At 52.4% G+C, this 70,381-nt stretch overlaps 1 protein-coding gene across 1 annotated transcript; it reads left to right on the forward strand.

Moving 5' to 3' along the window:
- The first annotated feature begins 7,842 nt into the window (after positions 1-7,842).
- On the forward strand, positions 7,843-59,439 carry DISP3 (dispatched RND transporter family member 3). Its single transcript, XM_068537721.1, has 21 exons — positions 7,843-7,920; positions 27,175-28,273; positions 29,208-29,427; positions 39,436-39,572; positions 40,503-40,637; positions 41,067-41,227; positions 42,681-42,820; positions 44,489-44,637; positions 44,868-45,029; positions 45,930-46,091; positions 48,144-48,257; positions 49,186-49,322; positions 50,496-50,680; positions 52,530-52,660; positions 52,738-52,910; positions 53,927-54,053; positions 54,575-54,720; positions 56,746-56,905; positions 57,479-57,592; positions 58,026-58,192; positions 59,077-59,439. Exons 2-21 carry the CDS (start codon positions 27,178-27,180, stop codon positions 59,437-59,439), a joined length of 4,179 nt encoding a protein of 1,392 aa, XP_068393822.1. The 5' UTR covers positions 7,843-7,920; positions 27,175-27,177.
- The last annotated feature ends 10,942 nt before the right edge of the window (positions 59,440-70,381 follow it).

Below are 70,381 nucleotides of genomic sequence, written 5' to 3' on the forward strand. Positions count from 1 at the left end.
TTCCCCAGCCCTCCCATACCAGGCCCAGGAGAGGGCAAGGCCTAGATTCAGGACCTTCATAGGCTGACCCTGGGCTGCCCAAATATACATTGGGAATAGAAGGATGGGAAGGTACAGAGAATGTAACAATTCAGGGATGGAGATGAAATCAGCTTAGAGTTTTAAAGGAAAATCAAAAGGGAGAAAGCATTTGCCAATCAATCCAGTCAATGCCAATCAATCAACGGATTGCCCCGCATCTGGCCCTCTTGCCCTACGTGTGGCGAGGCGCTACTGTCCCCAGCAGAGCAGAAGAACAGGAGAATGTGGGCTCAGAAGTCAGCTGGGCCCTGCAAACTCCGACCTCTCTGAGTCATATTTTCCTCAAAAGGGAAATAATTGCTCTCCAAGGGCTATCATGAAGATGAAAGAATATGGTGCATGTAAAACACTTGGTATGGGCTTGTCACACAGTAAGTGCTCAATATATGTTTACTGTGGCCATTATCAAGGGAAGGAAGACATGTAAAGGAGGAAAGGCGGGGAGTTTGGGGGTGCTGGGGGAGAGATAGGAAGGAAAACAAGGAGGAAGAGGAGGAGGGAGAGGAGGGGCAGGAGGGGGGAAGGAGGAGGAGAGTAAGGGAACATGCCATCAGTCTGCATCACCAGACACACCCGGCCATGCCAGCCTGGCCCGGGCTACTCCCCCAAGTGGCCATTAAGACTACTCACGCATTCCCCCTGCATCCTTCTGCCACATCTGTCAGATGTGGCCCTGGATGCCAGCAAGAACAGCTGTCCCCAGACGTGCCCAGCTGCAAAATGAGGACCCAGCGGTGTCGTGAAGGACACAGAGGCCTTGGAGGGGCGGCCAGGACGCAGCCACAGCACTGCGATCACTGCGCTGGGCCTCAGTCTCGCCAGTGGTAAATGAGAAGCTAGGAGATGACGTGGCATTTTGTATCAAGGGATGTCAATCCCATGACGTGTCCACAGCCAGAGATCTTGGCCCCCTACATCTTGTCCTGGAAGGTAAAGGTATGACCCTGCCCTCCTGGGTCCTGGGAACTGTCCCGCCATTTTGCCGGATAGCCCTTCTAGTTTGTGTGGGAGAATCTCATCAGACAAAACAATTCTCAGATTGGAATGTAAGCTCTGTCTTAGGATTTTTTTTTTTTTTTTTTTTTTTTTTTGGTAGATTGGGGCTCACAGAGGGAGGCAGTGGCTTCCCTAAGGGTGAATAGGGAGGTGAGTTTTGTTGTGTTTTAGACCTAGGATAAGACCTAAGTGCCACGGTAGGGGTCTCTGAGAATGGTATCTTAACAGGGACCAAGTTCATCAGGGAGCAGTAGAGTAGAGCAGATAAACGTAGTATCTTTGACATCAGGCAAACCTTGGTTTGAATCCTCTTCACGGCTGACTCTTTCTGTGACCTTAACCAAGTCCCTTATCCTCTCCAACTCTCAAGTTTTCCATTTGTAAGATGACAATAAGAATGTGGTAAAGAACTTGAGCTATGGAACCTAACTTGAGCTATGGAACCTAACAGGGTTGAGTCTTCAGTACTTACCTGCTGTGTGATCTAAAGGAGCTTATTCTCTGGGCCTCAATTTCCTCACCTGGAGATGACGATGATAAGAGGACTCGCCTCATGGGGTGAGTTTAGATGAAGTGATGCAGGTACAAGTCCTGGTACTCAGTAAATGGCAGCCATTCATTATTATTGGTGCTGATGTTGTTTGCAGAATCCCTTGGTGCCCAAAATGTATTTTAACTGCCTGGGCACTGATGATCTGTCTACCAGCCCTTCATTCCAGCTCAAGGACCCTGGCCACAGAGTTCTCTGGCATGGAATGTTCCTTGCCCTGCCCACACTGGATGTGCTAGAATAGGAGCTGGCACTGGGGCAGCCCATCAGAGCTGCACAGATTCCTGACTGGGAAAATGCCAGAAAGGCTCTTTCTTGCTGTCACTGCAGAGGCCCAGATAGAGCCTGATGGTCAGTGTTAAAGCTGGCATCAATGGGACAGCCAGGCTGGTAGGGGCAGGGGGAGCTGCTGACCAGCTTGTGCCAGGAAGCCAAAGCCAGAGGGATAAAAGGGCAGGAAAGGGTGGGAAGATGGGGCTGGCATTCCATGCTGAGTCATGAAAGAGCTCACACACAGGCAGGTGCATCAGGAGCCTTAGGTGTTCCTGGCGCACCTGCCTATACATGACCCCACCCTCTAATGCTTGGGCAGCCCCACCGGGTACTCAGAAACCTCCCTCAGGTGTAACTGAGTTATTCCTGAGCCTCAGCACTGCTCACACTGACCTTCACACCACCTCCGAGGGGCCAAAATGTCCTCAGCCCTTCGCCCTTGCCTCAACTACGGCTCAGGTGTTTGGAAGATGTCATCAGCCACTGTCTATGGTTCTAAAACATCCCCAAAGACAAGAACTGCGCTGGGGACTTCTACCCAGCCTCTCCCAGGAGCTCTGAACCAGGCAATGATCTTTTTTTTCCTGTCTTGATCAAAGGTATGTGGTTACTTTCACCGAGGCAGAACCAACAGACTCTAGGCTTAACTGTGTAACTGGTTTCGTGTCCTTTTGGCAGTTCCATCACATTTACCATTGCTGCCATTCACCCTCTTGAAAAATTGGGGATTCCATACTCCCCACAGCTTCCTACTCACCTTACACTCATTCCCTCTACCCACACTCTCTTGGAAGATCGTAGTTAGAGGGTCTCTAGAGCTCATCTAGTCTCATGCCCTCATTTGTCAGGTTGGAACAAGAGGCCAGAGTGGAAAGGGCACCAAGACCACGTTGTAAGTTGTAGCAAACCTGGGGTCAGCATCCAGGCCTCCTAACTCCCCATCTACCTCATTCCCCATCGCCCCACACTTCCACTCCCCTGCCAAGGGAAAGGGAACTCACAGGAAGCATAGAATCTCTTTCCAGGGCTCCTTCCATACAGAACACAATAGCTACCATTTATTTCCAGCTCACTCTGTGCCACTAGCTGTGCTACTATGTGCTTCTGTGCGGTATCTCCCTCCTTGGGGAGGTGTGGCCACTGTGGCCAGTTTATAGGTAAGGAAATGAGCTCAGAGACATGAAAGGATTTTCCCAAAGCCACAGTGCTAGTATGTGACTGAGCTGGGATTTAAACGAGAACTTTTGGGGTATTTCTGAGAGAGAGGTCCTTTTCAAGCCAGTTTGAACAATAAACCTGCACGGAATCTACTTAAAACCCACAACCTGGAGGTTATACTTTCTCCCTCAAAATGAGACAGTCTCTCGCTAATGCCACACTGTCCAGATCTTTGGCAGCGTCCTGCTCTTCCCTGCTAATGCTTTAGCCTCGCTATGTACGATGCCCCTTGGGGTCTAACCCCTCATTGACGTTCACTCTTGAAGGCCTCTACTTGGTCTTCTCCAGATGTTGAAGTCAGAGCAAAGGCCTCTAGAAACATGGATGGGGAATGAGGGGACGGCGTGTTGGGAGAGGATTATGCGGCAGCATGAACACTGCTGATGCTGTAATTGGCTCCCTCTTTCCAAGCCCAGGTGTCAGCAGGCCCAGGCGCTGGGGCTAATTGTCGCAGGCAGTTAATAACTTGGATTGTATCCACTCTGGCATAAGTTGCCTGCTTCCTTGGAGGAGGCAGGCGAGGCTGGGAAAGGAGTGCTAAGCCTGCTGCTTGCGAAGTTCTGGAGAGGCAGGAGTGAAGGGCTGCCGCCTGCCCAGCCTCCCCCAGGCCCTGTCTGCAGCATCCCCACCCCAGCTTGGCCCCATCACCTTTCCCCAGACCTCTTTTTCTTCTCTTGGATTATTGGCCCCTCTATCCTCTTCCCCCCATAAACTCACACTCACCTCCTGAACAGAACTTCAGGGAGAAGGGGGCTGGGGAGAGGAAAGACGCTGTCTTGGCAGAAGCTCGAGACTGAAGGAGGCCTGGGTCCAACCCAAACTATTCCACTGACTTGCTACACGACCTGGAGTCAGAAATTCATTCACCATGAACTTGGGCAAGTTTCCTGAGCTCTTTTGCATCCATTATATCCCATGATGAGCAATCGACCTTGAAAGTCATGGAAACAGGGATTGTTCATTCTATCTAGCATATGGCTCTCCAACTATATATAACTACATATATGACTAATTACCTAACTGTTACTTATAAATCGGTGCTCCACCTCAGCTGAAAAGATAATTGCAGGCGTATTATAGGCAGAGTTCATTATTACTCCCATTTTGCAGTTGAGGAAACTGAGTCTCAGAGAAATGAAGTGACTTGCCCAAGGTCATACAGTTAATAAACGACACATAGAAAAATCAAACTCAGTTTCGTAAATCTAGAACTCTTTACAGCACGCCCCAGTTCACTGGCCTCTGGGCATCCTGGAGAAGGTGAGATTAGAGGGAAACCTCTAATCTCTTTGGGTTGGGGCCAAACTCAGTGTGTTAGCAGACTGAAGAGGGAAGCACCTATAAATATAGTTACTCTATTCCTTGATGTGGGAACAATGGAGAAATTGCTTTAATCTACTGCACTGTTAAAAATAAACACCCCATCCATCACCATATACTCTTTCCCTTAGCTGCTCAAACATTTAGTGGGAGGACTTGATCTGTACACAGTACCCCCACCAGGGCTGGGGCAAAGAAGTGAGAGGTATTATGGTCACCTGTAGGTCACTCTTGCCCAACAGGCAAGAAGAAGAAGGAGGCGGAGGAGGGGGAGGGGCGGGGGAGGGGGAGAAGGAGATGAAGAAGCAGCAGCTAATATTTATTTAGAGCTTGGTTTGTGCCAGGCACTGTGCTAAATACTATTTTTTCACTGAGATTATCTCATTTAGTACACTCTTTATAGCCACTACTGTGAGATAGGTACTTTTACCATCCCCATTTTATAGATGAGATGATTAAGGCTCAGCAAGGTGAAGTGACTTTCCCATGGTCACATAGCTGGTAAGGAATGGAACAGAAATATGGCTTTACTGGGAGTAGTGGAATCAGAGGCTGGGCGCAGAGGCTCTGCTTCAGACATGGTTGAAGAGAAACTAGAAATAAAGGGATAAGAGCTAAGGACAAAGCAGCCCTTTATAGCTCCAACTTCTTTCAAAAGAAGGCCTTACAATTAGTCATGAAGACAGAGAACAGGGGAAGCAGCTTATCGGCACCAAGAGGCATTTAAATCAGACCCTGGAAGAACTTCCAACAGACATCACTAGAGTGGGGGGGGCCAGGGGAACGTAGAATCTCATTCTCTGCAGCCCTGCGGTTGGATGGATCATTTGACTATCGGAGTCATCTTTAATTAACACCTGGAGGGAAAGACGGCTTCAGGGAGGTGCCCCGAGGTTGGGCAGGGATCTCTGAGTCCAGCATTCCCAGGCCCCTGTAAACAGGCATTCTCTCCTGTGGGCAAAACGTGGAGTAGAGGGCAGAGAGTCTGAGGATGAGGCTTCAGGAGGGGGATTCTTGTGACTTTCCACACCGGCGCCAGCTTCCGCGGCCACCACCAGTTCCACTTTATGGCAGGCATATGTCAAAGGCCCAGTTCCATTTGCATTTTTAAAACCCCGCTGATGGCCTGAGAAAATTGCATGCTTCCAGTGTCCCTGGGTACCACACTCCCACCTCCTCCTTTACTCCATTGGGCCTCTGCCTCTGTACCTTCTGTTCCCAGAAGATCCCACATCAAGGGCTGACCAAACCCAGCCCCCACTGGAGATCATCTGGAGGCCCCAGGAGGCCAGGGAGGACCCCAAGGAGGGTGTGGGTGAGGTGGCCACAGCTATGACCAGCTAGACAGCATGAAGCTAGGACCCAAATGCACTAAAACTAGTTCCCAGGGAAGTGAGGGCTGTGTCCCCAGGCATGGGCTGAGGGTGGCACATGGAGCACATCAATATCGCTCCCTGTGGATCTGTCCGACGGGGAGGAACAGTGAATGAGCCTTGGAGAACTTTGAGGAGGCTCCTGGAAGCAGCCTTCAAACCAATGGAAAAGAGTAAGCCATTCGCCCGCAAAAGAAAACCCTTTGCTCTCAGCTGGGCTTGGGAACACACTTTGTGTCTCTCTTATAAACAAATCTTCTCCTGGTTCTCCTTCCTCCCACCCTCTCCCATGGTGCCACGTTCTCTGCCCTCCCTCTGGGATGTGGCAAGAGAGACTAGACATTTGCAGGGCCAATCTGAGTCTGTCCCTCCGTGCGCATGTGTCAGATTCGGCCTCTGATCTGGGGGCAGTCACACACCGCTCTCCACTTCTCGGGAAAGGTCTCCTGTCTCTCTCTCCGCTCACAGCTCAGGGAGACACCCTTCACACAGGAGCTGTCCTAAACCCTAACGTCTTCGAGGCCAGATGGGACCACTGGGAGTTCCCTGATAGATTTGGCCAGCCTGGCAATGGTTCCCACGACGATCTTGAGTACATAGGGAGTGAGTGCCAGGGTAGGGACATCGGCTCGGGCCATTTGCTTCTGCATAGATGAGCTCTCAGGGCATCCAGAATCATAAACGTCCATGTGTCCGGTTGGCAGCCAGCCACTGGGAACAGCTCCCAGGGGCTGCACACCAGAGAGACAGAGCAGGGATGCAAGGTGAGGAACAAACAGAAGCTCCACTCAGCCCTTCGATGTTAGAGGTGCTCCCAACTCAGTTTTCCTCTTTTAAAAAGAAGGGCTGCGGTACGGATTGAGCATCTGTGTGTGGGTATGGGGCCTGGTGCTTCATTTTAGAATTCAACCATGTTTCTATCTGCCCTATAAGCTGGGAACTTCCTAGAGACAGGGGTTGCATTTCGACCCCCTCTCTATTTCCTCTGTTCTGCTCTCAGCACACACTGAGGATGTGTCATAAACTCCTGGCTCACCCCTCACACAACAGTAGCAATGGCCTCCCTTCGTTCTGGCTTCTATAAGTAAAACCCCTCCATCCGGCTGCTAGGGGCTGGCAACCGGTCCTCTTTCAAGGCATCCCCCTTGGCTCTCCCTGGGTGACACCAATGCCAATGTCCTCTGAGTCTTTCTCTCCTGATGGAGAGAAATGAGCCAGGCAATAGCCTTGGCTCCCCGGCCCCTTCTCCTTGTGGCCCGCGAACCAGGGATATAGGCAGACCGTGTACTAAGGCTGGAGGGATGCCCGGTCCCAGGAGCTGGCATGGCTCTGGGCCTGGTGCCAGAGAGATGAATGGAGATGGGAGGAAGGGACGGCGCCAGGAGCCTGGGCTTGGCAGCTCCCTCCGGAGGAGACCTGAGGATGCCCTCCAGTGTCCAGGAGGCTGGTGACCTGCCAAGGCTGGGCGGACGGGGAGAGGAGCGCGGGCTAGGAGAGAGGTTGGAATCTAGGAAAGGGGGGGGCGGGGCAGGGGACCCTGTCAGGGCCGTTTGCAGAAGCGGGGACTGACCCACAGGGGTCGCTGCGCCCCTCGCAGTCCCCGCCCGCAGGCTTTGAGAGCCCGGCTATACCACAGCGCAGCTCTCGCAGGGGGTGCGGCGGCCACCGTGGCGCCTGGCGGCGGGCTTTGGAGACAGCAGGGAGCGGCTGAGCGCCAGCCTTCGCCGGCTACTGACTCAAAGCCCGGCGGCGCGGAGGCCGGCGGCGCCAGGGTCTGGGGGGCGGTGTGGCCCCAGAGCCTGCCCTGCACACCCCCACGCCCCGTGGTAGGAGCCCGGACCCAAACAAAGGCGGGCGGCGAATAAAAGGCAGCGGCGGCGCAGCGAGCTCTCGGTGCGCGCTGGGGAGCGAGACACACAGCTGGCCGAGCACGGTCTGTGCGCTCTGGAGCGGAGCGGGAACCCCGGCCTCCTGCAGCTCCGAACAGCTTCTCCCTGCGACTCCCGCGAGGGGATAAGTCCGCACGGCAGGGTGGCCGCAGCCCTCGGCCCCTACGGCGCGCCTCCGTCCCGCGCCCGCGGCTCAGCCAGCTCAGCTTGGCCAGCCGAGGTAAGTGCGACGGCCGCTGGGCGCCGTCCGGGTCGGGGCAGGGGGATGCATTGCTCGGAGGAGAGGGGCAAGTCCTCCGCGCCGCCCCCACCCCGGCCTGCGCGGCTCTGTATGTGAAGTTCTCCCGCTGTCCAGCCAGCCCGGGATGCGGGCCTCGGACCCTCCGGGAAAACCGGCTGGTGGGGAGCAGAGCCCAGAGCTAGCCCCCCGCGGCCGAGCTCCAGCTCTGCACCAACTCCCCGCGGGGCCCGAGCAGCCTGGGTCTGCACCAGCCTGTTTGATGCCCACAAACGGCGAGGCTTCCGACCTCTAGTCCCCTGCTGGTCCCTGCGGATGGATGACTGATTCCGTAAAAGTTGAGCATCAGTGTGAAGCCGCCCGGGATCAGTCTCTCACCCCAGCTGGAGCTCAGGGAGGGGACTGGAAAAGATTAATGACCTCCTCTCCATCCACTTTCTACCTTAGCGCACTCATGCTCTCGGCGGGACCTTCCCGGAGTGCTGGGGCCCAATTAACCTGGCAACCGGTCCAACCGGGCGCGCGGGAGCTCTGGGGCAGACCGGGTAGGCTTTGGAAGCTGAGCACGCACGAGAGGGTCTCCGGGCCCTGCTGAGAACGCTAGTGAGGGTGGAGATGGGGTGGGCAGCCAGCAGTGGTGGCGCTGTGGGTGTGGGGAAGATTCTCGGCGCGAGTGGCGCCGACTCCTGGGAGCCACCCCGCCACTGGGAGAACTTTTCCAAACTCCCTGGGGGGCCCGCAGCTGGGCTAGGAAGGCGCCTCCTAGGAGGCGTCCTTTCCTCGGCCCCTCTTTGCTCCACAGTTGGCCCCAGGTTCCTCTTGAGACTGGGCGCAGGTGCCCGCCCGTCCACGCCCGGGGTCAGTTCCGCGGACAGCACCTGGAGGCGGCCTTGGAGACTCACAAGCCCCGCGCACGTGCCCACGGACCCAAGAACACACAGACCCCACATTCCATACACACGCTCACACAGGTCTACCCGCAAACCACAGACCCTCAAACAATCCCCACACAGATTCATAGTGCACTCACGCGATATACATCCACCCACACTCCACACAATCGGCACACGGAGGGAAGATCCACACGCACGTGAACAAACACAGATCCTCCCACAAGCACCAGCAAGCCGAGCAATAGCTTCACTCAGGTCCTGCTGTCTCTGGACGTCTGACTGAGCCTCAGACTTCAGAGCTCACCTCCGGGTGCTCGCAGGGATGCCCGGTGACTCACAGAACTGCTCAGGCTCCCTCCCTCAGCCTCAGCCCTCCCTCCCCCCCCCCCCCATGCACACACACCCTTTGAGGGAAGCAGCGGGTCACAAAGAAAACCCTCCCCCCACCCCAGTGCAGACTTGGTCAGGAACCAGGGTATCTGCCAGATGGAAGGAGTAGCCTGGCCCAGTGGAAGCGGCAAACAGAAGCCCAGCCTTACAGAATCTTGGTATTGGGCTCAAGAGTCCATTTTTCTCAGCTCACCACCCTCATGCCTGCTCCCCTTTCTTACTTCAGACAAAGCTCCTACGACCAAGGTCCACATCCGTCTCTCTGCATCATTCTTTGCTTGCACTTTCTGTCTCTTTGTTTCCCTGCTCGGTTCCCCTCCCCCATGTTTATCTTTCACACACACACACACACACCCCTTTTGTCTTTCCCAATTCCTCTTTCCCAGCTGCCTTCACTCTCTCCCCAACTTTCCTGCAGCCTGGGTCTGATCCAGTCGGTGTTTGCTCCAATGCAGCCACAGCTGACCCTTAGGGGGAGCTGACTTCATTCTGCCAGCAGAATCTACGCCCCCATACCTCTCTCTTTGGAAGGCTGACCTCCCTCCCCATGGGGAACTTCTGCCCCCTCCCCGGGAAAACCTTCAGGGCCAGATGACACAGGTCCCTCACAGTCTCTCCAAGGGGCCAGGATTCCTCAGTTCTGGAATCGCAGCAAGCCCCTTAAAATCCAGAAACTGAGCTGAGGAAGAGTCACAGAGTGATGTAGTGGGAGGAACACTGGAGTGGAAGTGGGGAGCGGGGAGGCAGGTCCTAGATTCAGCGTGGCCACAGGCTCCCAGTGTGTGCATGGGCAAATTCCCTTCTCTGAGCCTTAGGCTTCCCCATCAGTACAAGGACAGGGCTGGTTGAGGTGACCTTCAAGGGTCCCAGTTTGGCCCTAATAATGTGGGACACTGGCTTTCTCCTGAGTCTCTTGAGTGTGGGTGGGATTGAAAATTGTGATTCTAACCCCAGAGTTTATGGTACCTTTCCTCTTCCTCAGAGCACCCACCACTGGTGAAGGCATCCTGTCCCCTGAGCAACGGATGTTCAGATGATTTCCTTTGTAGGACCCGAGATGTCAAGTAATTTCCTTGAGGTCACACCACTGAAGTGCCATCTCCACTGGGGCAGGCATTGATTCTATTGTCAGTATATCCTCTGCATGAACCACTGGTTGTGCTGGTGGAAGCTTGGTGAATGAATGAATGAGTGAATGAATGAATGAGAGGAAGGGTCAGGACTAAAACCTGGATCCCCTGACCCTCGGAATCTTGGAATTATGGTTTAAGGCCTTTTCTCTGATGGTTTAGGCATGTTTCCCTTGTCTCCTCATTTCCCATTCCACTCACCTGGTCATTCAAAGGCAGATGGAATTGTCTGAGTCCCTTCCTCCCTTAAGGCAGACTCTGGGCTGGTTGCAAATGACCACAGAGAAGGGACTAGCTGAGAGCAGCTTTAGAGGCCGTGCCTGGTGGGTAGAGGCTTGGCAGTCAACTCCAAGTCCCGAAGACTCTACCAAGTAGGCTGTCCACGGGCAGCTGGCCAGGATCTGCAGCCGGGTGGGAAGACAGTCATCGCTACCATTTGGCTAAGCAACCACTTCTCACAGCCCCATGAGCTGGGTACTGCGAAAATCACCTCTACAGATGAGCGAAGCGAGATGCTGAAAGATGAGGTGGCTTCCTTAAGGGCAGTCAGCCAGCCCACTCTCAGTCATAAAAATAGGTGCCCCCAAACGGTGGTGGTGGTGGTGGCAGCAGTGGTTGATAAAGGTGTTATTGGTATTGATAATGATGTGAGCATCATGGTGCTTGGAAACTCAATGATTTGCCTCTTTGGTTCCCTTCCCCCTCTTTGAAATTGCTCCCCACCCAAACCTCTTATATTCTTCCGCCACCTATACCTGGAGAAACTGAGAGCTTGGATAGTGAGGCAGGGGTGTCTGATCATCTGTCACTCTTAGCCAAGGAAGAGGGCTTGTCATCTGAAAGCTTCCTTCTCTTGCCCACCCTTCCCACACCTGAGCATGTCTCCTGCCAGAGAAGCCTGGGGCAGTGTCAAAGTCTGTCAAAACACCCTTGCAAGCTGGGTTCCAAATGCAAAGCCCAGGGAAAATAAGTGAAGAGGGCAGTGCTGGCCCGAAATAGAAACATGCACCAACTCACAAATATGCATGTTTTCCAAAAGTCGCATTTCACGGCCAAGGCAGCGTGGCTCACGTTCCAGCTGCTCGACTAAGGCCGGAAGCAGGTATGCTGCCAGGACTGGTCCAGGGAAGGTGGCAGAGCCTCCCCCCGCCAGCTCACTCCCTGCCTGGCCCTGGGAGACCAGGTGGCGCTCCGCTCCTCACCAGCTGGAAGGTACACGGTTGGGAGGACTGAGGTAACGTGTCTCTGGTAGTCAGAGCTCTTTGGAAATGGGCACCAAACAAGGCTGATGGCCTTGGTTCCTCTGCCTTACAATGGGAGCAGCAAGCTTGTAATAACAATCCTGATAATAATAGCTGCCATTTGTTGAGTACCTACTATGTGCCAGGTACCAAGCATCTACACGTGTAAATGGAAGGGGTCACTTAACCTCGCAACCATCTCATGGCACATGGATTGTTATCCCCATTTAATATGAGGGGAAACCAAGGTTCGGAGAAGTCAAGAGGTCTGCCCAAGGCCACACAGCTAGAAGGGGCCAAGTTGGGGTCAGATTTCCACCTGAATGAAGCAAGAGCCCCTATTTTGCCCAGTACTCTGCATTGTTTCTGCCATTCATTCATTCAATACACTTTTTTGGTCAAGAAACTCACTTATGTGATGGTTTTCAAAAGAATGTAAATTCATCTGCCAGCTGGGCCAGGGGTAAAGGGCAGACTTTAGCTCTGGCCATCCCAGGATCGGTAATCGAGGCTTCCAGGCTGGGGCTGGAACTGGGTGTCTTACCTCTGCATCTTGGGCTCTGTCCCCAACCATGAGAGCCCAGACCTGTCTGCCTGGCGGGATGGGCTCAGGCAGGAGTCCCGCTGTGAAGCCTGGACTATGAAAAACAATTTAACTCCATGAGAGGTTAGGGCTGCGAGAGGCCTCTGCAGATGGGGAAGTTACTTCAGAGAGGGCAAGTGAGCTGCCCAGCATCACCCAGCATGTTGGTGGCAGAGCCTGAATCTCAGAATCCCAGGCTGGCGTGCCATGTGGCCAGGCTGGCCTCCTTGAGTATGTGGGAAGCGTCCACATGGCCCCAGTGAAGGGGACTGAATGGGTGCAGGCAGTAAACCTAACACTTCCCTTCCAAGCACAGAGGTGAGATGCAGCTGGTTTTCACTGCCAAGTCCTCTCTTCCGCATCCCCCCTTATATCAAGACTGACCCTGCTGACCTGCCCAGGTCCCCCCGTTCATCACTGTGAACAACAGCATTAACAGATACAGAACATTTGCCATGTGCCAGGCACAGTGCTAAAAGCTTGACGTGGGGTAATTGATGTAATCCCCACAACGACCCTGGAAGGTAAGTGTACTTATTCCACTTTGCAATTGAAGGACCCGGGCTTGAGAGGTTGACTCGCTTGCCCAAGGCCACACAGCTAGGAAAGAGGCATGTGGAGCCCTGCAGAGCCCCTGCTAGCAGGTTTACTCTGGGGGTGAGGAGGGAGAAGGTTTGGAACCAAAGCCAAGGGGAAGGAGGAGTCGATGGGCAGCAGCAGGCTATTTATATCACACCTCCAGGCCTCGTCACGCTTGCTGGCATTGGTGCCAGCAGCGGCTGACCCTCTGCCAAAACCTGGAAGGAAGAAGCCCAGCGCAGGGTCCTGGGACCAGCCCCTGGGGGACGCTAGCGAAGCGTAGGGTCTGGGTATGTTTCTCCCTGAACTCAAGGGAAAGAACCCGCTAGGCATGTGGGACTCCCAGAGATGCCCTTAGTCCTGGCATCCTGCTTTCTCTCTTTGCTCCTCCCTCTGAGGGAACTAGACTGGGAATCTGGGCAATTTGGAAAGGGCCGTTGGGTGGAAGATTAGGGTCTTGCTGTATCAGTGAACCTGACCACTGGGAATGAGGAAGTAGTGGTGACAATGGGAAGGACTGTCTTGGATTTAGGTACCAGCAGGTGCCATCCAGGTCTCTTATAGGGGGCACTCCCTGGAACTAGGGAATGGTGTCCTGGGATACAGCATCCAGAGGCTTAAATCTCCTCTACCAGAAAAAGCCTTCTCCTTAATCCCGCATCCCACGAGTGTCTGCCTGAGCAGCCCCACTGTGTGCCAGGCATGCAGAAGTGGAAAAGCCTCAGTCTCTGTCCTTGTAGAGCTCACCAGAGTCTCCCATCCCTGCCCCAGCACCCCCTACCTGGACCAGAGGTGATGGATGATAAGTAATAGCTCACCCAGGTCCCCCACCAGAAGTAGAAGAGGGACCCAGGTGCCCTCTGGGGCTCAGAGAACATGATCCATGCCAGTGGTCATTTCACAGTGGGAAGGAAATTTCCTGTGGGTGGTGCCTGCAGTACACTTGGGTGCCCTCTGCAGCTTGATGTCTTGGTGGGAGAGGGGGTACGGTAGGGAAGGCTCATCCCCGCTCAGCCATCTGCTTGAGGCATCCAACACACATACTGGCACCTGGACGATGCGTCCTTTGCCAAACCTTGTTAATAGAGGAGACATGACTGCCAGCTGGAAGCCACTCCTGTCATGAAGGAGAATGTGGCGATCGTGTCTCGGGGGAAGGCAGCTTAAATGGGGTCGGAGTTGGAACAGTTGTGGCAAGCTGGAGTTCCTGGGATGTTTGGGGAGGAGCATATGTTTCCCCCCCACCCCCTTCCCACTGTATTGGCCTTTGCGCGGTCCTGGAGGATTTCTCTTGTTCTTAGTCAGGAGGGTTCTGCAGGGTGATCACCCCGATGATAACGATGATTATCATAACGGCCAACATATTTTGACTGTTTACTACCTGCTAGGCACTGGGCTTAGGGCTTTATAGGTATTATCTTATTGCATCCTCATACCTGCTCTATGAGAGAGTTACCATTATTTTGCCATTTTAGGGGTGAGAAATGTGAAACACAGACTAAACAGCTTGCCAGTAAGCCACGGAAACAGAACTCAAACCCAGGCAAGCTGGCCTCAGTGCACGATCGTGACCACCATATGATGACTGCAGCTCGTGCTTTGGCCTTTATATCAACTTGATTTGGGTCCTTACAGATGAGTATGATTGAAATCAAACGACCTTTTGGATCCTTCAGTCATCTGGGTGATTTGTACATATGGGCTCGGTCTGCGTCCTGGTTGACAGGGTGACCTGGATTGACCATTTGCTCCTTGACTACCAAGCCACCGAACAGATCACTTTTTGGATATCCAGATGTGGGCAACATCTGGCAGACTGGCAGGGCTATTCTGGCTTTCATCCAGAAGTTTCCCCTTTTCATCCCATGTAGATACAGCTGAGACTTGCATCCCTCTAGACATAATCATATGTGAGAACTTTCTGTTTGAAATATTATTTGCTGGTTTTATAATATCATCTTGTGACTTCACAAAGGCAGGATGCTGGTTTTGGTTCCTCTCTGCAGTCCAGGCCTGGGAGACATTCAGCTGAGCTAGAGAGAAATCAGGCTTTGATCTCTCAGCAGCCAGAAGAAAACATAACCCCCTTCCCTTCTCCAACCAGGGAAGCTGGGAAGAGGCTGGCTGGTGAAGAGCATTGTAGGTTAGTAGCTGCTGCATGTTCCCTGCAAGGGTTCCTGACTTGGTGACCTGGTCTTCCAGAGGCTTTGAGTGGAAGATCCCAGAGTAACAGAGCCAGGAATTTGTGGTGAACAGGGACGAGTCAGCCAAGAGGCACTCTTGGGCATTAATGCTCATGAGAATAGACCTGGGATGCGAAGGTTCATGGAGCCTTACAGAGGAAAGGAGTTCAAGACACCACAAAGTTACGATAATGATGATTTAACAGAAAGTCCTTATTTTATATAGCAAGCACCAACAAGTGAATGAATGAAGACGAATGAATGAATGAGTGAATGAGTGAATGAATGCATGAACATAGAATTGGTGAATGGGGCCTAGAGACTTTGACAGCCAGGGCCTGGATTTGGCCGCACCTGACCCCAAGTACTGACAAGGCAAAGGATTCTTTTCTTGTCCACTGGAACACCCTTCAGCTCAGAGGCAGGGAGACGGAGTCTGAATCCTTGAACCTTGGCCGTGGCAGGGATTGGAACCCAGGAGACTGCCAAGCTGATGGAGACTGCAGCCCCAGTACCCTGAAAAATCTGCAACCCTCTTCACCTTCCCAGCTGCTTCCCTAGCCCTAAGCCACCCCGTCTTCTCTGTTATCACACTTCTGTGTCCTGGCTTTTTGAGGACTCCAAATGACAGAACTAGGAAATACCTGAAATCTCATTGAGTCCAGCCCTCCCATTTTACAGAAGGGCAAACTGAGGCCCAGGAAGGAAGAAAGACTAGCCCAAGGTCATGAGCAAATAGGAGACTGAGCCCTATCATTGTGGGAGGATTTGAGGGAAGTTCCTATGATGCCTCGGATAACACTGCATCACAGAGCAGGGTGGGGGTGGGACGGAAGGGACCCGACATTCTGGAGCCCAGGTGGCTTCATTGGGTCTTTCCTGCCTCTGAAGCAGGGCCAGGAGCAACAGTTCTGAGTTCCTGGGGCCTTGACTCTCCCAAGCATTTCATGGGAAAGGCAGCAGAGTTGGGGAGGGGTGCTACTTGGGGTCTGTTCTTCATCTTGGACCCTCTGCTCCAGCAGCTGAGCTCCAACCCTCTGTTCCTGTCTCTAGGCAGCTACGCCGTCATGGAGGGTGGGCTGAGGGCCAGGGTCAGACTCCCCACCCTGCCAGGGGCCTCTCTGCTGGCCCCGGCTGTGGAAGGGCTCTGAGTGCACCTCCTGGACTGACCCGTCCCTCCCCACTGTACGCACCTGCACTGCCAATCAGCAGGGTAGCCAGGAAGCACTTCCCCGTGCAGGCACGGAAGGTGCATTTCCACCCGGCCAACCAAGATGATGAAGTTGGATGTCACCCCCTGGTGCTTTTTCTCTCCTCCTTTCCCAGGAGCCAGGGTTGTGCCTGTGGCCAGAATGACTCCTGGGGGCAGTGGCTGGGCGGGGGGATGGGGGGCAACATGTGCGAACACCAGTGGGGATTGGGAAGGCAGACTCTAGCACTGTGAGAGTTTTCCAACACGTGAGACTCAAAACCTAATGTAATGAGACGAGTACTGAGCTTATCAGAAGTCAGGTTCAAATAAATCCCTTTACTTCTTTTAGCCTCAGTTTTCTTGCTTGCAAATTGGAAATAATTCCTAAGACTAGGAAACCTGTATGAAAATCACCTACAGGCTGTAAGTTGCTGCAGAGATGAAGCATCATTCAATCCCTCAGGGTGAGACGATCAAGGACAGGATCAAGGCTATGGCTTAGGGACACGAGAGCCCCAGCAGTCACCAACATCTCCTTGCTGTGCTGCTTTCATCTGGGGCTGGCCTCCTTGGCCTTCCACGAGCCCAGGCAGCAGGGGCTGGGGGAGTCCCAGGTTCTCAGAAGGGGAGATTTGTCCTAAGGCTTCTCACTCTCTTTCTGGGCAGTGAGGCTGGGGATACAGCCCCTTCCTACAGCTCCATCCCAAACCAGCCGTGGTGGCCGGTCGGTGGGTTTGAGCACTTTGCGTGTCTGCTTTCTATCTTTCGGCTTCCAATTAGCCCTCAAGCTTCGCTTTTGTGGTATGGGGCCAAGAAGAGTCTTGGAACGTCCCCAGACCCACAGATGTGGTCTGGGTATGTGGGGGGAGAGGAGGGGTAGTGGTCTCCAAAGCGTTCCTCAGAGCTAAGGACTGGCAGATTACCACCTGCTATGTCCCAGCGAAGCCGATGGCATCCAGCCAGCACACTTTAGTTGGCTGTTCCTGCTTCTTGGCTTGATGATACATCAGGACCCAGCCTGGGTGTCCCCACCCCCACCCAGTTATATGTTAGCTTCTGAATAGGGATGAAGGGGAACACCTCCCCTTCTTCTGCCTCCCCCTCTTGGGCAGCAGCTAAGAATCAGAGGTGGAGAGTTTAGAGAGCATCTCTCCCAACCCACCATCTGACAGATGGGGAACCACCCAACCAGAGATGTTAAGTGACTTGTTCTAAGTAACACAGCAGGCTGGTGGCAGGACAGGTCCCTACTCCCAGCCTCCAGGGCCACTGCTGCTGCCCCAGGACCCCTCCCCCACTGACGCCTCCTCTCTTGTCCCTGAGCTTGAGCTCGCAGGAAGAGCCGGCTGGAGCCGGAGAGGAGATGCAAGGGGAATTGTTTTACATATTTGTTAATTGGGTCTCAGAGAGAGAGAAGGGCTCTGAGCTCATCAGCCAGGAAGGAATCCAATTTGGCTTTTATGGCCATTGTTATTGGTTGTATTTTGTGGGGATCTTTTTATTTTTTATTAATCCAGCGGTCTGGGGGCTGGGGAGCCGACCAGCTGCTGGGTCCCGTGGGCCCTCCTGCTCCCACGAATTCCAGGCAGCTCAGGACTTGGGACTGGGGGTGGGGGAGAGGTGGTGGGAAGGGGCGGCCTGGACAGGTTGACCAAGGTATGCAGTGAGGGTTTTCAGGAACCTTCTGATCCTTCGGGCGAGGGGTGTCAGGGGCCCTGGCTGTATTTCACAGGCTCTGCAAGTATCGCTGGTTTTATTAAGCTTTTTTTTTTTTTTTAATTTATTTATTTACTTTTGGCTGCGTTGGGTCTTCATTGCTGAGTGCGGGCTTTCTCTAGTTGCGGCGAGCGGGGGCTACTCTTCGTTGCAGTGCGCAGGCTTCTCATTGCGGTGGCTTCTCTTGTTGCGGAGCACGGGCTCTAGGCGTGTGGGCTTCAGTAGTTGTGGCTCATGGGCTCTAGAGTGCAGGCTCAGTAGTTGTGGTGCACGGGCTTAGGTTGCTCCGTGGCATGTGGGGTCTTCCCGGACCAGGCCTTGAACCCATGTTCCCTGCATTGGCAGGCAGATTCTTAACCACTGCGCCACCAGGGAAGCCCTTAATTTATTTTTATTTATTTATTTTTGGCTGTGTTGGGTCTTCGTTTCTGTGCGAGGGCTTTCTCTAGTTGTGGCAAGCGGGGGCCACTCTTCATCGCGGTGCGCGGGCCTCTCACTATCGTGGCCTCTCTCGTTGTGGAGCACAGGCTCCAGACGCGCAGGCTCAGTAGTTGTGGCTTACGGGCCCAGTTGCTCCGCAGCATGTGGGATCTTCCCAGACCAGGGCTCGAACCTGTGTCCCCTGCATTAGCAGGCAGATTCTCAACTACTGCGCCACCGGGGAAGCCCCCCTATTAAGCTGTTATTGCCTTTTTCTCAGAAATGCAAGACTGCTTGGCGGGCAGGCCTGATGGGTCTGGGCCGTGAGGCCTGAGTTGTGCATGCGGAACAGGGTGGGGAGGGAGGGACAAGAGTGGGTCAGTGAGTGGAATTCCCTTGGACAGTGGAGCACAGTGGCTAAAAGGATGGGCTCTGATTCAGGCCTGCAGAGGCTCAGATCCCAGCCCCACTCCTGCTGCCTTGTAGAGCTGAGGCTGGAGCAGACAAGGCGTAAACAAGTAAAGCACCAGTGACGGCACGCAGCAGTGCTCGGTGGATGGGAAGCCCCTTGCGTAGGGCCTTCTATTTTCTTTCGCTGCCTGCCCCACGAGAAAGAGCTGGATGGCAGATCTGGACGGCCTGTGTGTGTCCTTTCTCTGGACATAAAGTACTATTCCTGGCCCAAATGGCATCATTTCTCCCCTCCCCATGGCTGAAGGAAGGGGTGCTTGGAGGAGTGGGCCCTGGCCAGAGATCCAGGAGCCTCAGTCCATCCCTAGAGCCGGGGTGGGGTAGGACAAGCCTGAGGAGAGGCTAGTGTGAGCCCCAGCAAGGGGAAGGCCAAAGGCAAGGTCACCTGCTGGAGGAAGCCACTGGGAATAGGGGAGGGTGGCCAGGGCAGCAGGGTCTTTCACAGAATAGTCCTGGAGTACCTGCAAAAGAGTCACCTGGGGAGGTGGTGTAAATACAGATTCCTGGGCCCCATCCCTTTAGCATCTGATTGACGGGATCTAGTGTCTGGCCCAGGAGTTTGCCTTTTAACAAGTGCACCTGGTGACTGATCCATATTAAAGTCTGAGGGCTGAAGTAGCAGAGAATAGAAAAGTCAGCTCCAGCCGACTTGTAGACCCGGCCACGAGCAGGGGCCAGGTTTGGGGCTCTTCCCATCTTTGAAGCTCATCATGATGGTACTAGCTGCTGTGACTTAGCCAGCAGGGTGTCACCACCCCATTTTTCAGATCAGGAAACTGAGACTTGCCCAAGGCACCCCGTTAGTGGCAGAGCCAGGGTTTGAACCCAGGGCTGTCTCTCCCCCTTCCCCCCAAAATCAGGCCCTGGTGCTCTTAATACCTGACATCCCTCTTAGTGTTGGGGGACCAGTTCTGTTCCACTGAGCCCACCAGAGAGAGAACACACAGAATGGGGGAAGCTTAGGCCGTTGTGACCATTAATGTTGGGTTCCTCTGGTGCTGGCTGGGATGTTTCCCCGGGTGATATATTGATGAGATCAAAGCTTGTTTGCCTGATACATATCGAGCTGTTGGGCTTCTGAGTCAGTGCCCACAGTTTCCTCACCAGCTGTCAACCTGGGGAGGCCAGCCGTCCTTCATGTGCTCCATCGCCGCAGCCTGCCCTTCTCTGAGAAATGGGGCACCTGGACGGGCTCACCACAGAGCCCCTCTCCCAGATCCCTTCCCTCTCCCACCCCACCTGGGCTCCCAATAAATAAGCCCAGACTTTCTTTGGGGGGAGAAGTGGTCATGTACATCCCTCTTCCTGCCCTCTGTTGGCAAATTTAGCCGATAGAATGGTATTTCTTAGGGGGCAGGAGGTCTAATGGGGGGTAGGTGCAGGTGTTTGCTTCAGCTGCAGCTGTGAAGCCAGATTTCTGCAGGGCTGGGGCAGGGAGGATGGGGGTGATAGATTTAGGGTCTTCTTGTTGGGGAGAAGGCTCAGAAAGCCACCCAGCCACACTCCTTCCTCTGTGGATTTGAAGGGCATTCCCTGTCTCTGTTGCCATTTTCATCTGAGATTCTGGATAGGACTTGGGGCTTCCTGAGAAAAGAGTCCAGGAGGATCCTAGGATCCAGCTGCTGGGATGGGGCTCCCTGCTTCACCCCCACTTTCCCTCTGGGGAAATTATATTAGTGGGGGTCCTCCAGAGAAACAGAACCAATAGGATGTTTATTAGGTAGAGAGAGAGAGAGAGAGAGATTGAGAGAGAGATTGAGAAGAGTTGAGGCATCCCGATATCTCCCAGGAGAGCTAATGGTGTAGCTCCAGTCTGTGTCCAAAGGCCTGAGATTCAGGAGAGCTGATTATGTAAGTTCCCTTCTGAAAGCCAGCAGACTCGAGACCCAGGAAGAGCCAATGTTTCAGTCTGAGTCTGAAGACTGGAAAAGACCAATGTCCCAGCTCAGGCAGTCAGCAGAAAGCGTTCCCTCTTACTCAGCCTTTTTATTCCATTCAGGTCTTCAACTGATTGGATGAGGCCCACCCACACTAGGGGAGGCCATCTGCTTTACTCAGTCTGCACATCCAGAATCATGTTTGGTCAAATGTCTGGCATCCCATGGGCCAGTCAAGCTGACACATACTATTAACCGTCACATCCATGCTTTCCTTGAAGGGAAGGCCAAGCATCCAAGGCTGGTGGAGACTTCCTTTGCATCATGCCCTGAGCTGCCTGTCACCTACTAAAAGCAGAATTGCTGAGACTTGCGTGCTTTCAGATCTTACGGGAATGCTACAGGCCTGCTAAAGGGCAGTGAGTTTTCTCAGTGAGTATTTACATCTCAGCTCTCAAGGAACTCAAAGGCTGCTTGGAATGGTGAAAAGAACATAGGCTTCAGGATTAGTAGACCTGAGGTTCAAATGCTAGTTCCATGCCTCATTAGCTGTGTGACCACAAGAGAGTCCCTTAACCTCTCTGATTGTTTATTACTCTGTAAGATGGGGATGCTTATAAAGCTCCCTTGCAGAGCTGATATATGAGAGAGGGTGCTTGCACATGGTGGGTGCACAGCTAATTATTATGTTATGATTCTCTTCCTGGGTGTCAGTTTCTGCATTGAGCTAGCTGGGTTTCCGGCTTCATCCCATCTGCGTGATTTTGACCCAGTTTTATCACCATGTCTCCAATGTATCTGCAGCTTCCTGGCCTGAGATGGAGTACTCAGGTATCCAAGAAGAATTTGGAATTCTGGATAGCAGGCACATAGTTGGGGCCTATGGAGGCTGGCAGACTCTTAGAAGATGGGGTATTAGGATTTAGGACAGTGACGCCTGGTAGGGACCAAGCCCTCGTCTTTCCTTTCCTCTCTTCTCCACCTCTGATGAGCTAAATTCACCAAAGGGGTAGATCCATAACCAGAGAGTGGAGAAGGGCACAATGTCCCCACTGCAGCACATCAGGAGGAAATGGAGCTGTTTGACTCAAAATATCTCATTTTGAATTTCTGCCCAAATCTCTCAGCCCAAGGGTAGGAAAATCAAAGACCCCAAGATGTTTCCAAGAACCAGAGCTGAACCAGGGAGGCAAAACACCCCTAGACAGGAAGAAAAAGCTGATTAGCTCCTAATTACCATTAAATTATATATACATATACGTGCTTTAAGCCGAATCTGCAAGGCTAATGTGATTTTTTTATTACATTTTAATAGTCTGGCTGGGATGGGGAAATGAAGAAGGAAGGGTTCTGTTACGCTTCGTCAGAAGGAGGGAAGTTGTAAACAGGGATACAGGCAGCTCAGACATGGGGCCACATCCCTTGGAGCCTTTCTGGAGAAGAGCAGGGCCCAGTGTGGGGCTGAGGGTGTCTGAGACAATACCGCCTCCCACCAAAGCCCCGTTCTGTCTGGATGAGGAAGTCCATCTGGCTTGTGACTTGAAGAATACCTCTTTCCTCGACCTTAAAAATAGCTTCCCTATGTTGGCTCTTTGGGTCCCCATGTCATCTTCCCCAGGCCTGGTTGTTCCCTAGGGCTGCCAAAAACTGCCTCCAGAATCTGGTGATGGAGCAGGTGGAGCACTCCTTTGAGCCAAGTGTCCTGGCTCTGCCACTGAAATATGACCTTGGGTAAGACCCTTCGCTGGGCTTAGTTTCTAAGCTGTGAAATGAAGGAGTGGGATCCGGTATGCTCTGATGTCCCTTCTGAGTCTGATAAGACAGGATCTACTTCCTGGTCATTTTAAAGACTCCTCTGTCCATCTCAGGGGAATAGAAGATTCCACACTCACTCACTCATTGGGCATTTGCCACCTCCCACTCTCCCCAGGTCCTTCTGCTTTCTAACCAGGATCTCTCTTGCTGCAACTCTCCACGTTGCCTCTCCTTGGAGGACAGAACCCTCCCCCCTCCCATGCCTATTATTGTAACTCCTCAAAGAGTCGAAGGCTGTTAACAAAATCCTTTCTACACACATACACACATGTTCTATTTTTAAATAATGTTTATTTCTGATTCTAAAAGTCCAGCTGTACCTGATCATTGTAGAAAAATTGGAAATAGACAAGTATAAAGAAGAAAATAAAAATCACCCATAATCCTCCCAGACAGAGATAACCACTAGTAATGGGGTTTTTTAACGCATATATATGTAGATTTTTTTTTCTGTTATAAAATTGGGATAATGCTGCAAATGTGGCCTTGGGTTGCCCCGAGCCTGGCCCTTGAAATTGGGCCAGGTTCTTTCTTCTGAGGCTCCTCAGGGTCTGCTGTTCCCTTTCAGGCTGCTGTCTCATTTGCTTTTCCCAAGAGGAGGGGAACCATGTTCCATGGCTGTGTGTCCACCTTGGTTCATGGGCCCCCGGGAGGCCCAGAGTTTTGACTGTCTCTGAGTGTGTGTGTGTGTGTATGTGTATGTGTCAGAGACAGATGGAGAGGGAGGGAGAGAGCAAACATGTCCGTCACTGAGCAGGAACAGCACCCTAATGGGAGATCGTGAAGGCAGGATGACGGGCCCCCGTGATCACAGCCCTAATGGGAGATCATGAAGGCCGGATGACGGGCCCCCGTGATCACAGCCCTAATGGGAGATCATGAAGGCCGGATGACGGTCCCCCGTGATCACAGCCCTAATGGGAGATCATGAAGGCAGGATGACGGGCCCCCGTGATCACAGCCCTAATGGGAGATCATGAAGGCAGGATGACGGGCCCCTGTGATCACAGCCCTACTTTGGGCTCTCTGTCTGAGTCCATGAGAGGTATTGAAGGAACCATCCTTATCTCCTTTCCATGGTGCAGCTGGAGCTCTTCACTAAGCGAATCAATTCCCATAATTTGAGAAAGGAAAACAAATTTGCAATTTGCTGCCCATCCTGGGAGGGGCCGCTGAGGACAAGGTTGCCAGCTGAGGCATTGGTGTCAGACCCCAGCTGCCAGCCGGGCCTCCTTTGGTTTGGTGGAATCTCTCAGATTGCACCCACCACCCCCACCCTTGGCCTGCAGAGTAGGGCTTCTCAGAGAGTCTGGAGGTGTCACAGCTGGAGGGACCTGGGCTTTTACCATCCCACTGCCAGATGGGAGAGACAGGGTACCAAGAAGGGATGGGACATGCCCAGGGCCACACAGAAAGTTGGAGGCTGAGCCGGGTCTGGAGCCATGTGTAATTTCCCACCTGGCAACTTTCCTTTTCAGGGGTAGACTGAGAAGGCGGGCATGGTGGTGGAGGCGGGGAGGGGAGTGCTAGACAAGTCATCAGGTCCACTTCCTCCTCATCCATCTCATCCTCTCCAAGATCCTTCCCACCCCAGGCAGAAGAAACCATACTCTCTGCCCTACGCTTATACTGTTTGGTGTCTGACTGTCCTCTGTCCAGGGGAAAGTTCTACCTAATATCAAACCCAGCTTCTTCAGAGATTCCCTTTCCTTCCTTCATTTAACAAATATCTGCTAGGCACTAACCTCCCTCCCCAGAGTATTTTAGGCCACAGGAACACAGCAGGGAACACGACAGCCAAGTCCCTGATCCCTTGGAGTTCATGTCCACCAAGCTGTGGGGCTCTCACTGGGAGGCAGAATGGGTCACTTAAATCTAGCAAGTACAGTCTGCAGGGCACAGAGTCACACATGTGCGACAGGGCTCCACTGCAATTGTTCAGTTCCTGTTGCTGTAGAACAAACTATCCCAACACTTAGTGATGTATGACAGCTGATATATTATGTTCATGGATTCTGTGGGTCAGGATAGGGCACAGGAGAGGGTGGCTTAGCTCGACTCCACAGTACCTGGTCCTCAGCTGGGAAGACTAGAAGGCAGGGGGTAACTAGATGGCAGGGGGCCCAGAATCACTGGAGGCATTTTCATTCATATGTCTGGTGGTTGATGCTGGCTGTCAGCCAGGTTGTCAGCAGGAGCTCCTACATGTGGTCTCTCTGCATGGGCTAATTTGGGCTTCCTCACAGCATGGTGGCGGGGTTCAAGGATGAGTGTCCCAAGACAGCCAGGTGGAAGCTGCATCTCCCTTTTTACCGAGCCTCAGAAGTCACAGGGCACTGCTCTGCTGTGGCCACAGCCCACCCAGACTCAAGGGAAGGAATGCAGACATTACTTCTTGATGGGAGAAGTCTTAAAGTCATATCATGAGAAGAACATGTGAGGTGGGAGATACTGTTGTGGCCATCTTTGGCAAATACAATGGGCCCCATGGGTGTTTTAGGAGTTCACAGCCTTTGGGGAGAAGCAGAGTGTAAAAGAATAGTAGCTGTCATTTCCCAAGCACTTACACCTACCAGGCACTGTGGTCAGCCTGCTCTGTAGATCATCTAGCAACCTCGATGGTGAGTACTGTGAGCCCCGTTTTGCAGATGGAAAAACTGAGGCTCAGAAATGCTACACTGTCTGCCCTAAGTCATGCAGCTGGGATTTGCACCCAAATCTGTCTGCCTCCAAAACCATGGCTCTTAACAATCTGCTACACTGCCTCTCCCTCCTTGTCCCTAAGTAGTTTTTACCCCCAAAGTGTGGTGAGAAGCTTAGACAAGTAGCTTGGGGGTGGGGGGTGGGGGGGGGTGTTCAGATCTGGGGAGGCTTCTTGGCAGAGGTGACACTTGAGCAAGGCCTTGAAAGATGTTTTAAACTTGGACATCTGGGGAAGGGAGTAGCATTCCTGATGGAGTAGCAACGGGATAGAGGGATCACCCAGGGAGTGCTGACTTGACTCAGAATCCTGGTCTTAGGCCCACTCACACACCAACACATTGTAAACTGTACCCTGGGCAAGGCAGGCTGAGGCTGCAGGCCAGTGGATGAACTGAGTCCCCAGAAAAAAAATGCAAAATTGGCCCCTGTCCCTTTCCACCATATTACCATCAGCTTCCTCCTTCAGCGGCTGGGAATGGGATGGAGGTTCCCCCAAACCCCCACCTCCACATGCAGACCTGGGTTTGCCCTTTGGAGATGGAGTGAGTCTGAGCTGCCTCTGGTTCACTCCCACAAGCTTCTGCTAAAGCAAATTGGGCCGCAGTGCAGGTAGCATGCCCTTGGCAGGCTTGTGTTAGGGCCTCAGAAATGGGAAGTTAAATGTTTGCATCCATAGGAACCTCGAATATTACAGAAGCAGTTCCTGCCCCTTCCAGGCCTCTCTCCCTTTCAAGTCTTCCTCTCCCACCCACGCTTGGCACCCCTTCCCTCCTCTTTTGTCCCCTAACTCCACTCCTGTCCCTCTCCAGTTTTCATTTTTCTCTGTCTCGCATCTCTCCCATGTCCTGTCTCTCAGTCTCTGTTTCCCTCCTTCTCCTTGCCCTCTCTTCTTCACTTTCTTTGGGCTGAGGGCAGCCCCCTCTCTTCCTGGACAGACAGTCTAATTGAAATGGAGCATTCTAGAGAATGTTAATAGGAAAGACAGCATTAATTAGCCAGCGCTGGCATAATTAGCTTCCCCTTCTCACTGCCTGGCCTCTAACTGGATAATGAGTCTCTCTCCGTCCAAACAGAGGGCAGGCGGGACAAGGGGACAGGCCATGCCTGGGGATGCCGGAAGGCCTCTTGCCTTTGGACCACCCTGCTGGAGTCCTCAGGCTGCCCTCTCCTGCCAGGCCCTCCTGCTGCTTGTGCCCACATCTTGGGGAGACAGATGCCCGGCCCCTGTCTGTGCCTAAAGGTTTGACGTCCCTGGAGCTGCATATTAAGTGGTCTGAGCCTGACAGACAGTGGCCACAGCTGCAGTGTCCCAAAGAGGGGGTGGGGAGCTAGTGAGAGTTCTTGAGCAGAACTATGACAGGCATCTAGCCCTGGCAGAGCCGCATGGGCAATGGCTGAGCACATTACAGTCCCCAGAGAGGAGCAAAGAAATCTGTTCAAGTGACAGATAATATACTACACAGACTGAAAGTGCTTCCACCCTTGACACTCCCCGCAGGCGTGTGAGGCAGGAATGGCCACCTCTATTTTATAGATGAAGACTGAGGTTCAGGATGCAAACTAGGGTCTGACTCCGAAGACCATATGCTCTTTCCCTTCTACCCTGATACTTTTGGATGCCTTTATAGTTGCTCGTTAAATAAAAGTGATTGCAGCAAAGTCACACCTCACATTGGCTTTGAGTTCTAAAATCAGAGGATGCAGCAATAATTGGGAAATCATACATCGTCAAAATTCCCCTCGAATATCCCTTACACAAGGAGGAATATCTCTTCTGTTTGCAACTGGGCTGTGATTCTCCTTTTTCTGTGACCTTGAAAGCCCTGATCTAGTTGGGAGATGTGATGGGCAAATAACAGGATTTTTCTTTCTGTTTTGTACACGTGTGGTTGAATTCAGTTAAGTGCCTGCTTGGTGCAATTCCATTGTAGTATTTGTCTTGGTTATGAGTGGGCAGGGTTAACACTCAGGGTGGGCGACTGCAGCTACAGGGCACCATCCTCTCCTTCTCTGCAGCCTGCTGACCCTCTCCCTCTCCTGTAGGCTATGGACTCGGAGGATGACCCCTTGCTGCAGGATGTGTGGCTAGAGGAGGAGCAGGAAGAGGAGGAGGAAGCAACGGGTGAGGCCTTTAGGAGGGCCCAGAAGCCGGGGCCCCAAGCTGGGGCAGGGGGGCAGTGTTGCTGGCGGCACTGGACCTTGCCCTCCCGGCCCCCAGCGTCAGGCTTCTGGAATACACTGGGCTGGGCCTTCACCAATCCGTGCTGTGCGGGGCTGGTGCTCTTCCTCGGCTGCAGCATCCCCATGGCTCTTTCAGCCTTCATGTTCCTCTACTACCCGCCGCTGGACATTGACATCTCCTACAATGCCTTTGAGATCCGCAACCATGAGGCCTCCCAGCGTTTCGACGCCCTCGCGCTGGCGCTCAAATCCCAGTTTGGGTCCTGGGGGCGCAACCGGCGCGACCTCGCCGACTTCACTTCTGAGACGCTCCAACGCCTCATCACAGAGCAGTTGCAGCAGCTACATCTAGGCAATCGCTCGCGGCCGGCCGCCCGGGCCCCGTACCAGGTCCCTGCGGCGCTGCAGCTTGGCCCAGGACTGTGGGACACCTCCACCGCTCAGAAGCCAGCAGCCAATCGGAGCGGGCGTCTTCGGCGAGAGACTCCACCCCTGGGGAGCCTGGCAGCCAACCAGAGTGAAGCGCAGGTGAACCAGGGGCTGGACAAGAATGGGCGGCGCCAACCCAGCGCCCCGCCCCCCAAAGCAGCTGCAGCCAATCAGAGCCGTGCCCGCCGCGGCGCCTCGCGTTGGGACTACTCACACTCCTATGTGAGCGCCAACACCCAGACGCACGCGCACTGGCGCATCGAGCTCATTTTCCTGGCGCGTGGCGACGCAGAGCGCAACATTTTCACGAGTGAGCGGCTGGTCACAATCCACGAGATTGAGCGCAAGATCATGGACCACCCGGGCTTCCGGGAGTTCTGCTGGAAGCCCCATGAAGTGCTGAAAGACCTGCCGCTCGGCTCCTACTCTTACTGCTCCCCGCCCAGCTCGCTCATGACCTACTTCTTCCCCACCGAGAGGGGTGGCAAGATTTACTATGATGGCATGGGCCAGGATCTGGCCGACATCCGGGGTGAGCAGCCCTGGGTGTGGGTAGGGCGGGGCCTGTAGGGACGAGGTCTGAAGGAGGCTGGAGGCGGGGCTTGTAAGGGGTGGAGACTGAGGGTAGGTGGGGCTTGTAAGGGAAGGGGGTGGTTAATGAGGCTGGGAGCGGGGCTTGGAGGTTAAGGGAAGGCTTGATTCTTGACTCAGTACTTGACAGACTGGTCGGAGGATGGGGTCGGTATTGGCTGTGAGGTGGAGTCAGGCTGGAGCTGAGTGCTGGGCGGGCCTGGGGGCCATCATTGAGGAAGGGCAGGGAGCTGGGTTTGGGTGTAAGATGGGATCTGAGGGAGGCAAGGAAGGAGGTTTGTGTGCACACCTGGATTGAGGGAGACTGGGAGTTATGCTGTGGCCAGAGTTAGGCTTGGGGTGGGGCTTGGGCGTGAGGTTGGTTAGAGGGAAGGTGGGGTGTGGTTACAGAGAACTGGGCATCTGGAGAGAGGCTGGGGTTGAAGGAAGATCAAGGTGCATTAGTTTGAAGTACATTAGGGATGGGACTTGAGAAAGGATGGGGAGGGGCCAGAGGCTAGCTGTGGAGGCGGGGCTTGGGTTTGCCTTTTAAGGGGCACATGGGCGGGGTTCTAAGCAGATGGAGGCGGGATGGGAAGGAGTTACAGGACTGCAGAGACTGAGCCTTGGAATTAGGTGAGGTTCAAACTGAAATGAAGGAGTAAACTTAGTGGGAGCCGCCTGAGCATATCTGGGGGGCTGCTCCCCTTGGACAGCTGTGATTTCTCTAAACCATCCGTTCTATTAGAGACAGTTGGAGGTAGCCCAAGCTGGGACAGTTTTCCATTTCCTTAGAAAGGGGGTGAGGTGTTGAGGAGGGCAGGATGACCCTGGTGGAGGGTTGTTGGGAGCCGACCCACTGAGCTCCTTGGACCCCTTGACCTCTGCCCCTGCAGGCTCCCTAGAGCTGGCCATGACTCACCCGGAGTTCTACTGGTATGTGGACGAGGGCCTCTCTGCAGAAAACCTCAAGAGCTCCCTCCTGCGCAGCGAGATCCTCTTTGGAGCACCCCTGCCCAACTACTACTCGGTGGACGATCGCTGGGAGGAGCAGCGGGCTAAGTTTCAGAGCTTTGTGGTCACCTACGTGGCCATGCTGGCCAAGCAGTCCACTAGGTATGCAGTCCAGCTGCACCCGCTGTGTGCCTGGCCTGTCCTTGTTTGTACCAGGAAAGGGCTGTATTAGCGTAGGGAATTGGTTTCCAGGTGGTTCTTTTCTCATGAACCCCAGATCCCCTTACCTGCAAAGCTTTTCCCTAGGAGGTCTTTCTTTTCAGATCAGGGGCAGAGCCAGATACATCCTCATCAGCACTCTGACAGATGAAAAGACGCTTTTCCTGATCAGTGTTGATGGTTTAGTGAACATGACAGCTTTGGAGGAACTTCTGCCCTGGAGGTCTTTGGTATTGATTTTCTCCTGAGGTGGTGCTAGAAGGCTTTCTGGAAAGAGTATTGACCAGGGCATAAGGAGTTCCTCTCTGCTTCTACTATCCAGGGAGATAGTGGGCAAGTCACTTCACTTCTCTGGGCCTCTGATACTGGTAAAACGGGGATGATGACTCCTGCTACCCTTCTGCAGTCATTAGGAGGAGACGAACTAAGAGATGTGAAGGAGCTTTTGGGCACTGGGTGCTTTCTTTGATCGTCCTCCAGCCCTTGGGATATGTGTCTGAGAATACAACTGGGCCTCTCCCCACCAGGAAAGAGCATTGGAGAGTTCATCTGTCAGTCCTGCAGGGCAATAACTCCAGTGCCTCTTGGTCTTCTACCCTGACAAGTCAGCCCCTGGCACAGGAGGAATGATTCTGACTGAAATACCCTCGTTCCTTTATTGAGCAACTACTGTAATAATCAGAGCTAACATTTATTGAGTGCTTACCCTGTGCCACAGACTGTTCTGAGCCCCTTATACACACCATCTAACTTAATTCTTACACCAACCCAGTGAGGGAGGTGCTGTTAAGATTATCTCCATCCTACAGTTGAGGAAACTGAGGCACAGTACAATTAAGGAAGCTGGCCAAAACTTTAAGGCTTGTAAGTGGTGGAATGGGATTAAAATCCAGGGTTTCTAATTCAGAGCCTTCGCCCTGTGTGTTTTTGCAGCAGTTGCTTTGCTAAGAGTCTTCTCCCAGTCCTGCTTCATTGCCAGGCAAACCCCTGTTCATCCACTGAGATCCAGCCTGGACAACTTTTACTTGAGGCTTCATTAAATGACCACCCTACCTATTTCCACAGTCCCTTTCCTTCTCCATAGGGAGGCAGGAAAGAGCATACGCAGGCTTTGGAGTCAGATATATCTGGGGTCAGATCCCAGTTACTCCACCTAATTGTGGGAGATTCAACAAGCTATTTCACCTCTAAGCCACAATTTCATCAGCACTTGTCACTCTGTATTTTAGTTTTTTAGTTCCTTGTCACTCAAAGTACAACTGTTGAATCAGCATCACCTGGGGACTTGTTAGAAATGCAGAATATCAAGGCCTTTCCCAGACCTACAGGCTTTGCAGGTGACTTGCTTGGATATTAAAGTCTGAGAAAGTTCTGGTTTAATTATTTCTCAGTAGAGTGTGAGTTTGTTGAGGACTGGGATTGCTCCTGCTTCCTTTCTGTAGGCTTGGCCCCTAGCGCAGTATCAGGAATATCTTACTAGGGATTTGTCTGGGGAATGAATGAATGGATAGATGGATGATGGATGGATGGATGGATGGATGGATGGATTGGAGGTAACTCAGGGAAAAGTACTTGGCTGGGTTGGGAATCTGGGAGGGGCTCGCTGTAGAAGGATCTTCAAGGTTTTAGATACCAACAATTACCTCTGCTTAATATGTTCAGCTGCTGAGACAAAACCCCTGTCCTGGGTAAAAAGAAAACTCTCCTCCCCTTACCATCTCCCCAGAGCTTCATAGGAGTGGTGACAACCAGGGCCCCTGTAGACTTGACTTTAGTGCCTTCTTTTGGATTAATAAAATCTTTTTTATCAGTCTATTGTTGGTTACCCAAGAGATGGCAACATGCACTTTGACTTATTACAAAGAATAATACAAATTATCACTTTTACGACTTCCCTGATAATACCAGAATCCTAGAACTCATTCATTGCATTTACACCCCTTCAGCCTTTTGCATTTTTGTTGCATGCATTTTAATTCTATATACATTTTAAACCTCATAAGACATTACATTATTATTTTACTGAGTCAGAATCCATTTATATTTACTCACATATTTACATTTTCTGTTGCTCTTCATTACTTTCTGCAATTTCATGTTTCCCTCTGGGATCATCTTCCTTGTATCTGAAGAACTCTATTTAGTATTTTTTTTTTTTTTAGTGCAGGTTTGCTGGTGATAAATTCTCTATTTTGCCTAGAAGGCATCTTTATTTTACTTTAATTTTTGAAGTGTATTTCTGCTGGTATAGAATTAGAAATTTGCAGTTATTTTCTTTTAATACTTTAAAGATGTCAATCCATTGGGTAATGACTGCCATCATTTTTTTGGAAAAAGTCAGCTGTAAATCTTTTTGTTGCCTCTTTGAATGATTGTCTTTTTATCTCTGGCTGCTTTAAGATTTCTGTTTGTTTTTGGTTTCAACAGTCTTACTATGATGTATGTCAGCATGGTTTTCTTTGTATTTGTTCTGCTTGAGGTGCACAGAGCTTCTTGAATCTGTGGGTTGATAACTTTCATCAGTTTTAGGAATTTCCTGGCTATTATGTCTTCAAATATTGCTTCTGCCTCAGTCTCTGTCCCCTCTCCTTTAAGGATTCTAATTACACAAATGTTAGATATTTTCAGAGTCCCATGTGTTTTCTTTTTTTTAATGAATATGATAATAAGAAGTGGGAGCTGCAAAGGTAAGCTGAAGAGTCTGGGTAATTTACATGCTGCTTTCTTTATTTTTTAATTTAAAAAATTTTAATACAATTTTTAAGGTTACACTCCATTTACAGTTATTGCAAAATATTGGCTATATTCCCCGTGTTGTACAATACATCCCTGTAGCCTAACTTAACACAAGTTCCATGTGTTTTCAATGCTCTTTTCCAGGCTTTTCTTTTCTTTCCATGTTTTGGTTTAGATATACCAATTCACTGATCCTGTCTTCTGTTGCATCTAATCTGCCATTTAATGTCTATTGAGATTTCAATGTTAATGTTATGTTTTTCTGTTGAGAATTTCCAATGATTCTTTATTATAGATCTAAATCTCTGGTGAAATTTTTCATTGTTTAATTTATTTTGTCCATATTCTCCTCTGTGTTCTTAAGCATATTAAGTTATTAGGTTATTATGGATAACTTGTGGATTTGTTTCTGTGGTCTATTCTTTCACTTGGTTTTTGGTCATGTGGTCCTGCCTGTGAGTATGCCTGGTAATTTTTACTGAGTGATGGACATTATATATAAAAACATAGAGGTCCAGATGATGTTATTTCTTCCAGAGAAAGTTTATCCTTCCCTCCACTAGGCAGATGGAGTTGTGACTGATCACCTTAAATAGTCAGCAGTTACATGAAGTCGAGGCAGGTTTGCAATACTGAAAATTCTCAGCCTACCTCTAGTTTGCCCTTGGTTCTCTAAGATGTTCAACTCAGAGCCTGGAGTAGTCTGCAGAGCCCCTTCCCCGGACAGGTTTCAGACCCTAATCTTTGTTTCTCAAAACTGCTAAAAATATCTCTACTCTGGTTTTCCAGAGCCTTTCTGCTTAGGTTTGTAGCCTCATACTCCACACGGCCCCAGTATTTGGCAGAAGTGCTGAGGAAGAAACTGGCTTTGTGCTATGCTGGTCTGCAAGTCTCTGCCCAAAGCTCTGCTAGTTTTTCTGACTCCCCGCCTAGATTTTTAGCCTCATGCCTGTGTTCAGAATCAGCAGATACCTCTAGGGTAAACACAGCCGTAGAAGGGAAGCTTACCTTTTGTAGGTTCTTCGCTTTCTGGAGTCTTAGCCCTCTAGTTCTCATTGCTTCAGGAAGTCTCTAATGTCGTTAAACAGATGATTTCTCAATTTTATCTGATTTTTTAGTAGCTCTAGGCAAGAATATTGTTCTTGCATGAGCTATTCCTTTCTACTTGAGAGTAAAAGTTTGGGCCCATGTCTTTTTATAGCCAGTAACTAAGACAGGACCTGGAACCTAGAAGGCATTCTATAAAAGCTATAGAAATGAATGAATGAATAAACAATTGATTGAACTTTCAGTTTTCTACTCTAATGAAAGATCAATTAATCCATTTAGTTCAACAAAGTAGATAATCCAAAGATCTTTTCTACTTGGTTTTTAAATGTCCTGTTTGGTTTTTTAAACAACTTTATTGAGGTATAATTGATATACAACCAATTGTATATCATATACAGTTGCATATACTTAAAGTTTACAATTTGATTAGTTTTGACCCACGTATACACCATGAAACCTTCACCACAATCAAGATAATGAAGAGACCCATCACCCCCAGAAGTTTATTTTTTATTTTTAAAATAAATTTATTTATTTATTTATTTTTGGCTGGGTTGGGTCTTTGTTTCTATGCGAGGGCTTTCTCTAGTTGCGACAAGCGGGGGCCACTCTTCATCGCGGTGCACGGGCCTCTCACTATCGCGGCCTCTCTTGTTGCGGAGCACAGGCTCCAGACGCGCAGGCTCAGTGGTTGTGGCTCACGGGCCCAGTTGCTCCGCGGCATGTGGGATCTTCCCAGACCAGGGCTCGAACCCGCGTCCCCTGCATTGGCAGGCAGATTCTCAACCACTGCACCACCAGGGAAGCCCACCCCCAGAAGTTTATTCATGTCCCCTTGATAATCACTCCATCCTGCCTCACCTTGCCTTCCCACTGCCACCCCAGGACCACTTTCTGTTTTTTATCACTGTATATTCATTTTCATTTTCTAGAGTTTTATATATATGACATCATATAGTATGCACAATTTTGATTGCTCTCTTTCACTCAGCCTAATTATTTTGAATTGTATCCATGTTGTTGCATGTATAGATGGTTTATTCTTTTTAAATGCTGAGTAGTATCCATTGTGTGGAGATGCCACCTTTTGTTCATCCACTCACCTGTTTATGGGTATTTGGGTTGTTTCCAGGTTTGGCTATTGCAGATAGAGCTGCTATGAACAAGCCTTTGTGTGAACAAGTGCTTTCATATGTCTTAGATAAATACCTAGCAGTGAAATGACTAGATCATATGGTAGGTGTGTGTTTAACTTTTTAAGAAACTGCCAAATTGTTTTCCAGATTGGTTGTACCATTTTGCATTCCCACCCAGTGTATAAGAATTCCAGTTCCTCCACAACCTCTCTAACACTTGGTATGGTCAGTGTAAAAAATTTTAGCCATTCTACTAGGTGTGTGGTGATATCTCATTGCAATTTGAATTTGAATTTCCCTAATTACCAGTGATGTTCACATGCTTATTTGACATCCATTTATCTTCACTGGTGGCTATTTAGATCTTTTGATCACTTTAAAAATGGTTTTACATTTAGATCTGTGATATTCCATTTTTAATTAATCTTTGTATATGGTGCAAGGCATACACTATAAACACTTTGTATATATTGTAACGTGCCGATATTTATTTATTATTTTCATATGACTATCCAGTTGTTCCAGCATCATTTGTTGAAAAGATCATTCTTTCTTCACTGAATTGCCTTTGCATCTTGGACAAAAATCTTTTGTCCGTATATATGTGAGTCTGTTTCTGGATGCTCTGTTCTGTTCCATTGATCTATTTTTTATTTACACACCAGCATTACACTGTCTTGATTATGGTAGCTTTATACCATGTCTTGTCCAAGTGTTAGTCTTCCAGCTTTGTTGTTCTTTTTCAAAGTTGTTTTAGTTATTCTAGGTCCTTTGCATTTCCCTATGAATTTTAGAATCAGCTTGTCCATTTCTCCAAATAAAAGTCTGCTGGGATCTTGATTATGATTGTGTCAAATACACAGATCAATTTGAGGGGAACTGACATCTTAACAATACTAGTCTTGTGACTAATGAATGTGGTGTTCTTATGCTATTGTAAATGGTATTTTTAAAAAAATTTCATTTGGCTATTGTTAGTTGCTAGTATATAGAAATAAAATTGACTTTGGGTCCTGCAACCTTGCTAAGCTCCCTTATAAGTTCTAGAAGATTTTTGGTAGATTACATTTGATTTTCTACATAGTTAATTATGTCTTTTGCTAATAAAGACAGTTTTACTTCTTGCTTTCCAACTTGGATGCCTTTTATTTCTTTCTCTTGCCTGAATGCACTGGCTAGAACATCCAGTACAATGTTGAATAAGTGATGAGAATGGACAACCCTGTATTATCCCTGACCAAAGTATGTAGGTTTTTTGTAGATGTCCTTTATCAGGTTAAGGAAGTTCCCTTCTATTCCTAATTTGCTGGTGTCTTTCTTTTTGTAATCAATAAGGAATATTCAGTTTTCTCAAATGTTTTTTCTGCATCTAGAGAGAGATCATACAGTATTTCTTTTTTAGTTTAATATGGTGAATTACATTGATTGAGTTTTTAATTTTAAACCATCCTTGCATTCTTAGGGTAAATCCCCCTTGGTCATGATATGTCATCCTTTTTATATAGTGTTAGATTCTATTTGTATTCTTTGTTCATTGGTATATGTTCATGATGGCTACTAGGCTGTAGTTTTCTTGTAATATCTGTTTGATTTTGGTATCAAAATGTTTTACAGAATGAGGTGGAAAGTATTCTCCTCTCTTCAGTTGTCTGGAGAGTTTGTATAGAACTGGTATTATTCTTCCTTAAATATTTGATATAATTCACCAACGAAACTGTCTGGATCTGGAGTTTTCTTTATGGTAAGGTTTTAACTACAAATTCAATTCTTAAATATACATATAGGGCTATTAAAATTATTTCTATATTCTTGCACAAGCTTTGGTAGTATATTTCATGAAATTTGTCCATTTCATTTAAATTGTCAAATGAAATTGTCAAACTGTCAAATGACATTTCATTAAAATGTCAAAGTGATTCATAATATTCCCTTATTATCTTTGAATATTTATAAAAACTGTAGTGATGTCCCTTCTTTCATGTGTGTTATCTCCTTTTTTCATGATCAGTCTGGCTAGAAGTTTATCAGTCTTATTGATCTTCTCAAAGAACTAGCTTTTGGTTTCATTGATTTTTCTTTAGTATCTTTCTGTTTGTTTATTTATATATTAATATATATTTATGCTCTGATCTTCATTATTTCCTTTCTTACACCTACTTTATATATAATTTTCTCTTGTTCTTCTTTCTTGCAGTAGAAGCTGAGGTCATTGATTTGAAAGCTTTCTCCTTTTCTAATATAGGTGTTTATTGCTATAAAATTACCTTTGAGCATTGTTTTAGCTCATCTCACACATTTTGACATATGCTTTCATTTTCATTCAATTCAGAATACTTTCAATTTTCCCTTTTGATCTCTTCTTTGACCCTTGTATTATTTAAAAATGTGTTAGTCTCCAAATATTTATGAATTTCCCAGATAGTGTTTTGTTGCTAATTTTGAATTTAATTCTATCATGGTCAGAGAACATGCTTTGTACGACTTAAGTTATTCTAAATTTATTGAGTTTTGTTTTATGGTCCAGAGTATGGTCTGTCTTGCTAAATGTTCCCTATGCACTTGAAAAGAATGTATATTTTGCTGTTGTTTGGTGGGGTATTCTATAAATGTCAGTTAAGTCAAGTTGGTTGATTATGTTGTTCAAGTCTTTTATATCCTTACTGATCTTCTGTCAGATTGTTCTAGCAGTCATTGAGAAAAGGGGTTTTGAAATGTTCAGCTATAATTGCAAGTTTGTCTATTTCTTTTTTCATTTCAATCAGTTTTTGCTTCATGTATTTTAAAGCTCTGTTGTTAGGTCCAAAACATGTAGTATTGTTGTATTCTTTTAATGAACTGAGCCCTTTATCATTTTTAAATTACTTTCTTTATCCCTAGTAATATTCTTTGCTCTGAAATTTATTTCATTTGTTATTAATGTAACCACTCCAACTTTCTTTTGATTCATGTCAGCATGGTATATTTTTTTCTGCACTTTTGTTTTTAACCTATTTGTGTCTATATTTAAAGTGAGTTTCTTGCAGGCAGCTGAGTCTTGATTTTTTTAAATCTAATCTGACTGTCTCTGCCTTTTAATTGGGGTGTTTAGACCATTTACAGTTAATGCATTTTCAATATGGTTAGATTTAAGACTATTTTATTTTATTCTCTTTGTCCCATATATTCTTAGTTCCCTTTTTCCTCTCTTCTGCCTTCTTTTGGACTGAGAGTTTTTTATTATTCCATTTTATTTCCTTTGTTGTTTTTGTAGCTATAAATATTTAGTTTAGTGGTTGCTACAAGGTTTATAGTATACATCCTTAAATTGTCAGTGTATCTTCAAATGATGTTAAACCACTTCATGTATAGTGTATACTATATATGAATAGTATACCACCATTTCCTTCTTCCTGGCCTGTATGCTATTGTTGTCATATATTTTATTTTCATATATGTTATAAACCCCATACCACATTATTATTATTTCTGTTTAAACGGTCAGTTATCTTTTTAAAAGATTTACATAAGAATAAGAAAATTTTGTACAGTTTTTCATGTTGTTACCATTTCCAGTCCTTTTTATTCCTTTGTGTAGATGTATATTTCCGTCTGTAATCATTTTCCTTCTGCCTGAAGGACTTCCTTTAACATCTCTTGTAGTGCAGGTGTACTGGAGATGAATTCTTTCAGATTTTTAAAAAGTTTATTTATTTTTGGCTGCGCTGGGTCTTAGTTGCTGTGTGCGGGCTTTCTCTAGTTGTGGCAAGTGAGGGCTATTCTTCGTTGCGGTGCGCAGGCTTCTCATTGCGGTGGCTTCTCTTGTTGCGGAGCACAGGCTCTAGGTGTGCAGGCTTCAGCAGCTGTGGCATGCAGGCTCAGTGGTTGTGGCTCCAGAGCTCTAGAGCGCAGGCTCAGTAGTTGTGGCACACGGGCTTAGTTGCTCCACGGCATGTGGGGTCTTCCCGGACCAGGGCTCGAACCCGTGTCCCCTGCATCGGCAGGCGGATTCTTAACCACTGTGCCACCAGGGAAGCCCCCTTTCAGCTTTTGTATACTGAAAAAGTCTCTATTTTGCCTTTGTTTTTGAAATATGTTTTTCAAAATGGGTATAGAATTCTGGGTTGACTTTTTCCCCAGTTGATGACGGACCTTGCTCCATCGCCTTCTCACTTGCATTGTTTCTGAAGAGAAATCTGCTGTCATGCTTATTTTTGTTCCTCTGTGTGTAATGCATCTTTTTCCTCAGGCTGCTTTTAAGATTTTACCTTGGTCACTGATTTTGAGCAATTTGATTATGATGTGCATTGTTGTTGTTTTATTCATGGTTTTGGGGGGCTTGGGGTCCATTGCTTGAGCCTTTTGAATCAATGGGTTTATAGTTTTCATCAAGTTTGGAAAACTTTCAGCCTCTTTTGAGAAGTCACTAACCCATATATTAGGCTGCAGTGAAGCCTGGAAACTCCCTCAAGCCAGTAAGTCAGGGTAAGCATAGGGTCCATTTTGTTTCTCACCTCTCAGAGATCACCATTCTTTGTTATCTCATGTCTCATGTATTTTCTTATTTTTTTCATTAGTTTCACTGGGAAGGTAAATCTAGATTTCATCTTGTTACTCCATCTTGGCCAGAAGCAGATCTCACTCCTGCTTGTATTTTAAAACTCAACTTGACCAGCTTGGTTAAGTTTTTCTTATTAAGAATAACTGCTGTTAAATGCACACTAGTGGTGTAAAACAGTATCTGGAAACTGGTTTGAATTTAGAATTTTGCTGTGAATAATTGAGAATTGGAAGATGACATAGAATTTGGCTATAATTGATTTTTATTTGTGTAGAGCAGTGGTCTCAACCTCACTGATAATTCAGTCCCACCCCAGACATTCTGATTTCATTTGTCTAGAGTATGGCCTGGACATCAGGATTTTTGGAAGTCCCCCAGGTGATCATAATGTACAGCCAAGGTAAAGAGACACTGGTGAGGTGGATGGCTCCCAGTCCTCCTCTATCTCTGATCCACTCTGTCTTTCCTCTCCCTGTGTCCTCCCTTCTTCAGCAAAGTGCAGGTTCTGTATGGGGGGACAGACCTCTTTGATTATGAGGTTCGCAGAACCTTCAACAATGACATGCTCCTGGCCTTCATCAGCAGCAGCTGCATTGCCGCCCTCGTCTACATTCTCACCTCCTGCTCAGGTAGGGTTTCTTCAAAAGCCCCGCGTGGAGCCAGCCCCTTCTCTTCTTCCAGTGTGCTTCTCTCTGGACAAAGCCTTCCTGCTCAGGAATGCCAGAAATGGTCTTGAATCCACTGTGTCAGAACTGGTGGGGGGAGGGGTGCTCAGACATCACCTTCTAACCCCAGGCAGGTAGACTGAGGTTCAGAGGCAGGTTGGGCCATGCCCAAGGGCCCCCAGCCCCATGACCTCCCACAGTTGAACCTTTTTCCCTTTGACCATCATTTTCTTGCCAGTAAACTTGCTGATAAGTTTTGGGGAGTCTGGAGTATTGGACACCTTATGAATTATTCTGTAGCCTGTTCTATAGTGCCAGTCAGCTGCCCTTTGTACCCCAGTTTACTTTTCCACCACCATCTCCCCATATACCCTAGCTGCTTCTTTCTGCATATACAGTAGGTGCTCTCTGTTGCTCAAGTGAATGAGAGATTGGTCATACCTTCAAAAATGGAAAAGACATTCATTCGTCCATGTAACAGATATTAATTGGGCACCAACTATGTGCCAGATGCTCTAAGGTGCCAGGGATCCAGACACATGGTGAACATCACAGACACACTTCCTACCCCCATGGAACCTCTAGTCTACTGGGGTGACAGATGTAAATATGTAATAATTCCCTACTAGCGCTTGAGACAAGTTCTGCAAAGATGAGGGCCCATAAACAACTTGACTTACTCAAAAATGGCTTCATTTGCCACTCAGTCCTCCTGCCCAGCCCCTTCTCTGGGTGCAGAAAACTGTGCTGGGCTCAGATGGGGTGGTGGAAGTACTCCCTGGGGGTGGGGGTGGGGGGTGAGGCAGGACCCAGCAGGGGCCAAGGACACCGAAGAGGTGTGTTCCTCTGGGTCCCCCCACTCTATCCGTCCCCTGTGCCTCTTGCCCTGCCCAGTGTTCCTGTCCTTCTTCGGAATTGCCAGCATCGGCCTCAGCTGCCTGGTGGCACTCTTCCTGTACCATGTGGTCTTTGGTATCCAGTACTTGGGCATCCTCAATGGGGTGGCTGCCTTTGTGATAGTGGGCATTGGTGAGTTGCCTCTGTTGCCATGGTAGTGGGCCTTGGGAACTTGGGAACTCTGTCCCCAGAAGGGCCTTCTTCCAGGAGGCAAAGCCTGGCTTCCATGGGGGCTCCAAAAAGTCCCCTTTCAGACCTCGGAGCCTTGGAATTGGGGTGGTGGGTGGGTAGGATATGAGTGGTGGGTGATCCTTGGCATATGATGGGTGGAGCCCCCAAGGGGTGGAAGGAATGGGTAGCTATTCTGGGTGGAGGTTAAGAATGGTGGGAAAGGTGGGAAGGGGGCTGAGATTTGGAGGAAAGGGCCTGGTTCTGGTGGGGGCGGGGGTGGGGACCAAGGAGCATGGAGGGTGGGGCTTGGGTTCCTGGCCCAGGTTGGGTCTGACCATGGACACAGCAGAGTGATCCTGAGCCCTGCTGGCCCGCGACTCCCTCCCGTAGGCGTGGACGACGTCTTTGTGTTCATCAACACCTACCGCCAGGCCACCCACCTGGAAGACCCGCAGCTGCGTATGGTCCATACCATCCAGACGGCGGGCAAGGCCACCTTCTTCACCTCCCTGACCACGGCTGCCGCCTATGCAGCTAACGTCTTCTCCCAGGTGGGAGCCCGCCCTCCCCCGCGACCTGACCTCCCCGTCCCTCCCGTGCACACCTGGCCCCCGGTCTCTGCTCTTCCTACCCGCCCCTTCTCTTGGGGCCACGCAGCCTCTGCCTCAAGGTTCCTGCCACGTCCCTAGAGTCCACTTTTTTCTCATTTTTAAAAGAATTTTTAATGGAGTATAGTTGATTTACAGTGTTGTGTTAGTTGCTGGTGTACAGCAAAGTGAATCAGTTATACATTTACATATATCCACTCTTTTTTAGATTCTTTTCCCATATAGGCCATTACAGAGTATTCAGTAGAGTTCCCTGTGCTATACAGTAGGTCCTTATTAGTTATCTATTTTATATGTAGTAGTGTGTATATGTCAATCCCAATCTCCCAATTTACCCCTCCCCCGCCTAGAGTCCATTTTTGCTACTAATCATCATTACCAGAGCTTAACAAATGGGAGAATTAAAATAATACAAATAGTGTTTCTTATTGATGCTCGTTAATGATAATCCAACCTCTGTCCTGAAGGGCGTTTGGCAGTTTCCAAAGGTCCCCCAGCTGGTAAGTGGTGAGCCTGCCTGGTCTCCTGACCGGGGTCCAGGGCCCTCTCCACCCACTGGCTTCAAACCACGTGGTCATTCCTCACACTCACTTTTCTCTCGCTGGCCCCACGCTCCTTCACGTCTGAGTTGGGCTCAGGAGAAGGATCTTAGACCAGGTCCTTGGTGTCAACAGAGCCTATAGGACAGTGAGCCTGCCTGAATCTGAGAGGTTTTATGACCTGGCCTGAGGATCCCGTCTAGAAACCACTAGGTGCTTTGGGATTCCCCAGGCCTTCCTCGAGAACCACATCCAGAAAACAGGCAGAGCTGGGTTCACATCCCACCTCTGCCATTTTCTGGCTGTGTGACCTTCAGCAGGTTGTTTAACCTCTCTGAGCCTCGCTTTCCTCATGTGTGGCTCATCAGGGACTGACATGAGATGACTGTGAAAGTGTTTCACAAACAGTGAAGGCCTGTCTGCTTGTTGGCTACAGTTTCCTTCTGGCTGCCACACCCTGTGCAGGAAGCACACCCAGCCTCCCTATTCCCATCACAGCAGCTTTCCCTCCCTTCCCCCTCGCTGACACGTGGCCTGCTCCTACAGGGCGTGTCTTCCTCTGTCCTTCACGTAATGACAGTTATGGAGCGCTTGCTCTGTGCTGAGCGCTGTTCCGGGCAGAGGTCTGCAGTGTGGACCAGAGGTGGGACTCTTCTTCCCCTGCCCCGCCCCTGGCACCAGCCCGGCCCTCTGACGTCCTCCTAGGCCAGTGCCTCTGTCCCAGCAGCCCCGGCCTCCTCATCCTGCCTCCGTCTGAGGGTGGTCGGGGGTCCTGAGTGCCTCTCTGCAGAGCCCCCAGGCTCCCTGGGCTCCAGGCCTGATAGTCCCACATCCCCCCTCTACTTCCCCATTGCCAGATCCCGGCCGTCCACGACTTCGGCCTGTTCATGTCTCTCATCGTGTCCTGCTGCTGGCTGGCTGTGCTCTTCACCATGCCTGCTGCCCTGGGCATCTGGAGCCTTTATATGGCACCGCTGGAGAGCGCGTGCCAGACCAGGTGAGCCAGGCAGGGGGTCGCGTCCTCCTCTCACAGCATATCCATAGCAGGCCCTTGGGGGGCCATTCAGCACACCCTCCTATCTCCCAAGAGCCTCGTGATTCGCCACTGAGCACCTTCTGTATGCCCAGTCCTATGCTGGGCGCTACTGGGGGAGCAGAGGAAGAAGAGAATCCTGTCCAGTAGTTACATCTGATCACCCACTATGTGCCAGGAAGTGGGCAATGAGCTTTCGTACGAGATCTTACTGCCACCCTCCCCAATGACCCTGGCAGCTGGGTCCTCTTATTTCACCCATTTTATAGACAAGGAAACAGAGGCTTGGAGCAGTTGGGCAACTTTCTCAAGGTTACCCGTTTAATAGGCAGTGGGGCTGAGATTTAGACCACATAATCTGACTGGATCCCATGCTCTTAGCCACCACGTTAAATGTCCTCAAGGTTCTCATCTTGGGGGAGGAACAATATTTAGGTGTAGTGAGTGGTGTGCAGAGTTGAATGGATCGGCCCAGAGCCACTGCTGAAGGTCTAGGGGTTGGGGTCTCGTGGGCCAGGTGGTCAGTGGCGGGGAGGGGGGGGGGGTGGCAGAGACAGTGACCAAATGGAATCCAGCCTGGGTGGCTGCCTGGGTTGGGAGTCCTGAGGAATGATGGAGGGTCTGGGCTTGGGGCAGGGCATGCGAGGGCAGGACTGTCAGGGGTCCATGACAGTGTCCACCTGACCATGGTGAGCCCAGGAGGGGCAGCGAGGGGCTCAGACTCAGGCCCGGGACGCACTCCTCAGCTCTCCCACACACACCCCCTGCTTCAGGGCCGCCATGTATGGTGGTACGGGTTGGGCACTGGACAAGGGCACTCTGGCTGAGGCACAGAGGTCTGCACTATAGACGTTCAGATTTGACTATTTCTCTGACGGTTTTGTGACATAGAAGCAAAGTGTCTTGGGTAAAGGGCTCCTTGTTTCTAATCTCTACAGAGACACCAACTAAGCCTGCCCTGTCCCGCCCCCCAGTCTGGGGCAGTGGACGCAGCAGTCTTCCCAGTCCTGGGCTCCAGCCTCAGCCTCTTTGCCTGGTGGCTGCGGACCCTTAGATATGTTACCTAACCTCTCTGCATCTCAGCTTCCTGTTCTATAAAATGGGTACATGTAACCCCGTGAGGATTGATGAGAGAATCTCGCTCACTGCCTGGCACGTAGTATTCCTGGCACGTAGTATTCCTGGCACATTCACCGTGTGCATTGTTCTCGTCCCCAGTCCCTAGGGTGAGCTTTGTCTCCCTCACATTCACTCCAGCCGAGGCCTCAGCCACGTCCTCAGCCCAGCCCCGCTTCCCCGTCCTCCTGGTGCCAGGGCCCTGGGCGCACGACGCGGGAGCCATGATTCCCCTGCTTTGGTCACCTTGATGCTTGGGGAGCAGCGAGCCATCATCCCCTCTCCCTGGGTGATGGCTGTTGCCACCATTTGTGTCCCCAGAGGAAGAGTGGCACCCAAGGGCCCCAGGGGAGATGGCGCTGGAGAGAACTCAGGTGCAGGCTCCTGGAAACCTGTGATGCGAGTCCTGTGTGAGCTGTCGGCAGCGGTGTGATACCTGGGTTCACATGTAGCCGGGACCTTCCCCCCGTTCCCTGGACACCCAGGGCTCACCCCCTCCTCCCACTGTCTCCGCAGCTGCCACCAGAAGTGCGGCTGCAAGAGCTCCCTGCACTTCCCCGGGGACGTGTTTGCTGCTGCTGAGCGGGCTGGGGGCAGCCCTGCTCAGGGTCCCGTGCCCTACCTGGACGATGACATCCCCTTGCTCAATGTGGAGGAGGAGCCAGGTGAGAGCTGGTGCGGGCCTGTCCCGCTGAGCCTGCCAGGACCCAGGGGCTGCCTCGGCCAGGGGAAGTAGCCCTTGGCGAGCTGGTGTGAGGACAGGCCGGTCCTGAGCGGGGGGCAGGACGAGATCCCCATCGAGCGTTTAGGCTTCCCTGGAGAGGGCAGGGACCAGGGTGGGCTCTGGCCCGCTTCTGGGCCAGCCCTCTGACAGGCCACTGCTCTGCCCCGGCAGTGTCGCTGGAGCTGGGAGACGCGTCCCTGGTGTCTGTGCCCCCCAAGGGCCTGCAGCCAGCCCCCGACGGGGGCAGCCGGGGGCAGCTCATCGCCCAGCTGCAGGAGCTGCTGCACCACTGGGTCCTGTGGTCGGCCGTCAAGAGCCGTTGGGTGATTGTGGGTAAGTGGGCTGTCCACTCTCCTTCCCCCCATCTTGCAGCTTCTCCCACCGCCTAAGATGTGGAGGACAGACCCCACTCCATGCAAAGAACGTGCAGGCATTGGGAGCCTGCCCCAGTTCCCCAAATGAGCTAGAGGTCAGAAACCTGGGCTGGTGTCCCTCGCTCTCTCGGAGCTTTACCCCCTTCCTGCGTAGAATAGAGCTGGTTCCGCGATAGCTGTTGCTTATTGAGCACCTACTACGTGCCAGTCATGATGCTGGGCAGCAGAGCAGAGCACCGAGTGCTTGGGCTCTGGATTTAGACCAGCTTGGCTAAGTTGGAATCCTAATTCTGCCGTGTTCTAGCAGCGTCACCTTGACTGTGCCAGTTAGTCTGAGCCTCTGTTTCCTGTCCTATAAGTGAGGGTAAGAGTAGTATCTATCTACTAAGGCAGTTGTGAGGAAAGCCACAGTGTGTGTAAAGAACTTAGCCCAGTGCAAGGCATGTAGTAAGTGCTCAATGAAAGTTAAGTGCTACTATTATTATTATTATCATTATTATCATCACTGACTGTATTTAGGTCTGCGTAAGATCAAGTGGATATGCTGGCTCTTTATAAACTGTTAAGGGCTCTAAGATGGGGGCTGGTTCTTGTCCAGGAATGTGAGCTTATAGCTTATAGTCTGACCACCAATGACATGTGTGACAACCGGCCCCTACCTCCAAGGGACGGAACCCTAGCAGCCTCACCCACAGGCTGGCACGCTGGGCCTTTGCCTGCTCCCTTGGGATACCTGCCCCCCTTTCCCCCTCCCATCCCCATAGAGGGAGCAGCTCTTTCCCAGGGCTCTGGAAGCCCCGCTGTGCATGCCCCCACCCCCGGCCCCAGCCCTGCCTAGCGCAGCATCCTTCCCTCGCAGGCCTCTTTGTCTCCATCCTCATCCTGTCCCTGGTGTTCGCCAGCCGGCTCCGCCCTGCCAGCCGGGCCCCGCTGCTCTTCCGGCCGGATACCAACATCCAGGTGCTGCTGGACCTCAAGTACAACTTGAGCGCCGAGGGCATCTCCTGCATCACCTGTTCAGGTGAGGGTTTCCTGCCAGGGTGTCCCCTGCGGGCCCCTGCCCCTTTTGGAGTCCACGTCTCCAAGACGAGAGATGTGAGATCCAGGCTCCCCATCACAGTATGACCTTAGGCAAATCACTCCATCTCTAAGCCTCAGTGTTTTCACGTTTCATTAAACGAATACTTACTGGGTGCCAGCTGGTGCTGGGGAGGCCGCAGTGGGCAGGACAGGCTTCTCGAGCTCAGGGAGTTCATTCCACTGCTGGGGCAGGCCATATAGTAGTAGATCTGAGCTGTGGTGGACCAAAAGGAGGGCGACTGGGGAGCTCAGCATCGTGGAAGCCTTCTTCCTGGAGGAGGGAATGTCTAAGGCAAGACTTAGCCTGCCTGGGTGGCGGGGAGGGAGGGAAGGAGTCGGCCAAGCTGGGAGAGGAGAGGAGGGAAGCGGTCTAGGCAGAGGGGAGCACCAGAGTGGGAAAGACCAGGGCCAAGTCTGATGGAGGTAGTTGCAGGAGCTAAGGCTAGCCAGATGGGCTGGGCCAGGGCCTGCTGGGGTGCAGTGAGGAGTCTGGATTGTATTGTGATTGACACTGGAAGCTAGTGGAGGGCTTTAAGCAGAGAAGCTGCTGTGTGGTCGGAGGGCCAGCGTGGAGCATGGCTGGGAGCCCAGGTGGGAGTCTCGTGCAGTCATCTAGACAAGAGACGGTGGGGGCCGGAGCCGGTGTGGCCGATGGTGACAGTGAAGACAAGAGGTTTTTAGGAGGTGAAACCCACAGGACTTGGTGATGGAGCGCGTGCCGGGGATGAGCTAAGAGGTGAGATAAAGACGTCTGCTGGCCTTAGAGTTAGTCTGATCCAGGCCCTCGTCTTACAGAGGGGAGCCTGAGGTTGGAGTTGGGGCGGGGGAAGTCGACCCAAGGTCATACAGCTTTGCCGGGTGGTTAGAAACCGAATGAGAAGACGCTTGGGTGAGTGCTTCCGGCTCCTGGGGGACGGACCCGCTGACTGCTGTAATTGCCTTCATGTAATTACGGTGGTGTTCAGATTAACCTGGCCTTCCCCTTGGTAAATGGCGTTAGCCAAGTGCATGATAATCGGCTGCAGATCAGAGAGGTGCCCGAGGAGCCCCTCCTAAATTGGCTGCGTCCCTGCTCCTCTCCCACCTGCCTGGGCATCGAATTTCGCTCCAATGTCACTGCCGCTGCAAGGCCTCCCACCATCCCTCAGGGCCTGTCTGCTCCCACTTCACAGATGGGCAAACCCTGGGATGATCCCGAAGTTCCTGGAAACATCTGGAGAAGGGCCAGGACCCCAGCCAGAGTCCAGCCCCAGCCCCTTGTATCTCTTAGCCTCTGAACTGCCTCTTAAAGGGGCCCTTCAGGCTGTAGCAAAAAGATTTTCGGCTTTAGGGGCAGACAAGACCGATCCTGATGGGGCTCTGCCTCTCACTTCCCCTGAAGGTCATGTAACCTCCCTGAACCTCTGCTTGCTTCTAGGTCAAATGGGATTAATGAGAACGACCTCCTAGCATTATCGTATTAATTTTTTGAAGGTGTAAAATTTCTCTCATTAAAAAAGAAAAACAAACAAACAACTCATCTGCAATGCTTGGGGCAAAACAGGAGGTCTCCCCTATCTCTACTAGTTGATAACATGCCGTTTCTAATTATTCCTATTTATCAAACATTCATCACGAGCCAGACACGTTGCTAAGCGCATGAGATGCAGCACCCCCTTTTGTCCCTCAGCCACCCCCTGGAGGTACCCTCTGGGTGTCGTCCCATTTGACAGAGGAGGGAAGTGAGGCGTGGTGAGGATGAGTAGGGTAAGCTGCCGAGTGTCTTTCTCTGGATGGGGCTGGCAGCTTCCTTCCCTTTGCCTTAAGATTCTTGTAAAGTCAGCATTTGGCCTTTCTTCAGTTCCATCTAGTTTCTTTCAGACCCCTGATACCACCCCCTTCCCAAGCTGAGGGCCCTGGGGCCCATGTCCCTCAGGTCGTCTCTGTCCCAGCCTTGGCCGGGCCCAGCCAGGGAGGCCCTGCTGCCTGACACGGTGCCGGGGGGGGGGGGTAGGTCTGTTCCAGGAGAAGCCCCACAGCCTGCAGAACAACATCCGGACATCCCTGGAGAAGAAGAAGCGGGGCTCAGGGGTGTCCTGGGCCGGCCGGCCTGAGGCCGCCCTGCAGGGTCAGTGGGGAGTGTGCACTGGCTGGGTGGGGCAGTGGGAGGTGCTGGTACAAGGGTGCAGGGGCCCTGTGGGGAGAGCACGTTAAATCCATGCTTTGATTCTCCTTCGGGAACAAAAGCCTGTGTTCTTGAGTCACCGTGGAAGGGTCGGTGCGGGGGTGAACCTGAGGCCCTTGCCCGTCGTCCCACCAGCTCTCTTCAGCCAGAACAGGGCGATCCCTTCCTGCCACCACCCCAGCCTGGCTTGTGGTGCACGGTGACCCTGCCTTGTGTGCCAGATCCATCCTGAGTGTCTGGGGGAGGGCTGGGGTGTCCTGAACACTGGAGGCTGGCTTATCCCTGCTGGGGTCTCCATCAGATGTGGGATGCCGGGATGCATGTGGGAATTAACCCCCAACATGGGGCAGTTGTGCGTGTCCTTGTCACCACATGGCCATCGTCCCCCCTCTGTGCCCACCATCCTCATCAGCAACACACCTCCACCGTTCACACCATGCCTGGGGCATCGTTGTTGGTGTCACTTCCACTACCCTAGTCCCTACTGGCACATCACACCATGGCTCCCACCATCACTGTCATTCCCTCTACCCGTGCTACCACCCCATCAAGTGTCCACCACCACCTCCCCCTCCATCTATATCACCACCCCATCCAGTGTCCGCCACCACCTCCCCCTCCATCTATACCTCCACCCCATCCAGTGTCCGCCACCGCCTCCCCCTCCATCTATACCTCCACCACCAACAACCAGTCCCCCATCATTGCCATGGGCTTGGTCCAGTAGAGAGGAACAGAGCCACCATTCAGAGATGAGCCCAAGGTCAGGCTCAGCTCCTCAGTCAACAGAGCAGAGGCTGGGCTGTTGCAGGGTTAGGGGACGCCAGTCGAGGTGATTGTCCCTCCTCCTCCACCCTTCGTTTGTCCCTAGACTCCCCAGGCACTGTGTACGTCTCCAAGGTGAAGAGCAAAGGCCACCCGGCTGTCTACAGGTTCTCCCTCAACGCCAGCCTGCCTGGCCCTTGGCAGACCGTGTCCTCTGGGGACGGGGAGGTGCCCTCCTTCCAGGTGAGCCTGGCTGTCGTTAAGGGAGCTGCCACTACCAGGGGAGGGGGCCCTCAATGCCACACTGGTGGGCACTGGCCACATGGGGGTGGGGGCAGGGCCTGCGAGGATGGAGCTGCTCCAGGCAGGTGAGGACCCTCTCCCACCGTCAGCCAGGCCTGCGGCAGGGACCTGCAGAGTGGTGAGAGCACGGGCTGCCGAGTCAGCCAGGCCTGGGTTCGAGTCCTGGCTCTGCCATTTATAACCTGCATGTCTTTGGGAAGATTATGTAATCTCTCTGAGCCTCAGTTTCCTCATCTGTGATACGGGGACATGAAAGGCACCAGCCAGGGATGTTGGAGGTACATGAGGCAAGGCCTGTGCGTTCTGTAACATCTGGAACGTAGTAGGTGCCCAGTAAAATGGGAGCTGTTAGTTAGATTGTTGTTCTCAGCCGTCTGTTCTAGCGCCCCAGAAAAGGGGCTCCCAGGGCCAACCCAGACCTCTGATTTTTCCCTCTCAGGAATCACTTGTGTTTCTTTAACGTGTTACACCTCCAGGGTGACAGTTACACATGTCAACTCATTTGTTCAGGGTTTATATTTCCATTCGAAAGATGGGGTGTGTGAGGCGTTCCCTGGCTCTGGCCTTTGCACTGCGGTTCTCACTGCCTGGAGGGCTTTCCTTCCAGCTTCATGCGTGGCTGGCTCCCCGTTCAGATCTCAGCCTAAATGTCACCTCCTCCTAGGACCCTATCCTGGCCATCCTTATCAGTTTGGCCTCCTCTTCCAGTGCCCCATTCGTCCTGTGCCTTATCGTCCTAATAATTAATTCAAAGCCCTTAAAAGAATCTGAGGCCGTCGTAAGTGGCAGCTCCAGGAAGGAGGGCAGGGACCAAGCCCGTCTGGCTCGCAGCCGTATCCTCAGAGCCCAGCTCAGGGCCTGGCTTGGAGTAAATCCTCAGTTGAAGGAAGGACCGAGGCTCAGAGAGGTAGGGAAGGGTTTGCTCCGTCCTTAAACTTGGACCCAGGCCTCCTGCGCCTCTGCCCAGGGCTCTACCCCCTGACTCTGGGGGCTGGAATGGGGGCGGGGGGCGGGGAGCACTCCAAGGAGGGAGGGGACCGAGCCTGAGGCTGGGCCCAGGCCACGGCAGCCTCCCAGAGTCACCTGTCTTGTCTCTGTCAATCCACTGCTTAGGTGTATAGAGCGCCTTTTGGTAACTTCACCAAGAAGCTGACCGCTTGTATGTCTACAGTAGGGCTGCTCCAGGCGGCGAGCCCCTCCGGCAAGTGGATGGTGACGACCTTGGCCTGCGACACCAAGCGGGGCTGGAAGTTTGACTTCAGCTTCTACGTGGCCGCCAAGGAGCAGCGGCACACCCGGTAACAGAGCCTTGCAGATAAGTCGGTTCCCGCCGGCCCGGCCCGCTTGTTTGCCCCGCTCGCGACACCTTGAAGAAACCCCTGTGCATTTCTGCCCGTCTGTTCAGATGTTTCTCGTCCGGGACTGGGGACTGGGGGACACCAAGACGCCAGGCCCGCAGTTCGCTCCCCGATCTGCCGCCTTCCCTCTGGATGGCTCCCGCGGGAGGCGCAGCGGCCCTCTGGCCCCTCAGCACGCCAAGCAGTTCCCAGCTCAGAGCTTTTGCATTTGCTGTTCCCTGGGCCTAGGATGCTTTTCCCTAGCTCCTCCTGGGATTGACTTGTTCTCAAGATTCAGGTCCTTACCCAGATGCTTACCCACCCCCAACAAGGTTTCCCTGACCAGACCGCCCTCCCCGGCGAAAATAGCCACACCCGCCTCTCCCCATACATCACCCCACTGTTCTCTTTCTGGCTTCTACCACCGCCTGGAATCACACTGACCTACTGGTTGATTACCCGTCCTTGCTCGGGAGCACGCAGGCGTCCTGCCGTGATTAGCTTACTGTTCTGTGCTGTATCCCCTCACCTAGTGCTGTGTAGCGGGTGCTCAGGAAACACTTGCTGAGTGAATGAATGAATGCATGAGTACACTCTGCATTCCGCTCCAAGGCGCTATCCACACTCTCAATACCTACAGTTAATTCAGAAAAAAATGATTTAACGTTCCCCCTCCCTCAGACTGTAAGGTGATGGGAGAGAGCCCGCGTCTGTTGTCATTACTTACTGTATACGCACGCCCTACCTAGTGCCTGGCATGATGTAAGTGCCCATGAACACCTAATGATCAACTGCCCTCTGTGCCTCGGGGCTCTCTGAGCCAGCTGGGGCCATCTTTTCCCAGGTTCCCCCCGTCCCGTTCTGACCATTGAGGCTGTGTCAGCCGAGGGCCTTTCTCTCATCCATTCATGCATTTAACGTTGAGCCCCGACTGTGAGCGGCCACGGGGCTAGTGCTGGGGATGGGAAACGAGACAGGTGTGACTCCTGCCCTCGGGCTCGCTAGCGGGAGACAGCAGCTAACAAGTCAAGCACAGCGTCATTACAGATTACGATACGTGCTCTGCAAGGAAGAGCCCGCTGCTGCTGTAGCCCAGAGAACAGCAGCGCGGGGCCTGCACTGGTGACACCAGGGACCCATGGTCTCTGACAGGGCCTGGCCTCAGGAGCACCCACACGAGGCTGATGCTTGGGGCAGGGGGATGACCAAGATGGGCTCACTGGGCCCTTCTGGCCTGGCACACCTCGGCTCGGGGGATGAGGGGGGGTCCCTCTGCCTCCCCTCCAGGGTCGGGCTCACGCTGCACATATACAGTAGCCACTGGGGTCAGGCTGCCTGGCTGAGCTTAGAACATTCTAGAAAGAGCCTTGAGCTACATCAAGTCCAGCGGTGAATAAGCTAACCGTGGAATCCTTTCTTCAAACAGAATCTTGAGGCTCTGTCACTGTTCAGGTTAAAGTGGGGCAGGGGGCTTCTGAGCACCGACCCCCAAGGCTAGCCCTGGGGCCCCTTGAGGACCGTTTGGAAGCTGCTGGTCTCTTCTACCCCTCCCGCCACAGGCGAGGAGACACATGCAGGGAGGGGAAGTGCCTTGAGCAGGACCACAGGGTGTGGGCCTTGGCAGGGGCGGGACTAGAACAGGTGTCCAAACTCCAGCCCTGAACCTAAGATTGAATCCCTGTGCTGGGGGAGCCCGAGTCCGTGCCCTGCGCTCTTCCAGCCCCTGCACACGGCCGCCTGTGCCTCTCGCCCACAACTGCTCCTGGCCTTCCTGGCCTCAGTCCTGGCCTCGCCTCCTTTGCCTCCACAGGAAGCTGTACTTTGCCCAGTCCCACAAGCCCCCTTTCCACGGGCGTGTGTGTGCGGCCCCTCCTGGCTGCCTGCTCGGCTCCAGCCCCGATGGGCCGACCAAAGGCTTCTTCTACGTGCCCAGCGAGAAAGGTACACGCGGGGAGGCTGCGGCGGGGCCTTGGGAGGCTGGGCCCCGCCTTCCCATCCAGCTGTGACTCCCTCCGCAGCGCCCAAGGCCCGCCCCTCTGCCACCTTCGGCTTCAACCCCTGCGTGAACACGGGCTGCGGGAAGCCGGCGGTGCGGCCGCTCGTGGACACGGGGGCCATGGTCTTCGTGGTCTTTGGCATCGTTGGCATCAATCGCACGCGGCAGGTGGACAACCATGTCATCGGAGACCCGGTACGCGTGCCCACGTTGGGCAGATGCCACAGGGCCCGGCTACACCAGGCTTGTGAACTAGCGCCAGCCCAGGGGCCGCCGGCCCGGCTCTGCACACTCCCTCTCGGCTCCTTGGCTGCTCACCTGGCCCACAGGCTCCGCTACGTGGCACCATTTCTCTTGAGGACTGAGCAGCGCTGAGCTCTTAGAATCGCCCAGGAATCTGGGTACAGTGGGGCCTGAGCCAGCTGCCCCGCATCATTAGGGGTGGAACGGAGGTGAGGGCAGTACAGGTGTGCAAAGCCTCCCTGCCCGCCTCCTCCTGGACAGGGCCCTCCCTGTGCCCACCGCCCTCGCTGCGTGCCTTGGCCATGGTGCCCTCCCTCGGGGTGGTCTCCCCACCTTGTACATGTTTGTGCCAGGGTTGGGCCCTTGGGCGTTGGAGGGGAGTGGAGCTGACACGGAGCTGTGACGAGGTCTGTGCCTGGCACTTGGTGGGTACTGAGACACGGTGGGAAGGACCGTGGACGTCGGTACCCTTGGTCATGACCCCTGCCTTGGGAAGTCAGCCTGGCTGGGTGTACAGGGTTTCAGACAGAAAGTAATTCGGGAGCCAGGTGGGGTCAGAGGAGATCTGTCCAGTCTGGACCGGGAGTCCGCAGGTGTTCGGAGGAGGGGTGGGGAGGCAGGGAGGAGGGGTGGGGAGGCAGGGAGGAGGGGAGGCCGACGCTGGAGGACAGTTGGGACTCGGCTGTGCCGAGGGAGAGAGGAAGGCAGGGAGCCCAGGTGAGCGCGTTGTAAGATCAAGGAGGGGAGGCCGGGGGGGCCCGTGCGGGTGGGCAGCAGTGGGAGCAGAGGTGCTGCCGGGGGCAGGGCAGAGCAGGCTCGGGCAGGACCGCGGGTGACCAGGCAGAGGGCTCCAAGTGCTGGCGACGATGGTAGCAGGAGCTGCCGGAGGTTCCTCCCCGGGGCTGGGGCCCAGGAATGAGTTCCCGACTCACTGAGCAGCTGCACTGGCTTGTGTCTCCTTGGGAAAGGGCAGCGTCATCTACGACAGCAGCTTTGACCTCTTCAAAGAAATCGGGCACCTGTGTCGCCTCTGCAAGGCCATCGCGGGGAACTCGGAGCTGGTGAAGCCGGGCGGGGCCCAGTGCCTGCCCTCAGGTGCGTGCGGGGGACCCGAGGGTGGACAGCGCCGAGGACGCGTGTGCCTGGCGTGAGGGCGTCTGCAGACATGTGTCCGAGCTTATGTGTGTCCACACGAGGGTGGGGGGCGTGCGAATCTTCCAGATGAGAGCGGGCTCGTGCCTAAAGGTGAGCCGGCGCAGAGCCGCACGGGCGTGGGGAGGTGTGCGGTGTGCAGGGCGCACCTGCGGGAGGAGCTTTTCCAAAACTGAGAGCGAGGCCGGGGGCCGGCCCAGATAATAACCTGGGTCAGGCCAGGGCTCTTCCTGAGAAGGCACAAGATGTCAATTTCTGCCCTGCCGGCTAATGGGTGTTGTAGGTTTCCCGATGGCATTGCCAGTGGTTCCAGACACCTTTTACACTAGGAGGTTGGGGGAAGGGCGCGTGCCCCTGTGCACACACACCCAGATGGGTAAGTGCACGTGCGCAGGCAGGATGCGGGGAGGAGGTGCTCCCTTCCCGGGTCCCCGCCCCGACCCACCTCTCCCCTCTCCCCACAGGCTACAGCATCTCCTCCTTCCTGCAGATGTTGCACCCCGAGTGCAAGGAGCTGCCTGAGCCCCACCTGCTCCCAGGGCAGCTGTCACACGGGGCCGTGGGCGTCAAGGATGGCCGAGTGCAGTGGATCTCCATGGCCTTCGAGTCGGTGAGCCCCGGCTGGGCCACCGGGTGCGGGGCAGTGTGCTGACCTCACAGAGTGCATTGTCACCACAGATCCCCGGACCTCATCCCAGAGCAGAGCTGAGTGGTTGTTCTTCAGAGGAGAGGCTGAGGCCACGAGGGGTGAAATTGCTTGCCCAAGGTCACGGGGTTAGTGGGCGTCAGCATCAAGTGCTAAACCAGGCCGTCTGACTGCCAAGCTCGGCCCTTCTGCCACACGGGACGCCACCCACCTCCCACTACCCTCCCTCCCCGGCAGCCCGAGGTCCACATCGTTTTACGGGGGCAGGTGACAGTCCAGGACACTCTCCTCTGCCACTGTGAGGGGGCAGGTTTGGGGCCACAGAGCCCCTGTGCTGGGCCCCCCCAGGAGAGATCGGAAGACAGGGGACCAGCCATTCGACACTTCACTGCTTCCTCTCTCACCCCCTAGGCTCTGCCAAGGAGACACCCACGCACACACACCCATGCACACACATGCGCACACATATGCACACTTGCACACATGCACATCCCCAACCTGGGCATTGCGGGCCTGGCCCTAGCACTTGGCACTGTGAGACTTGCCCGGTCTGCCCCTGCTGCCTCCGTGCTGAGCCCCAGGGTCCAGTCCTGGCTCTGATCCTGCTGTGCTCTGTGTCCTTGAGCAAGACACTCGTCCCCTCTAGCCTCCAGTTCCTCCTCTAAAGATTAGGGTTACGGCTCCCTGCCTGCCCTCTGGCAGTCATCGAGAAGCTAGGGTAGGTCAGTCACGTGAAGGTGTTGGGGAACGAGAATTCATGTGGCAAGGGCGATTCTTGTTCTTTGGCCCCAGCCCTGCTTTCTCTCCCACCACCTGTGCCACTCGCAGCACGAGCAGCCAAACCCCTGGCCACCACGAGGAGGACCCAGACCCCCTCCAAGCCCTCAGTGAGCCCCAGGCTAACGCAGACACCACTTCAAAGCCCCACGTAGTTTTTTTAAATTGTGGTAAAATATACAAAATAAAATTGGCCATTTAAACCATTTTTAAGTGTATAGTTCAGTAATATTAAGCATAGTCACAATGTTGTGCAACTATCGCCACCATCCATCTATAAAACTTCTTATCTTGCAACACTGAAACTGTCCCCATTAAACACGGACTCCCCAGGCACCCCCTCCAGCCACCACTCTGCTTTCTGCCCCCATGGATTTGACTACAGAAGCGGAATCCCACAGCACTGTTCTTTTTGTGATTGGTTCGTTTCACTTAGCACAACGTTCTTCACATCCATCCATGTTGTAGCCGGCGTCTGAATTTCCCTCCTTTTTAAAAAAGGCCGAAGCTGCAGACAGTTGGAGGAGAGAATCCCTGCTCAGGCTCCTCCACACAACAGGACGTCACTTCCCAGCTGACCCCCACCAGCACGCAGACACACACGTGCACACAGACACGCTGTAAGCTGGTTTGTGCTCAGGGAGAGCAGAAGTGGACCAGCGAGGTAACATATATAAAAGTTCCAGAGCTGGCTGCGTGGACCAGACAGGTCACCTGCCCTCCCGGACTCACAGCCCAGGCAGGAGAGGAGGGGCAGGTTGCCGGGCAGTGATGAGGACTGCGATGGGGGAGCACCGAGGACTTGCAGAGCCCAGCAGATGACCGTCTTGGGGCATCAAGGAAGGCTTCCTCGAGGAGACGGAAACCTCCTGAGGCTTGAAGGAGGGGTGGGAGCAAGCTGTGCAGAGGGCAGAGGGACAGCGTGGGCCGAGGGTGGGACGCGGAGCTGGGGGGCTCTGGAAGTTGGAGCTGGTTCTGTTGGAAAGGGACGGGGACTTTGCTTGAATGGGGACCTGCCGCCGCTGTGAGAGTCACACGTGCACCCAGAGGCTGCTGGGAAGTGATCTCGGATGGGCTCACCTTTCACACAGCGCACTCTCTTTGCAAGTGGCCAGAGGCCAGCTGCAGCTGTCACAGAGCGGCCCGGCTGTCACCAGGGCAGCAGCATGGGCCACAGCTGCCCGCCCGTCTCACTGGCTCATGTCCCCGCAGACCACGTACAAGGGCAAGTCCTCCTTCCAGACCTACTCGGACTACCTGCGCTGGGAGAGCTTCCTGCAGCAGCAGCTGAAGACACTCCCTGAGGGCTCAGCCCTGCACCGCGGCTTCCAGACCTGTGAGCACTGGAAGCAGATTTTCATGGAGATCATAGGCAAGTGGCAGCCCAGACCCCCGCCCCAGGGTCCCGGTGGGGTGGGAGGTGGCAGCAGCGACACGGGGAGGTGACCTGGAGGAGGAAGGGCACGGCCTGGCCTGTCTGAGCTACACTTGTCTTCTCAATTCTGGCTGAGAGCCCTGGAGAAACTGGGATGACACAGTGGCCGGGAACACTGATCAGAGACCAGAGTTTGGGTCCCCTCCTGCTTGGGCGCGTCTGGCCACATTCTCTCATCCTGAATTTGGCCACCTAGAAAGTAATGGTAATGACCCTCATGGCAGTGGTCTCTCATTAGGAGCCCTTCTTGATGCCAAGCCCTGTCTGAGGCCTGACCCATGTTATCTCTTTAAACTCCAAACAAGGCCTAGGGAGTAGGTACTATTATTACCCCATTTTACAGCTGAAGAAATGGGGGCTCAGAGAAGTCAAGTGGCTCACCCAGAGTGACACAGCTAGCTGTGACGGTGCCCATCTGCATAACCCCAGTACCTCTGACCCGTGAGGGCGAGGGGACTGCGGGTGCCCCACGGTGCAGCCCAGCTGAGGGCCCTCTCCTCTCCCTCGCAGGGGTGCAGAGCGCCCTGCATGGCCTGGCCCTCTCCTTGCTCATCTGCGTGGCTGCGGTGACCGTGTTCACCACCCACGTGCTGCTCCTGCTGCCCGTGCTTCTGAGCATCTTGGGTAAGTGGCCCGGGGGCCAGGAGCGGGCAGGGGTCTCGCTGCTGGCTTCCGGTCAGCAGGTTTCTCTCCACCCTTAACTGTCCCGTCTTTTCAGTGAAGGTTTCCCGACTCCCCACCCCAAGCAAAAAGAGCCTCTGTGACAGTTGTTCACAGGACCGTGTGCTCCCCGAGGGGAGCCAGGTGTCACCAGGTGGTAGCTCTCGTCCCAGGGACATGTTGCGGCACTTGTCCCCTCTTTCAGCCCCCCCTCCCCCCCCCCCCCAGCTCTCTCTGGCCCCGTCCCTACTCATCGCACCTATCACCAGAGCTGGGGGCTCCACCGTAGACCTTACCACCTTCCCCAGGGGCCCTTAGAATTTGTCCAGCAACCCTCCAGGACTGTATGGGTGGGACCAGGTCCACGCTGCCTCCCCGCCGCCTCCCGCCCCCGCAGGCATCGTCTGCCTCGTGGTGACCATCATGTACTGGAGCGGCTGGGAGATGGGCGCCGTGGAAGCCATCTCCCTGTCCATCCTCGTCGGCTCCTCCGTGGATTACTGCGTGCATCTGGTCGAGGGCTATCTGCTGGCCGGAGAGAACCTGCCCCCGCTCCAGACCGAGGTGAGCACCCTGCCTGCCCCACCGCTCCCCAACAAATCTCCTCCCCCCTCGGTGCCAGTGAGGACCCCCAAGGGTAGCTGGACACCCCTGGTGCCCAGCGCCCAGCCGGGATGTGTTCCAGGAGGCTCAGTTTCCAGGGCCATTCTCCACGCCCAGGGGACTCAAGTTCTAAGGCAGCTCCACCCAACCATCGCTGTGGGCGGTGGGCGGGCCCACTCCCCCCAGCCTCTGTCTCCCTAAGTGAGCATGAGGGGTTGAACCAGGCGATGTCCAAGGGCCCTTCCTGCTTCTCGGTTCCCTGAGTCTAAGTCTCATTCTGTAGCCCGGGGAGCAAGCCTGAGCCCTTCTAGTCGTGACCTTGAGGCCACCAACCCCTGCCCCCACTGGACCTCGTGGCTTAGGGAGGACATGCCCAGGTACCAGTGCCAAAACTAGCTCTGGGTCTCGTAAAGTTTTTGGTTTTTCTTAGTTTGGAATTGTGTTGGTGTGAAACATTCATAAATATGTAAATTAAATCGGTTATACATTTAGCTGCTCTTGGTCAAAAGAAGGAAATCAGTTCCAGTCACAGCTCACATGTTTGAGGACCTACTGTGCAGATCACCAGTGTTCTGGTTGTCATAGCCACACTTAATGCGCCCCTACTGTGTGCTGTGCGCTGTGAGCTGCTGCGGGGGAACCATTTCAGCTTCACGCCAACCCCAGGGACCGGGTGCTGTTACTACCCCCATTTACGGAGGTGGAATGAGGAGCCCGTGAGAGCAAGGCTGGCCTTGGACAGCGTTACGTGTTTATCCAGGGTCCAAGCCCCCTTTCCAAAGCCCCAGGCAGGGAGGCACCCCCTCCTGCGTCTGGGGCCCCAGCTCTCTCTCACCCACACCCAGGATGCGCACTCGCGGCGCCAGTGGCGGACGCTGGAGGCTGTGCGGCACGTGGGCGTGGCCATCGTCTCCAGCGCCCTCACCACGGTCATCGCCACGGTGCCCCTCTTCTTCTGCATCATCGCCCCGTTTGCCAAGTTCGGCAAGATCGTCGCACTCAGCACTGGGGTCTCCATCCTCTACACGCTGACGGTCAGCACAGCCCTGCTCGGCGTCATGGCGCCCGGCTCCTTCACCCGGACCAGGACTTCCTTCCTCAAAGCCCTGGGTGCCGTGCTCCTGGCAGGGGCCCTGGGGCTGGGCGCCTGCCTCCTGCTCCTCCAGAGCGGCTATAAGATCCCCCTGCCCAATGGGACCTCCCTATAGCCCTGGCACTACGTCCGGACTTGCACACCTTGGGTCCAGTGGGTGGGGGACGAGATGCTCATTCTCTGACCCCAGAGGCACTTTGTTCCCAGCTTGGCTACAACTAGTTATGTTCCCAGGCCTGGGCCAGACGTCGGTCACCTGTGTGACCCACACTGCCTTCATCACAGTGCCAGCCACCGCTGGGTGGTCAAGCTGGCAGCCGCCCTGGCCTATGCCTGGCGGTGGAAGAGACCAGCCTTCCTCCTGTGCCTGGTCACCATGAGGGTCAGGTGATTTTTGCAGGGGGTTTCCCCTCTCACACTGCCTCAATGCTCACAAGAACTTTCTGATGTGGGTGTTACAGTTCCCCCATTCTACAGATGTGAAAACTGAGGCATCAGGAGGCAAAGTGACTGACCTGTAGCGGCACAGCCAGAGCTGCCTCCATCGGGGACTTTGCAGGAAGAGCACAGTGGGTTCAAGGGCAGGGCCTCGCACTCCCTGCCCCCTCCTCCCCATCAGTTTTACAGCGGCCAATGCTGGGTGGTCCTGTGATCTTCCCCAGGCCTTTTAGTCCTGGCCAGGGAGCACGGAGGAACCGGCCTGGGGTACTGCATGTCCCACCCCCGGCCCCCGCCTCAAGGGGCTCCTGCTCTTCGGAAGCCATGGGGCCCCAGCACAGCCTTCCTCACAGATCTGAGCCCCTACATCCCCCACCTGACTCTGGGGGTGGAATTTGGGGGAGGGGGCAGCCCCTGGGAGGGGGAGCTGGCCGTGCCTGCCGCCTGCTCACAGCAGATGGTTCTTATTAAAGTGAAATGAAACTGCAGACCGCTGCCATTAACACGAGCATTCTAAGCATCGCTGGCTCCATCGTATTCTTAAAATTGAAATAACTAAGTGTTCGCATGCCGCCCGGCCGGAACCTGACACGAGGGGTGGGGCCGGGCCTGGAAGGAGATGGAGGTGGGGTGGAAGGTGCCAGACCCTCTGGGGAGCAGGGTCACAGAGTGCTCTGCAGGCTCAGGAGGAGGCTGGGTACCACTGGGGGAGCACCGTGGGAGGGGGCCCATCTGGCTCCCCACAGGGACGTTTATCAGCCCCTTCAGTGTGTCTGGTATTGTGCTGTGACCTTCTTCCTCGGGACAGACGTTGGCCCCTGGGCTTTAGGAAGCTGGACACAGACTGAGCTGGGACTAAACCCTTAGGGCGGGGAAGACATCCCGGAGGGTTGTCTCCAGGTCAGCTCACCTGGTCATCTGTGAATATTGACCGGGGTCGGGGGGTGCTGGGTGTGCACGACAGACACGCAACACCGTGTCCCTGCCCAGTGCATGCCTGGCCCCCAGCAGGTGCTCAGTATTTGCTGAGGGAGCATCAGACAGACACCAAACACGCGATTAATGGTACAAGTTGACACACAGCACTTACTGTGCCAGACGCCCTTCTCAGGGTTTGTGTTAGTCTGCTTGGGCTGCCGTAACAGAGTGCCCTAAAACTGGGTGGCTTATAAGAGGAATTTATTCTCTCACAGTTCCGTTGGCTGGAATTCCAAAGCAAGGTGTTGGCAGCAAGGGTCCTTCTGGAGGTTGGTCCTTCTTCTTTCTTTCTTTCTCTCTCTCTCTCTCTCTCTCACTCTCTCTCTCTCTTCATTCATTCACTCATTTATTTATGGCTGGGTTGGGTCTTCGTTGCTGCGCGTGGGCTTTCTCTAGTTGTGGTGAACAGGGGCTACTCTTTGTTGCGGTGCGCGGGCTTCTCATTGCGGTGGCTTCTCTTGTTGCGGAGCACAGGCTCTAGGCACACGGGCTTCAGTAGTTGTGGTTCGCGGGCTCAGTAGTTGTGGTACACGGGCTTAGTTGCTCCATGGCATGTGGGATCTTCCCGGACCAGGGCTCGAACCCACGTCCCCTGCATTGGCAGGCAGATTCTTAACCACTGCGCCACCAGGGAAGTCCACAGCTCATGGTCTTAATGAGCTTTTGCCAAGCGTTAATGAGATGCCCTTCATTAGCTCAGGCACAGCATTTAGCTTGGGGTCTGTGAGGATGTGCAGGCATTTGGTGGGCTACGGAGGGGCAGAGGACAATGAGGGGAGCCCATGGAGAGGGACCCCTGTCACCTACAAAGGTTCCCTGAGCCCTTGCTTCTTTCTCCTTCACTTGGGAGCCAGGAAATCAATGGGAGCCGGGTGCTTTGAAGTGCCGGCCGTGTCCCAGGCCCCATCCGTGCATTCTTGGGAATTCTCACAGGGAGTGTTTTTGTCCCATTTCACTGCTAACAAAACTGAAGCCCAGAGATGTGAAGTAACTGGCCTGAGGTCACACAGCTTGTGAGAGGTAGAGTTGGAATTCCCACCCAAGGCTGATGGCTCCTGAGTATATGCTCGCTCTCTGATACAGCCTCTCCTGCAAGCAGATTTGACTCGCAGAAGCAGCCAGCCCCAGGCCAACTGGGCAACCAGGGTCCTCCCTCCTTCACAGTCACCCACCTGTGTGCTACTTGGAGAGGAAGGAGCACCAGGCCTAGAGGGGAGAGTCCAGTGTCCAAGTCTGGGTTCCAGCCCTGCCTGGGTGACCTAGAGCAAACCACTGCACACTGATTCAGTGCCCTGGAAAGCGGGGCAGGGGACAACGTGATGTCCAGGGCTCTGCCTCCTTCCACTGCTACGCTGCCAGGATTTGAGTCTCCTTAAATCAAGCTGCCCCAGTGCCCACCATCGGTGGCTGTCTTCTCCTGTGAGTCTCTCCTGTTCTCGTCATGTTCACATCCAATAAGCAGGAGGAGGCCCACTGGAGCTGTCGTCTGCTCAACAACAATTTATGGAACACCTACTATGTGCCAGGCACTGTTCCAGGCCTCAGCCATCCAAGAAAACGCAAAAACAGACCCAGACCTGACCACATGGACCTTACAGTCGAGGTGGGGAAAATCTTTAATAAAAGAACCCCTCAGATATTTAACCACAAACCAGAGAGCTGTGAGGGAGAAGAGTGAGGGGTAGGGGCACAAAGCCCTGTGTCTGGGGCTGGCAGAGGGGTCCCTGCCCTGGGATTGAAAGGATGAGGACCACGTATACATATAGCTGATTCACTTTGTTGTACAGCAGAAACTAACACAACATTGTAAAGCAATTATACTCCAATAAAGATGTATAAAAAAAATAAACAGAAGGTTAATGCCTTAAAATAAATACATAAATAAAATAAAGGATGAGGACCAGTTCCCTTGGCTCTGGGGGGTTGGTCCTATCAGACACAGGCCTTCTTGAGCCGCAGGACAGCCTACCGCAGGTTGATGCTAAGGCATAAAAGGAGGGATTCCGTTGTATCTTAGGGGACAAGGCTGGAGCTTCTGGGGGCAGCGGACAGGGAAAGCGGCGACACACTGGGTCAGGAGAGAACATCTGGCTGTTCTAGAAGCTCAGAGTCGCACACACACCCCACCCAGTGACCCGAGAGAGAGGCATGGAGTGGCCTCTGCACGCAGTTCTCAGTCCTGCCTCGGTCACCGCAGAGAAAGTTGCCCAGATAGAACCGAGTCTCCTTTTCCTCCTGGGGCCTCCAGAGGAGTTCAGAGTGGCATTCGTGTTCTCTCCAGCAGGCTAAATACCATTGCCTTTGGCATTCAAGGCTCAGTGGAGTCATGTGAAAACCCAGCCACTCCAAACGGATTTAAAATAGGAGCCCAGCAGCTGGAAGCCGTGGGTCCACACACCACCGTGCCTGGAGGTCTCGGGCTGGCATAGGGCCTGATGTCTTTGCCCAGCCCTGCCCTCCAAGGCTGCCTGGATTTGCCTGAGACTAGCTCTGCAGTTTTCACCTTGGGACCCGGTTGCAGCAGCGGGTGGGGTGCGCCTCCCGGCCACAAGGAGGCGCTCAGGCCCCCGCACCACACCTCCAAGGGAGGAGCTCAAAGGGAGCCTCTTCCAGTTCCCTCATCCTCTTCCTGAACTTTACAGCCTCTGCTTGGGTTTCCCCACCTTTAATTGTCTCCGATATAAGCCCATCCTTCCCTCTTCTTGTCACTGCACCTTGATTTTTCTTTGGGGATCCTCCCCCAATCCAGACCTTGTGATGCAGGTGAAGCTGAGGCACCCTCGCCATACACACTCCTCCCATTAGCCCCTTACATTATCCCTACCCCCCTCCTCCACCAGGTGGGTAGGCATGTGACCCAGACCCAGCCAATCAGTGCATTCCATCCTCCTGGCCATAGTGATTGGTTGAGGAATTGACACCTGACCCAGATTAGTCCCATGAGCATCTTCTTGGGAAAGATACACTCTCTTTTGACCTATATTTCTAGGCTGTGGGGGGAAAGACTGGAGCCTGCCTGGGAACGAGGCAACACAGAGGAAAGCAGAGCCAAGGGTGAAAGACAGATTTCTGATGACATCACTTAAGCCCCTGGATCCAGCCATGCCTGAAGCTAATGTATCCCTAGATTATTTTCATAAATAAGCCAATAAATTCCCCTTCTCCTTAAGCCACTTTGAGTAAGATTCTCTCTGACTTTAAGTCAAAAGTCCTAACTAAACAGTCCCTCCACCCACCCACTTCACACACCCTCTCAAAAGCCTTCATTGTGCTCCTATCACAGGTTAAATCCCCAACTCTCTCTCACTTGACATTCAAGGTCCATCGTGACCTGGCCCCGACCCCTCTCCAGGCTCATCTCCTTCTAGGTCCTCCAGCCATCCTGGGCTCTTCACCCTCCCCAGACATCCCCCATCTCCCTTGTGGTCTACACCCAGACGTCCCCCTCTCTTTTCCCCCACTGACACCTGTCAAACTCTGACCTGTCCCTGAAGGCTCAGCTTAGATGCCACCTCCTCCCTGAAGCCTCCCTCCTCTTTCTCACTGCTCTTTGCTGGAACACTGAGTCCCATGCTCTGGTTGAGCTGTGTCTACATCCATCTCCCAGGCTGGGAAAGAGCCCTCGAAAAAGAACAGGGCTGTGCTCACCCCTACACTGTCCAAGGAAGCTGGACTCTATGCAAGGGGGATGGGGCTACAGGGAAGGGTTTTTAAAGCAGAAGACCATCTTATGCCTGTTCAGTGGTAAAAATCTAAACGTTTGGTAACACCCTCTGTTGACAAGGCTACATATGCAAACAGGCTCTCATATGCATTGCTGGTGGGAGTTTAAACTGGTTCAACCACCGTGGAGGGGAACTTGGCAGTAACTATCACAGTGGCACGATCCTTTTGATTCAGCAGTGCCGCTGCTGAGAATTTATCCTGCGGATAAACTTCCACTGGGCAAATTATTCACTGAAGCCTTGTCTAGTATATCAAAGGACTGGGAGCTCCTAAACGTCCATCAGCGCAGTGACCAATGAAATAAGTTATGATCAGTCCATTCAGACAATAGGATACCCTGTGGCTATAAACGAAGACTAAGGAAGCTCTCTAAGTGCTGATATGCGAAAAACCACCAAGCTATATTAAAAGAGAGGAAAGTTGCAAAAATGTGTGTAAAATATGTTGAAAAAATGGGTGGGAGAGCTCATTTTGCTTGTATATGCATAAAGAAACTGATGGAAACGCAAGAAAAACTAAGGCAGTAGTTACCTGTGGGGATTGGGGGGCAGGGTTGTGGGGGGGGACTAGGCAGATGGCATACAGCCACGGGAGGAAGACTTTTATTACAAATCTTTTCACACTCTTGGATTTTTTGACAGCAGGAATATATTATCTGGATTTTTTTTTTCTTTAAAGCAGAAACGAGACATGGTTTTTGTTTACTCCTTAGAAAGCTCACTCTGGCTGCGGGGCAGAGGATGCACTCAGGAGGGTGGAGTGGGGCAGGGAGAGCAGTGAGGAGGGAAGGAAGGGGTGCCCCCCACCCCGAGAAGGCATCGGCAAACATCACCTGAAGTGCTCTAAACCCAGGCGCTGCCAGCATCCTGTGGGGCTAGCAACAGCCTCCCTGGCACCGTGTCTGAGTAGAGATGTGGACCATCACCCGCTCTGGAGCCAAAGAGACAAAGAGCCTTTGGAGTGATCAGGAGTGTGGCATTGCCCGATGCCGCTCCCTCGCCTCCTTGTAGTTGAGCAGGCAGAGGGAACGCTTGGGAGAGGGCAGCACAGGGTAATAGGAAGAGGCTGCCGTTGGGCTCTGTGACCCTCCTGGTGTGGAGTTCCAGAAACTGGGTTTTAGCATCCTTACTCTGCCTCCATTAACTGTGAATTAGGGCAAGTCATTTCCTCTATTTTAACCCGTTTTCTCATCCGTTAAATAGAATAACAATATCTATCATGCATGGTTGTTGTGGGTTTTTTGTTTTGTTTTTTCGCTTTTTTGTTTTGTTTTTTCAGCCGCACCGCACGGCATGCAGGATCTTAGTTCTCTGACCAGAGATCGAACCCGCACCCCCTGCAGTGGAAGCACGGAGTCTTAACCACTGGACCGCCAGGGAAGTCCCTGGTTGTTGTGTTTTATTAATAAATGAGGTAATATATGCCAAGGGCTTGGCCACAGCGAGAGCTGCTAAACCATCATAATTTCTGCTATCGTTGTTATTAAAACGGAGTTCTCCTAACTCAGGATAGCATTTAGGTGCTTGGAGTAGCAAAGCACTTCAATAAATAGGAACTACTCCCTCTCTGACTAGTTTCTCTCTGACCATGGGTGCCATATGTCTTCATGTCCCATCGATGTTGGGTCTGGCCATGTGACTTGCATTGTCCATTGCGATGTCAGCAAGAGTGGAGCAAACAAAGGCTTGAAATGTGCCTGTCCAAGGGGACTTGCCCTCTGAGCTTCTTCCTCTCCATGGGAAGAGCATGCCCCAGGGAGCCCACTGGTTCCAGGAAGTTGAGAGACACATGGAGCAGACTTGACCCAAACGGTAGCCTGGAGCCAAGCCCAGGTGGTCTTGGCCTAGCCCACTGAACTCTCAGCTGACATCAGTTAATGATTGTTTTAAGACACTGAGTTTGGGGAGATTTGTTATGCAGCATTATTGCAGCAATAGCTGATGGAAGCATTGTTCATTACATCCTGTGCCCTGTATGTTTAATGACCTCCTACTTGTCTCTCTCCCCACGAGGGCACACCCCGTGAAGGCAAAGCCCGGGTATCCCCAGTTCCTGGCATATAGTGTGCTCATTGTAAATGCTTATTGACTGAATGGACTTCCTACCCCTTCAAGCCTCGATCTGCCCACCTGTTAAATGGGGATAATCACATCAGAACTGGGGCAGAGCGATGCCTGTGCCTTGTTTCACTGCAGGGAGGGAGTTAGCAGGTACCTCATACTCTCCAGCCACCTGCATCCCCTCCTTGCTTTCAGACTCCTCCCCTGCCTCTTCTCAAAGGGACTTGAGGTGAAAGACATGTTTTGTCAGCGGAAGATCAATGGAGCCTTTGTTCTGCACAAGTCTATCTACCTGACAGAGATGCTGCTTGTACTTAACTTGGCTTGCTCAGGGAGAGGAGATGGGTTTCTGACGGCTGTGCCCACTCACTCCCCTCTGCCTGCTTGAGCGCCTTCAGGACTGACCTGCCTTGTCCTGGTGAGGTCAGGCAGAAACAGGTCAGGGGAGGGAAGGATGGAGGGAAGGAAGCTGAGATGTAACTGGGTCTCTTCCACATGCTTTCTCTCCACCCATGAGCTCACTTCAACCCCACCACCCACCTTGGAAGGAAGGTGTATCCCCATTTCTCAGAAGAGGAAGTGACTCGCCCACCTTCACCTGGCATTGGGAGTCTAACCCAGGCTGGCTGACTCCCAGGGTCAGTTTCTACTACCTGTAACTGCCTCCACAGGGAGCCATGATCCCGAGCACCTCAGTGTTGCAGGTTGTATCAGAGGGGAGAGAGAGCATCAATGACATTATTACAGTAAAAACAGAGACCCCCTAAAATGTGTACAACCCTATGCAATTCACAGAATCTCATGGGTGCCTCGCAACTTTGCAAGGCAGGCTTATCACCACCACATTTTACAGACTAGAAAACCGAGGCTCAGCAGGGTGAAGTGACTTCTCCCAGGGTCTCAAAGCAAATGGTGTAGCTGATGTAAGACTCCTCCCACCTTGTCTCCTGGGTCACTGAATTCCAGAGGTCCCACCTGGTGGGGCCCTTGTCCCAGGGAGACTTTGAGGACTCTGACACCTTGGGACACATGCTTTCCCCGTGGTGTGGTAATCAGACCATCAGCCTGCCTGGGTGCCACCTACAGCTGCTGCGTGACCTTGTGCCAGCTACACGATCTCTCTGAGCCTCAACATACCAGTTATTTCTTGCCATCTAATAAACCACTTCAAAATCTAGTGGCTTAAAACAACAACAATTTATTTAGCTCATGATTCTGTGAGCTAATTAAATTAAGCTGGGCTCGGCTGGGTGGTTCTTCTGATCCTAGAGGGCTACAGCATGTGTGTGCAGTCAGCTGTGGGTTAGCTGAGCGGTTTTGCTTTGGGGGCTGGGCTGGCTGTCAGGCTGAGGCAACAAGGGTCACAGGGCCACGTGTCACTCACCAGGCTTGTTCACAAGGCAGTGTCAGCTTCCTGGAGGATGAGTGGCCATGCACAAGGCCTCCTGTTATGACTTGAATTGTGTTCAACCCTCCTGTTATGGGTTGAATCCCAGAAGACAGGATTATTCAGCTTTGTTTTAGAAAAAGAGAGAAAGCAAGGGCGGGTGGAGGGAGGAGGAAGGACGCACACATTTGCCAACCCCAAAATGCAATTTATAAAATGAAAATCTAGTGTGACATTCAACTAAATTAACAATTTATAGATAATTCACAATGCTCATACCATTAAGCAAATGCACTTTAAATTGATTTCAAATTAGTAGGCTAATGATTTCCCCCAGGTCCAGTCTCTGCCAGCCCCCAGTGCAATGTTTTTAATAAGAGGTAGGTGTGCAGTAACCGCCTCTTTATTCCATAACTGAAGCCATAATTGAACTTGAGGGCATATTCAAGGGCCCTATTGATCTACATAAAGAAGGAAAGTGCTGACAGTGGCCATCTTCAGGCCAGAGGGGTGGGGTAGCCACGGCAAAATCCTGCAGCTGCGGCAGATTTGGAGATCACTTCCTGTACGGCTTGCAGGTAGCCTAGATGGCTGATGGGAATGTTAAATAAACTTGAGACAGACAGAGCTCTCAAGCCCAGGCCTGCAGGGACTCCCTAAAGTCATGTCAAAGATCTATGTGACCCTCCAAGATTCCTAGAGCCCCAAGGTGAACACTGCACCCTCTCTTGTCCCACCATGCCTATCTGACCCCCAACTCTCCAGGCCAAGGGAATTCAAGCCAAGGTACAACCGCAAATGTGTTCTACTTTCCCTCTTCATTCCAAGTATCAAGTCCTTTAACCCTCAGCCCAACCAAGAGCTCCCCAACCCCAACTCAGAAAGGCAGGGTGGAGGGTCTTCAATTCTTGTTGGCATAGCCCTGACTGCTGTCATTTCATGAGGCACAAACCATTACCCATCTCTACTGCTGTCTCTAAAGGGGCCATGAGAAGCTTTGACTCCATCTCAAAAGAACATTAGAGCCTCATTTTATTCTCCACCAGCCATTTTGGCTGTTCTGAATCCAGAGACCTTTTCTCCAAAGAGTATGCCAGACAAGTGGAGGTTGGAGGAGAAAGAGAGAGAGAGAGAGAGAGGAATTGATTTTACAGGGGAGTAAGTGTGGATTGGGAAATCTCATGACCCCAGAGTCAGAGAGAACAATCAGAAGGGTGAGCAGACTGTGGGCACTTAGTCTACTGATGGATGGATCGATGTCTAGGACAATCTGTAAAGTGCTCCATGTGTGCCCTTGAGGTCGTTGAGCTGTCTATAATACAGTCCAAATTTGAACCCTAAATTATCTAAACACTATATATTAGCAGTAGATATAATGCTCCAAAATCTCATAAAGACTCATAAAATTGGGAAAAGGCAAGAGGGGAGAAGAACAAAGGATAAGGGGCTTGCTCTTTTCCCTGCTATCTGTCCCTCTCCTATTCTTGGAGCACAAAACTCCTTGCAGATTTTCAACTGGGCTTTGAATGTGTGGAGCTCCCAGGATTCCTCCACTGGCACTGGGGGTAAAATACCATGCTCCTAGCTCTCCTTGGCCAGATTCTTCTCTCAGACATGTTGCAGCCTGGGGTGTGGAGGAAGGGAAGATTATTCATTCTAAACTCTGCATCATCTCATTCAGATTCCATTACAGGAATCAGTCATGGTGATAACCAAAAAGAAGAAAGGTCTAAGGGTAGAATGTCTCTCGTTTCTAGAAAGAGATTAGTCGGGAATAGTCGTCTAATCAATATTGATCAATAAAGTGTCCCAGAAAAATCTAAAGCCACATTACTTAAGCAGACCCTCCCCAGAACATCTCTGTTGATTCAGAGAATGCAGAAAAGGCAAAAACAGGAAGGAGGGATTCGTTTTTTTAAAAAATGACCGTAAAGTGAAACAACCACTTTGGAAACATGTGCATACATTATGGCCAGCAGTTCCACTCCTGGGTACATACCCAACATACTCAGTGCTTTGTCCTCAAAGGACATGCACAAGAAAATTCATGGCTTTATTCATAACAGCCTCAAACTGGAAACAATCCAAATGTCCATCAGCAGCAGAATGGATCAATAAATGGTGTTTTATTCACACAAAAGATTACTATACAGCAATAAAGAAGAATGAACTACTGACATGCAACAACATGGATGAATCCCAAGACACAATGCTGAATGAAAGAAGCCAGACACAGTAGAGTGCCTACTGAATGATCCAATTTATATGAAGTTCAAGAACAAGAAAAATTGGTCTATGCTGACAGCTGTCAGAAAACTGGTTACCCTTCGTGGGAGGTGGCACAAGGAGGTGGTGCTGGAAATGTTATGTATTTTCACCTGGATGGTGGTTACACAGACACACACACACACACACGCACGCACACACACACTTTTAAGCTGTATACTTCAGATTTGTGTACTTTATAT

Source organism: Eschrichtius robustus, chromosome 3, assembly GCF_028021215.1.
Source record: "Eschrichtius robustus isolate mEscRob2 chromosome 3, mEscRob2.pri, whole genome shotgun sequence".
NCBI lineage: Eukaryota > Metazoa > Chordata > Mammalia > Artiodactyla > Eschrichtiidae > Eschrichtius > Eschrichtius robustus.

What these genes read in the sequence shown, in the direction of transcription:
- DISP3 (XM_068537721.1), top strand. Translation starts at nt 27,178, where the DNA reads ATGGACTCGGAGGATGACCCCTTGCTGCAGGATGTGTGGCTAGAGGAG. An exon ending in GAGCCGTTGGGTGATTGTGG is followed by an intron (nt 45,030 to 45,929) that starts GTAAGTGGGCTG and finishes CTTCCCTCGCAG; the next exon opens with GCCTCTTTGTCTCCATCCTC. An exon ending in CTCCTGCATCACCTGTTCAG is followed by an intron (nt 46,092 to 48,143) that starts GTGAGGGTTTCC and finishes GGGGGGGGGTAG; the next exon opens with GTCTGTTCCAGGAGAAGCCC.